This window comes from Marmota flaviventris, chromosome 10 (assembly GCF_047511675.1).
Source record: "Marmota flaviventris isolate mMarFla1 chromosome 10, mMarFla1.hap1, whole genome shotgun sequence".
Lineage (NCBI taxonomy): Eukaryota > Metazoa > Chordata > Mammalia > Rodentia > Sciuridae > Marmota > Marmota flaviventris.
In genome coordinates this window covers 43,288,068-43,349,015 of record NC_092507.1, presented here as the reverse complement: position 1 = coordinate 43,349,015, position 60,948 = coordinate 43,288,068, and the positions used below count along the sequence as shown (strand labels likewise).

Below are 60,948 nucleotides of genomic sequence, written 5' to 3'. Positions count from 1 at the left end.
CCATTACGAATCACCACAGGGACAGAATGAGGCCAGGAGCAGGGCAGATGTTTGCCCCAGACCACCAGGAAACAAGGTTGAGCTGGACTAGATCTCTGGCCTTCCAACCCCCAGGCAGGAGCCACAGGCAGGGGTGGGGGCCCAGGCCATGTCCTTCATTACCTATTATTGTGCTCAAAGGTCATTTGGGGGGTGGCAGGATTTTCTGCTTGACCTGTTAAGATGCAGGGAGGGTGAGGGGAAGAGGAGGAGGGCGGGGAGGGAGGAGGGACTTAAGGAGCTGTCTCCAGGCTGGGACATCCAGGACTGCAGGAGCCGGCCAAGTCTGGAGGAGCATTAGGTGCTGTTGGATCTCCTGCCCCCCACCCAATCCCAGCTGTGGGGAGTCTCAGGGACTCTGGGCTGTGAGGAGTAGGGAAGGGAACACTCTCTAGAAAGGGTCAGCATGGCCTGCAGGAAGAGCTGCTCGGAGCATCAGACCAAGTGGGTCCTTGCCGGCAGTGCCAGTGTGGCTCTGCTGTTCACCATTGGGATGGTGCTGGGCTTCACCCTACAGCGGGGCACTCGATCAGGTAAGAGTCATCCTGCAGCCACACAGTTGGTCTCCCCATTGCTGTCCTTCCTTGTTCCCACCAAGGCTCTCCTACCAACAGCTGATCAGATCTTTTCCTGTCCCTTATTCCAACTAGACTCACCCCCACCCACAGCTCTAGCTGCCTCTTCCATACCCCAACCCTACCAAGACTTCAACCCCAGTGGAGGGTCCCACTGATTTTCTTTCCCCTGGTCAGTTGCCTGAAGACCACCAAACCTCAGCCTTCGGCCCAGACCTCCCTCCTTTGCCCTCAGATGGGTACTCCCTCTTGGGAATTTTGTGGGCTCCTCAAACTCAACAGTCTGGGCTGAACTCAGCCTCTCCCTGTCTCCCTCCCTCTCCTTATCCCTTTCTTGGTGAACCTGGGGGAGCCTCCACATTCCCTGAGCCTGGTGCCTATGCCCGGCTCCTGAACCTTGAGGGCTCTGCCTTCCACCCTCTACCCTCCCCGCAGCCCCGCCTCTGAGACCTCTGATCTCCTGGACCCTGCAGTGGCCTCCCCTTCCTACGAAGTCCCTCTGCCACTAGCTTTCTCTTGCCAGTACCTGTCCCTCTCTGCAGCCAGCGAGCTTTTTCTTTTTTCTTTTAATTTATATATGACAGCAGAATGCATTACAACTCTTATTACACATATAGAGCTCAATTTTTCATATCTCTGGTTGTATACATAGTATATTCACACCAATTCATGTCTTCATACATGCACTTTGGATAAATAATGATCATCACATTCCACCATCATTAATTACCCCATGACCCCTCCCTTCCCCTCCCACCCCTCTGCCCTATCTAGAGTTTGTCTATTCCTCCCATGCTCCTGCTGTCTATCCCACTATGAATCAGCCTCCTTATATCAAAGAAAACATTCGACATTTGGTTTTTTGGGATTGGCTAACTTCACTTAGCATTATCTTCTCTAACTGCATCCATTTACCTGCAAATGCATGATTTTATTCTCTTTTATTGCTGAGTAGTATCCCATTGTGTATATAGGCCACATTTTTTTATCCGTTCATCCATTGAAGGGCATCTAGGTTGGCTCCACAGTTTAGCCATTGTGAATTGTGCTGCTATAAACATGGATGTGGCTGTGTCCCTGTAATATGCTGTTTTTAAGTCCTTTGGGTATAGACCCAGGAGAGGGATTGAGCCAGCCACCTTGTTCTAAACAACCCACTCACTCCCTGCCCCCAGGACCCACCCCACTCCTTTGCTGGCATCTAAGACCTTTCACCACCTGCCTGTAGCCCTCTTCTCCAGCCTTGCCTGGCCTGTCTCCATCTGTAGCAGGCCAGGGGCCATTCGTTTAAACAACCATGCTTTCCCGTGGCCGAGCCTTCATGTCTGTTGTTCTTTCTGTCTGTTCTTTCCCCATTTTCTGTCAAACATACATCCATCCTTCAAGATCCCTTGAATGTCCCCTTCTCTGTGACCTCCCTCTCTCTGCCCCAGGCAGCACCAGAGCCTCCATGGCCCCAGAATCCTGTGCCTTTCCCTCTCTGGCAGCACCAGGGACCGTGTGCCTCACAGTCCCCTGCAGCACATGGTGGGAGTCCAGGGAGGGTTGGGGTGACAGGTAAGTACCTTGGGCTGAGGCTAGGATGGACAGTAACAGCTCCTGGCATTCACTCCAGGCTGTGAGCAGGACATCTGCCGCCCCAACGCGGACATGCTGGAGTACCTGCTGAGCCTGGGGCAGATCAGTCACCGGGATGGCCTGTCAGTCACCTGGTACCACGCAGCCAACAGCCAGGAAGAGATGAAGGCTGCCCTGAGCAGTAAGTCCAGTTGCCAGAACTGGGGCAGCCCCGGGGGGGGGGGGGGTGCGGTGGAGGAGAGGAGGAGGGCAGAAGGGCGGCCGAGAAGCCGTGGTCACTGCGGCCTTAGAATGGCCATCTTTGTGTTCTTGTCATACTCCACCTGGGGAAGTGGGGCCCTGGACACTGAGGAACTGGCTCCAGGTAGTGCAGCTGATGAGCTCCAAGCCTGGGATTCGGAGCAGACGTCTGATTCCAAAGTCACCACTGCCCTCTGTCCCTTGGCCTGTCAGACGCCCACTGTCCTCCTAAGGAGGCCTTTGCCCTCAAGGTCTAAGGAAGCCAGAGATCTGAATTGGAATTCTGGAGCTACTAAAATGAATGGTGAACACTTGAGCAGCTTATGTGACTCCTCTGAGTCTCAGATGCAAAATGATTATGGGTGACCAGTCAGCTGCCACTCAGGTGGGACCCACATATCCACATCACACAGGGGTTCTCCAGGGAACACTGTGCAGCCCTCTTCATGGGCACCATTTTATAGAAGAAAAATGGAGGCTCAGAGAAGTCATGGACTCACTCTAGGCTGTGCTGTCAGAAAGTGGTTAGGGAGTGGAGGAGCCCGGGGCGGCAGCCCCACAGGGCATACCCAAGCCACTGTACTGTGCTTGATCCCTGGGTCAACGAGGAAACACTCTCTGTCCTTCAGGACATTTGGGAAGCTCAATAGAAAATGTTCGTCGAAGTGCTGGTGCTCTAAGCTGTAAGAGATGAAGTCGATGGTCCTCAGACTTGAGCCCGCTTCAGAAGACACAGGGTGCCAACCCGACCCCCGGGGTTTCTGACTAGTGGTTCTAGGGTGGGGCCCGAGAAGTTGCCTCTCCCACAAGTTCCCAGGTGAGGTTTATGCTGCTGGACGCAGGACTGCACTTTGAGAACTGTGGCCCAAGAAAAACCTTCCAATTTCAGATGAGGAAACTGGGGTGCAGAGTGGGAGAAGGTCTTATCCAAGGTCACACAGTGGGTCTGAAGCAGAGTGAGGCCTGGAGCCAGCCTCTAATGCCTGCAGGCTCCCCACACCTGTGGGCTTAAGATTAAAGCCTGGGAAATGCTTGATGAATGAATGAATGAGGAGAGGTGGGTAGGGAGGACTTTCCAGATGAGGCAGGCTGGGTGGGGAAGTTTGTGGCTGCTCCCAGATCTTCTCTGTCCCGGAGGCTAATTGCTAGACCTTGGTGACTAGGAGGACAAAGAGCCCTCTGCCCTGACAGAGATCCAAGCCAGAGAAGTACTCATCCAAGGAGAAAAATACTGAGGGAATGAAAGAAGGACCTGCCACCCCCAGGTTCTTCCCAGCTCAGCCCTGACACTGGTAGGAACCATCAAGGCCCCACCAAGGCAGGACCTTAGTTGAGAAGATAGCCAAGCGCCCCAAGCAGGCCCTGCCACCAGCAGGGAACTGCACAGGCTCCCCTTAGCCTAGCTCTGGGGGTCCAGAGAAGACCCCAGGTCTCCTCTCCTCCTGAGGATTCTGCCAGGTCCCTGCGGTAGACCTCTGGAGGAGGGTATTGCCTTCCTAAAGGGGCGCTGCTATAGAGGTGGGCTGGTGAAACCATCTTGAATGTAACTGGTCATCTGTGTGGAGAGGAGACCCGGAAGGCAGGCAGAAGTGGGCTCTAATTTTCCCTTGGCCATTTATCAGCAGAGTGATTTGAGACAAGTGACTTAGCTAGTTTACAGCTAAGCTCCCCACTCTGTACAGTGTAAACCCGTAAGGTGATCATTTATCATCCAAGCCAGGGCACGTTTGGCTTCGAACGAGGTCAGGATTGGGAATTATGCTGAGCAACAGAAATAAACCAGGGGGTCCCAGGTTACCTTAGGTAAGTGAGCTACTCTGTGCAAATAATAATTAACACTTGGTGAACACTAACCAGGGGCGTTTTACTACTTAATTCTTATAGATGAGGTAACCAGCTCAGGGGTCAGAGAAACTGCCCAGGGTTCCACAGCTGGCCAGTGTGAGGGCTGGGGCTGGAAGGCAGTGGTATGGATTGGGGGTCTGCACCCCCAGCCACCATGCTGTCCCTCCTCAATGCCTAACCCTCCTGGCCCAGGGAGGGTAGGTGAAGGACTTGGGAACTGCAGGTCCCTTTCCCTTTGGAGAGCAGCATCCTTCACTCTGATGGCAACCCCCTGAGGACCCGGGCTCCTACTGTGGCCACAGGAACCCCATCCTGCCCTCGTCTCTCTTGTCCCTTTTTGTTCCCACTCCCCAAGCAAGACAGCCCTTGGAAAGCATGACCCAACTTTTTTTTTTTTTTTTTTTTTGGTGGGGGGAGGATACCAGGGATTGAACTCAGGGGCACATCCCCAGCCCTATTTTGTATTTCATTTAGAGACAGGGTCTCATTGAGTTGCTTAGTGCCTCACTTTTGCTAAGGCTGACTTTGAAGTAGTCATCCTCCTGCCTCAGCCTCCTGGGCCGCTGGGATTACAAGAGGTATGTCACCGCTCCCAGCCATGAAACAATTTTTAAGGGAGAAGATTTCTCAGGAAGAAGCTGGTCCAGGTAGTGATTACGAGGAGGCCAATTAGGTTCAGAGTGGAATTTCCACCAGTACTTTGTCCCATCTGCTGAGTATTTGTGTGGACCCGACCCAGGAAGAAGAACGAGAAATGAGTCAGCCATGGGCTGTCTTTAAGATGCTCCTGGGGTCTCAAGGGAAGGTCACTGGGATGCAGAAACATGGCTCCCCCACCTCTACTTTCACCAGGCCAGAACTAGCCCCAGTGAAATAGGGGAGGGACCTCGGTGCTCACCTCTGAAGCTACCCTCTTATCTACCAGGTGCACCTTGGGCCTGGCTTCCCTAGGCCTCATGGAGCCCCAAAACCTTTGACCCGTCTCACTGCATTCCCAAGTGGCCAAAAGTTAAGATACAAAAGGACTTTGTGTTTCAGTCACAAAGTCCATCTTCACAACACTCACAAAGCCCTTCACGGATCCTAATCAGCTCTGTGGCCATATCTTGTGTTCTGGAGCAGGGAAGCTCGTCCCCTCTCACTAATGAGAGCAGCAGGGTCCCAGCCACCTCGAAGCACGAGGTATAACTCAAGGATGGAATGGGCTGATGTAAGAAGTGCTGGCAGCAGCCCATGGTCAGTGACCTCCATCCTAGAAACCTAGACACCTGGTTTAGACAAATCTGCTGAAATTCTCCAGGGCGTTGGGTGACCTCTAGCATCAGCCTGGGCCTGGCAAGGCTGTTCTTGACTTTGCCATTAATGACTCAGCCCATCATTCAACACCCATCTTTGAAGCACTTTCTTAGTCCTGGTTCCCTCTAGGCACCAGGAATTCGAGGGATGGTCAGTTCCCACCCAGACCCTGTTGTCACAGAAGTGATACTCAGGATGGCTGGCACCAGGTGAGCAAGAGCACCGCCCTGGCTGAGCACGCAAAGGAGAAGGTGGCTTTCCTGACAGCATGAAGCAGACTGGGGCTCCCTGAGGAAGTGATGTTTTCTCCCCACCCTGGGTGAGAGGTGTGGAGGGAAGAGGGTTGCAAGGTAGCAGCCACACCTAAGAACCCAGAGATGGGAAAGACAAGACAAGCTAGAGTCTTGCCACTCAAAGTGTGGTCCAGGGACCAGCAGCATGGACCTCTTTGGGGAGCACATTAGAGATGCAGAATCTTGGTGCTGCCCCACATCCACTGATCAGAACCTACATTTTAACAGTTCCTGGATGATTTCTGTGCACGTTAAAGTTGGAAAAAGTGGAGTGGCTGGAACCCAAGGCAAGAGGGAGGGAAAGAGAACTGAGATGAAACTGGAAAATGTTGTCAGGGTCTGGTCATGAAGGCTGTAAAGATGACCTTACAGAATTTGGATCTGAATCTCAGGAATATGGGTGGATTTTTAGTGAGTTTTTTAATTTGTTTTTTATCAGGATGATGATGTGGTCAGGTAGGTGTTTAGAACACTCTGTAGAGAAGAGGCTTGGAGGGCTGGGGTTGTGGCTCAGTGGTAGAGTGCTTGCAGAGCATGTGCAAGGCCCTGGTTTTAATCCTCAGCACCACATACAATAAATTAAATAAAAGTATTGTGTCCAACTACAACTAAGGAAAAAAATAAATATTAAAAAAGAGAGAGAGAAGAGGCTTGGAGCCATGCTAGAGGGATCAAAAGCAGTCAGGCTCAGTACACTGGAGAAAGGCCCCTGCCAACATTAGTTGCCTGTGATATTGTGGAAGCTGGACTTGAATCCCCCCTCAGTCCACTACACTTCCCAAACTCAAGCACCCCTTGCATGGTCTTCAGAGACTTTTAGAAAGGCCTGAGCCCCTACTAGATGAACTCTCAAAGACAGGGACATTCTCCTGATGGAGTTTATCTTGTGAAATTAAAAGATAAAAATAACAATGCTCAGTGCTGATAGGTATGTAGGTGAGGGAGGCCATCCCTGTTCACTAGGTGGAAATATGAAGCAGAACAGCCTCTCTGGAACGTAACTTGATAATATGGTCTTGTAAATGATCCTTTATTGGGCTGTAGCTCACTGGTGCTTGCCTAGCATTTTTGAGGACCCAGGTTCAATCATATATATTTAAGTATCTGGTATTTATATATATGTGTGTGTTTGTACATAGGTGTGTGTGTGTGTGTTTATACCAGATATATATATATCCTGTTTTATCCTGTTTTGGCCTGCACTCAGATCCTATTAGGAGGGATCAGAAAATCTTGGCAAAAAATTAGAAACAATCAAAATGATTCAAGGGTGGGGGGATGGTAAATCATATCATAGTGAATACCCTCAACAAGGTATTTTGACTAGTTTTGTTGTTACTTTTTTTTTTTTTTTTTTGGAACTAGGGATTAACCCAGTGGTGTTTTCCTACTGAGCTACATCCACAGCCCTTTCTATTTGTTCATTTTTATTTTGAAACAGTCTCACCAAGTTGCTTAGGGCCTCTCTAAGTTTCTGAGCTTTCTAAGTTGCTCAGGCTGACCTCCAACTTGTAATGCTCTTGCCTCAACCTCACGAGGCTCTGGAATTACAGGTGTGCACCACTGTATCCAGTTTTGTTTTAATGAGATGTAAAGAAGATTGTGAAAATGTCTCATAATGTTGCAAGAAAAAAAATTATAAATGCAAGGTAGTTTTCAACTTTGCAAAAATTACCCATAGGCAAAAATGAAAGAAAATCCATTAAAACATGAACTATGATGGAAATGTGGCTATTTCCCTCTGCTGTTTTTCTGTATTTTCAAATGTTCTATAACAAATGTATAATGCCCTTATGATGAGAAAAAATGTTTTTAAAAACTGAATTGTGTTCTGACCCTGAAACAGGCAACGCCATGGTCTTGGAGGCAGATGTTACTGTCCATGGGCTCAATACCGCGAATGAGACAGGGGTCCCCATCATGGCCCATCCCCCTGCCATCTACAGTGACAACACCCTGCAGCAGTGGCTGGAGACGGTGCTAGCCTCTTCCCTGAAGGGTATGTGCACCCTGGACCCCGCTTCAGCACCCCAGCTCTCTGGTCCTGGGGAGAGGTCCTCACCAGTTGCTCACCACCCTGACTTCCTTCCCAGTGTGCCAGACACGCAGGCTCAGTGAAGACCGGGTGAGGTGGGGAAGTAAAGGTGCATGTCCAGGTGTCCTCTCCTGGACACACGGGTGAGATGAGGTGCCAGAGCAGTGCAGAGCAAACTACAAAGTGCCCCTTGTGTTCAGGGCGTCCCCTCCTGTATCCACAATACTGGATGCAAGATGTTCAGAGCTAAACTTCACACCTGCCCCCATGTCACAGTATCAGGTACCCTCAGAACCCAGGCACCCTCCTAGTGTCTCCCTCTCCCCCACCCTCCACTCAGCTGCTGCATCTGCGAATTCGATCTCCAGCCCCAGCCCCGTCATCCCTCTCCTGGACCTCCTTCCTCACTGGCTCCTGTCCCAAACTCAGCCCCTCTGGCCTTCCCTTGCCTACTGAGTGCTCATGTGCACGTGCTCTCTCTCTCTCTCTCTCTCTCTCTCTCTCTCTCTCTCTCTCACACACACACACACACACACACACACATACACTGTGACCATTCCAAAAGGCCAGTATTTTCATAACATTTCCTGCTTTGACCCTCAATGGCTCCCCATTGTCTTGGCCTGGCTTTCAATATCTTTTCTAATTTTCCAGCCCCACCTCCGCACCACCCTGAATGAGATGGGCTTCCATTTGCATTGCCTGACTGTGCCTAGATGCTCCCTCAAACACCCCCTCCTGGCGGCCACACCACTTCCCTGCAGGCCCTGGTAGTTCAGGAGCCTCTGAGCCTGTCCAGGAATCCCCATGCCCAGGCCCTTAGCTGGCCTCTGCTTCCGCCCCACAGCGGGTGGGACTCACTGCTCTCGAGGCGAGCGCTTCTCTGGGTTGGCTCTGTTCAGTCCTCACACCCAGCCACCATCTGCCCTGTCTTCCCACCTTCCCGAACCTCCATCACACACACCCTACCTGCTGGCTCAGCCACTAGAGTCACATCTTCCAGTTCCCCAAGCCCTTGCCTCCTCCCCACAGGTATCAAACTGGACTTCAAGAGCCTCAAGGCCGTGGGCCCCTCCCTGGACCTCCTGCAACAGCTGACAGAAGCCGGAAAAGTCCAGAGGCCCGTGTGGCTCAATGCTGACATTCTAAGGGGCCCCAATGTGCCCCTCCCAATTGAGGTCAATGCCACCCAGTAAGTGTTCACTTCTCTGCCCCAGCTGCACCCAGCCCTCTTCCATCAACACCTAGCATGGAAGGAGAACTTAGCGAACCTTCCTTGAGTCTGCCTTCAGTCCACCATGTAATCTCACCTGAGTCTTTGCATATGCTGTTCCTTTTGTCTTGAGTGCCTTTCCCCCTTTTTGGAAGAACTTCTGCCCAGTTACTAACATCTCCAGAAACATACCTGACTTCCCAGGCTGCTAAGAGGCTTCCTCTGGGGCCCACAGTTCCCAAATTTCTTCCTAACACAGCCCCAATCTCATTGGGTGATCACTGTTCACAGGTTTTCACCCCCACTGTGGACTCCCGGGGGGCAGACAGGGCCAAGCTCAGGACTTGGCTGCAAGAAAAGTCTAAAACATTGGCTCCATCCCAGTCCCCCTGCACATCCTTCCACTAACAGCCCTGGGACACCAGCTGCAGAGTGTGCAGTGGGTTGCAAAGGAGGTTTGTATGGAAGGAAGGGATGTCCTTAACTTGGTCCTTAAGCAGGCAGCACTGCTAGGTGAGGAGTGGGTTTTCCTCCCCATTCTACAGATGTGAAAAAAAATCACAGAAATTGAGGCTCAGCTTGTTGAATGTTTATTGTGCTTCCCAGGCACTGTTTTAAGCACTTTACTTGAAGAATACCACTTAACGCTTGTAATGAGAATGAGGTAGGTGCTATTGCCTTGGGTTTACAAATATAGGAACTATCTTATGGAAGTTAAATGATCTGCCTACATCTATTAGTAGCAGAGCAGAGATTCAAACCTAGGCCTTTGTCGTTCTAAGCTCCATGCTCTTTACCTTCCATTTCTTTCTCACCCCATCTGTTCATCAGACCATCCATCCAACGTTCATGTGTGTCTCCAACTGGGACACTTGGAAAGTAGCAGTTTGAAAATGTAGTCAATGGACCAAGAGAAATATGGTTAGTCTTCTTGGAGTGTTGATTTTACTCATGATGTGGGGGGGAAGGATTGTTTGCATGTTAAAATTTGCATAAGAGCATTTTTTTTTTTTTTTTTTGTACCAGGGATTGAACCCAGGGACACTTCACCACTGAGCCACATCCCAGTCCTTTTTATATTTTATTTGGAGACAGGGTATAATTAAATTCCTGAGGCCTCACTAAGTTTCTGAGGCTGGGATTTTTTTTAATATATTTTTTTTTTTTTAGTTGTAGTTCAACACAGTACTTTCATTTTATTTTTATGTGGCGCTGAGGATCGAACCCAGCGTTCTACACATACTAGGCCAGCACTCTACCGCTGAGCCACAACCCCAGCCCCCTGAGGCTGGCTTTGAACTCACGATCTTCCTGCCTCAACCTCCCAGTCTCTGAGATTACAGGCGTGTGTCACCACACCTGGCTTAAAAGCAAAATTTGAAAAAAAAATTAAGTCTGAAATTTGCCAGGTGTGGTGACATATGCCTATAATCCCAGAAGCTCAGGAAGCTAAGCCAGGAGTATCACAAACTCGAGGCCAGCCTTGGCAACTTAGTGAGACCCTAGCTGAAAATACAAAATTAAATTAAAAAGGAAAGGAGATGTAGATGATTGATGGAGAGCCCCTGGGTTCAATCCCGAGTACAGAGAAGAAGAAGCCCTTCCTTTTCGGAAGTGATGCTGTTATTTGAGAATCAGAGGTTGACCAGCCCCAGGTCAGAGTCAGGGCCTGAACCCAGACTTCCCTGGCCCCAGAGTGCGTGCCCCACTTGTGGGTCTGTGAACAAGTCACTCTGTTCTTCAGGCTCTGCAGCCGCCCTCCTGTCACAGACTCAACAGGCCCCGCCACTTCCTCTCGCTGCGATGAGGACACAAGAGAAGAGGACAGGACCAGCGTGGCTCTGAAAGACCAGTGTCTCCCTTCTCTGCAGGTTCCTGGCACTGGTCCAGGAGAAGTATCCTCAAGCCACCTTGTCTCCAGGCTGGACCACCCTCTATATGCCCCTGTTCCCAAACAGCACCTACACTCAAGCCATGGTGGAGAAGATGCAGGAGCTGGTGGGAGCGCTGCCACAGAGGGTCACCTTCCCTGTGCGGGCTGTCATGGTGCGGGCTGCCTGGCCCCACTTCAGCTGGCTGCTGGGCCAGTCAGAAAGGTGAAACCCCACAGCTGCTCTCACGCCCCTGCTGGTTTCAAACCCACCTCTGGGATTAGGTGCCGGGGGAAGATCCCTGATCCCGACCTTTAGGCTAGAAAGTCCTAAAGATCATCTTGTCCAACCCTACTGGTGCTCACACCTACAATGTCCCTGTCTTTTATTTGTATACCTCTGGTGACGGGCTGCTCACTACTTCCTGGGGGTGGGGAGGGCAGGTTTCCATTGGTGGGTAACTGTCTGCCTGTTAACAAATGTTTATTCTGAGATGAGACAGAATCCATCTCCCGGCAGCTTCCTCCCATAGGCCACCTATGCCCCTGCGGCTGCAGAGATTATACCTACAACCTCTGCCCAGAATAGCCCTATAGGGCTTAAGGGACCCCCCCCACCCTACCCTGCAACCAGCTCTCAGCCGCCCAACCCTCCCTTTCTCAGCCCTTCCCCACAAAAATCCCAAGGTGGCCCACTTCCCTCTTCACACTTGACCTCCCCACACCTTGCCCTCTGTCCTTGTCCCTTTCCTAAGGCAGAGCTTGAAAATAGGTACTCTGAGTGGACAGCTCCTCTGTCCTTCCAGACTTTGGCTTGCAGTTACCCCCAGGAATGGGCAGTGCTCAGGGAGGAGGGGCTGTGTGACACTGGAGGACTGATGCCCCACCCTTGGGCCCAGCCAGCCTCTGGTTCTGAGCACAGGAGGGGGGCCGAGGGTCTTGCTGGGCCCAGACTGGCACTGAGCCAGCTGTCTGGGCCCAGGTACAGCCTGACACTGTGGCAGGGCGCCTCCGACCCCGTGTCAGTGGATGATCTCCTCTACATCCGGGACAACACCGCCACCCACCAAGTCTACTATGACCTCTTTGAGCCTGTCCTGTCACAGTTCAAGCAGCAGGCCTGTAAGGAAGGAGCCTGGGGAGGGTGGTGTGGGTTGGATTCTGCATAGGGCAGCCCCTGGGTGGGCCCTGGAGCAGAGCTGGGGGGAAGGAACATCAGAAGGGGAAGATCCTGGGTGGAATAGGAGGAGAGATTCTGCTATTGCAACTTAGCCCCGCCCGGGATGGCATTCTATTTAAGTGTCATATTCATGAAGCTGGAGTTCCAATTTATAGGTAGGGAAACAGGTGTAAACAGTTACAGAGTTTATATGTCATCAGATCTTAACAAGGCAGAGCTCTTATCAGAACTCAGCAAATTCCAACCCTGTAGACTTTCCATGTAGCACAGTCTCTCTGTGGGTGAGACTTAATAATCCAGATGCTACTGTGCATATTTGCTCCCTTGACCCTGCAGCTGAGTGGTCACAGGGGGTCCCATCAGAGTCCACATCCCCACTGTGGGAGCTACCTAAGTGAGGGGGAGGATACTAGCTGTGGGTACAGCTAGCTCTGGTTCCATCCAGTTCCAATCCAGTAACTGCTGAAGGACCTTGGGCAAATCACTTCTCCTAGTCTATCAAAGCGGGGAGATGACAGCAAGAGTCTTGGAATAAGGTAGAATCGGAGCATATAGAAGGCACTCTGAATGGTCGCCACTTCATCTCAACAATTTTGGACCCCACAGTGAATGCCACAAGGAAGCGAATGTACTACACCGGCAGTAGCCTGATCCCTGTTCTCCAGCCACCCGCGGGTGATGGTCTGGGCGTGGAGTGGCTGCTTCCAGAAGTGCAAGGCAATGGCAGAACAGCAGTGATCACGCTCCCTGGTAAGTCTGTCTACAGCCCTGGTACCCCTAGCTGACCTGCAAGGGTGTCCTTTGCCAGTGGACCTTGGACCTCGGTTACCATGGCAACATGGGCCCATGTAAGCCACACACTGTATACAAAGTAGGGTGGGGCCGGGGGAGTGGGGTAGTCTCAAGAGCACTGGCTTCCTGGCCTTCAGACCAGCACTCTTGAGTCCTCAGTCACATGATGCTATAGGAGGAGCCGGCATCTGCCCCAGGTCTATGTCACAAGTAAAGGCCAAGAGCTGAGCTGGCAGCTTATCACTTTAGTCTTGACAAGTACCAGGCACCACAACTGAAACCCAGAACAAGGTTAGAGGATTCCAGAGAGGCAAGGCCGTCCCCATAGCCACACCCCCACCCCACCCCGTGCCCTTTTAACAAGAGATTCTGGCTCCCTTGGGAACCTGAGACCAGCCATGGTTGCCTCTTCCAGACAGAGAAGGCGTGATCCTGCTGGACGTTGGTCTCCAGGGAACTGCAGCCGGGGACCCTGTGCCCATCGTCCGTGCCCCAGGCAGCGCTGCCCTGACACTGGAGTCATGCCTGCTGCAGCTGGCCACGCGCCCTGGGCGCTGGGGCCTCCACGTGCACATAGTAGAGCCCGCAGCCCTCCGTCCGTCCCTGGCCATCCTGGCACACCTCTCAGCCCTTGGCCACCTGCCTCGGCCTGTGTGGGTCGGGGCCACAATCTCATATGGGAGTTTTGTGGTCCCTGGCCACACGGCTGGCAAAGAGTTCCTTAAGGCTGTGGCTGAGGTATTCCCCCATGTGACCGTGGCACCCAGCTGGCCCGAGGAGGTGCTAGGCAGTGGCTATGGGGAGCGGCTGCTCATGGATATGCTGGAGCTCTGCCAGGGACTCTGGCAACCTGTGTCCTTCCAGCTGCAAGCCGGGCCACTGGACCAGAGCATGGTGGGAGCTGTGGCCAGGCTGCTGGCAGCCTCCCCCGGGGCCACCGTCACAGTGCAGCACAGCCCCACTGGGAGCAGCTGTACAGCTGTGTGGGCAGGGCTGCTGGCAGCCAGCGGGGTGGACAGGACCAGAGTCTACTGCAGGCCCCCCCAGGGGTACCACAAGGACTCGTGGGCAGATGTTGGCAGAAACTGACCGCCCAGTGGTGCCGGGCCAGCCAACTCCTAGGTCCAAGCTTCCCTGCAGGAGGCAGGAGGAATAAATGCCTCTGCCTTCCTCCTCGCACGGCACGAGAGTCCTTGGGGGCAGCTGGAGGGGAGCCTAGAGGGTCTGGAGGCTGGGGGCCAGGTCATTGCGATTGTCCAGGAGGAAACGTTCGCAAGCCTTGAAGGTGGTGTAGAACTCCGAGGAGAGGCCGGACACGTTGGTGGTCACGTAGTTGAGGAAGTCCGGGCTGACCTGGTTGTAGTAGGACACCTGCAGAGCAGGAAGCCATGCTCAGGGAAGCAGAGAAGGGTGAGGGGCATGGCCCACCCCTGGGCATGAGGCAGGGGTGGGGAGAGTCGCCTTCTGGGAGAGCAGCAGATACAGCCCAGCTCCGTGGAGTCTTGAAGGTCAGTTGATAGGCGTGACCTTCTCCAGCCGGTTTCCCCTAACCCTCCTCAGGGTGCTGACAACCCTGGCTGCCAGTCACCACACACTGTACTGTCATTGGGCATCTTTTCCCTCAGTTATGTGGCGTTCAGGGAAGGGGCTAGGTCTCCAGAACCTCCTACAGAATCCCCCTTAAATAAAGGTGCTCTGGGGCTGCAGAGAAACGTTGGACTTTGGCCTGGAACATGGCCCCCACCCCCAGCCTGTTGGCTCAAGTGTGCTGATGTAGCCAACACTGGCTGAGGCTCACCAGACTGGAGCTGCAGGGCCCCACAGGAGCTGGAAGCTGGTGTGGGAGCTCAAGTCCCCCCTTTCTCAGCCTCCTCCCCACCTTTTCAATTAACGCGGACTGCCTTGCTGAGTTTTATGGGCCTCAGAGCCATATAAAGCCTTCCCAGACAAGAAGTATACAAGTAAATAAATAATGAGATGAATTTTTAGATCAGAACCCAGCCTTCTGCTGTCGGCATCCTGAGCTTTCTCCAGGCTCTCATTTAGTCGCACCCATCAGATCTTAATGCAGCCTCCTTTTCAGCCTCCGATACTCTGAGGCTCCCCCAGGTTGGGAGAGGGAGGATGCTGGAAGGGGACCCAGGTCTGGACTTGTCCTAGCCCAGCAGCACTGAGCTCAGTAGAGTTCAAAAAAATGCTGTTGGACGCCAGGCCTCACCTTGGTCAACTGGTCCCCCTCGCGCCAGAGGCAGAAGCCTGAGCAGAGGGTCTCGGCACGACGGTACTCTGGTGTCTCGCAGTGCGTGGGCAGCGTGACTGACCTCATCGCAATGACGTAGGGGTCCCTGGAGTGGAGGGAAGCGGAGGGGGCAGAGATCAGCCACAGAAGGGAGGGTCCACCCCATCCCCCAAGCCTGAGCTTTGGCTCCAGGCCAGGCTGGGGAGAAGAGGCAGCTACACCACCCGCTGGGGGGTCGCCTGGAAAAGTCCCTCCACTGTGGACAGGCAGGGGGAGAGCCGCATGTGATTTTATTCATCCTCCTGTCCCTGTCTAGACAGAAGGGACACCACTATCTTGGCCTCCCCACCAGTGGCAGAGCTGACAGGCTCATGGCCCTCCAGTCACAAAGAGGAGGGTCCAAGGAGTACGTGTGAGAAGTGCCTTGTCCAGGGCCTTGAGTGTGGCAGCCTTGGCCACCCAGGCCACAGAGGGCCCTGCTTTAGGGCACAGGTGACTCAAGATGAAGTGTGAGCTTCCATTTCCCACCGTCCCCACAGTAAAACCATGGCAGCCCAGAAAAATCTAGTGGGGCCTGGGATCCCACAACCAATGGGAAGCAGAGTCTAACTCCAGGATGAGGCTCCCTCCCCAGGGAGGGGGATGAGGCCTCCCCAGCTGGCCACCTTATTGCATCCCCAGAAGGTAGGCACCTACCCATTGTCACAAGGCTTGCGCCGTGAGGCCAGGATCACAAAGTCCTGGGGCTTGGCATCACGACCAAGGGCAGGGCTGATGATGTGGTAGATGGCATCATCCTCGTCCACCTGTTGCACTAGTTCCACGCTCCTGGGGGGAGGCCAGAGCTCAGGGCCCAGGGAGCCACACCCGCTCCCATGGGACAGTGGGTCTGCTGGGCCCCACATGCCACAGCCACCCTCAGCACCGTCTGTGATGGAGACTTCTTTCCCTGCACTAGTCAGCAGGACCCAGACAGAGGGCCTGAAGGCCCAGCCAAGGACACATGCAGGCACAGGCACATTCACACAGACACACAAGCAAATACACAGGGACAAAGCCACGTATAAACCCATTCACACGTGACAGACACGGGTAGATAACTGAACACGCATCTGTGTACATCTGTATGTCCCACAGAGGTGTGAAGGCTTGGTAGTTGTGGTTTATTTTTAGTGTGTACCCACTGTGTGCCAGGTACTATTTTCAGGGCTACATGCATATTATGTCTCTGGCACAGCCCTGTGCAGTGGGCACCCTCAGAATCCCCACGTTATAGACGAGGGGCTGAGACAGGGCAATCACCTGTCCCTAACTGTAGAGCTAAGAGGGACACAGGGCTGGGATTTCAGCCTCCAGACAGAGAACCGTAATCCCAGACACACACGGCACACACATACCCAGGTACATGCACGCAGGCTCACATCAGCACACGAGGAGAACCACACAGATATGTACAGCCATGTCCAGACCAGCCACCTCCCTGGCTCTCCCCCTACACTGGGAGGCTGTCTTGGGAGTGGGGTAGCTGTGGTCAGGGGAAAGGGAAACAGGCTGGAGATTCTCTTTACCTTCAAGGGATGCCAGAGGCCATCAAGTATCAAGATTCCATATGATCACTAGCCCACCTCCTCCAACACCCCACCTCCCCACATCCACCACCCACCAACTCTCAGTCTCCCAGAGTGCACCCCACAGGCCTGGGCTCTTTAGAGCAGCACTACCCTTCCTGTGAAGAGATCTTCAGTAGGTTCGATGCTGCCAAGCAGGCCAGACCGGGGCAGGCAGACCAGGTAGGAAGGGGAAAGCAAACTTGTCTTAAGTCAACTGTGATATGTATGGCTCAGTGGTAAAGCATTTGCCTAGCATGCATGAGGCCCTGGGTTTGGCCCCCAGCATCAAGAAAACAAAAAATCAACTTGCCAAATGACAGTACCCTGTATTGCCAGACACACAGACCCTCCTTATGGAGGCTCCTCACATAAGCCATTGGAGAGGTGACCAAAGACCCCAGACCTAGGGTGTTCGCATAACAGAAAATGCTTTGAGGGTCTTGAAGAAAACACAAGTTTAAACATTAACTTTCCTATATTGAGCACTGACATTTTGGCTATTTTCCTAAAAAATATTTATCTTCCCTGACTAAATTCAAGAAGATATATAAAAAATCAGGCACTCTTGCCTCTCCCAGGAGCCCTGCACTAGGAGTTCTAAGTCTTTTTCTCACCTTCCTTTTTCAAAAAGATTCCTGCTTGCTTCAGGGGAAAAAAAAAAGATATATGAAGAATCAGTAAATTTGGAGAACAAATGTATTCAAAGGAATAACATTCATAGTCAATCACTATATTTAAAAGTAACATTGGCCAGGCGTGGTGGTGCACACCTGTAATCCCAATGGCTTGCGGGGCTGAGGCAGGAGGATCGTGAGTTCAAAGCCAGCCTCAGCAACTTAGTGAAGCCTTAAGCAACTCAGTGAGACCCTGTCTCCAAATAAAATACAAAAAAAAAGGGCTGGGAGTGAGTGCCCCTGAGTTCAATCCCTGGTGTCAATAAATAAAAGTAACATTCACATACATACTTTAAAAAATTGACAAACTAAATTCTGCAAGTTGGCTACTTTACTTAGATGGTCTAAACATGGGAGGGAGCCCCATGGGAGCCCCACCCACCCCTCAGCCTCCCAACCTCATTCCAAGCAATCCCTGGGCCCCCTTGGAGCAAAACTCCACAGAATGTGGTTTGAATATCCTCTGAGTATAAATCCATGATTCCCATTCCAAGTACCCATATTAAGAGGGAGGAAACTGAGGCCCAGAAAGGAAGTGGGGCCCCAAGTCACACAGCTAGTTAAGGCAGAAACAGGACTTAAATCCGGGCCTCCAAGTCCAATCCCAGGCTCAGTCTCTTCCCTGAGAGCTAAAAATGCCTATGACCCTGACTACAATCTCCCACCACACTCCTAGTTCCCACTGAAGGCCAGCAGGGGTGAGCATGAGGTGGGACAGCTCCACAGGAGATACCATATGCCACCCCAGTCCTGAGAAGGGACCCAGCCTGGCTAGCCCCCAGGCCCTCACCGGTAGTGCTTGTCCCACTCCGGCCTGCGCTGCAGGTCTGAGAGCAGCAGGAAGGCCTGGGCTGCATCCACGTGCACCACCATCTCCAGATGGAAGGAGAAAAACTTGTCTTCCTCCAGGCTGTACAGGCGGACCTGCATGGACCAAGGGCAGCCGCAGCCCTGCACCTCCTCCCCAGACTGTGCTGGGTGGTGGGGTGCTGCCTGGGATGCTAGGGGCAGGGGCTGAAAGCTCAGGGTGGCCACTGACTCGCTGTGTGACTGTGAACTGGCGCTTAAACCTCTCTCAGCCTCAGCTGCATCCCACAGAATGGATCCCTGATCAAAGTCAGCACAAAGGGACCGACCGGAAGGAATCTTAAGCAGTGCCTGAGGCAGCAACGCAGGGGCTCCTCAGAGCCAGGTGTCCCTGTGACTCCTTGCATCATTGGTGGGCAATTGATTTGTCCAAGGTGCAGGTAAGCGTGGCAGAGCTCAGATGCTACTCCACTTCCCTCATCCCCGCGGTGACTCACTATAGAAGGGGCAGAGGGAGGGAGGGGTGTTGGGTAGGGAGCAGCAGATATGCAGGCAGGAGGGAAGGGCTGGGCTCCAGGTCCTGGGGACAGGCCTGTTTCTAGAACTGGGTTGGTTTCATGGTCTCACTAAATTGCTTTGAAGAGATCCCCTTCTGCCATAAGTGGCCTGAGAGGTCCTGTCACCGGCCACCAGCCTCCTTTGGCCACTCAGAAGGGAGAGAAAACATGGGTGGGCAGGGTCAGCTACCTGACTGATCTCCGAGGACAGCACCCAGTCGTCCTTGGCCATGAGCATCTTCAGGGAGGACACGTTGTTGTAGCTCAGGTACACCTAGGAAGAGCACACAGAGGCTGCCCTCCCCTCCTGAGGGTTCCTGGGTCAAGGCCACACTGGCATGGGAGAGCCTGAGGAGAGCCTGAGGCCTTGGGGAAGGAAGTGCAGGCTGGTTCTGATCCAGACAAGCTGCTCTCAGGCCTCAGCACCCTTCCGCCAAGCAGGGCACGTAGGCAAGCCCCTCGAAGACTAACCCTCTGAGCAAGGCGTAGGCCTCCCTAGTCCCTGTTCCCTTCAGGTTCCTTCCAATAGGGAGGATGAGGGGACCCTGATGGGCCTGAGGGCTGTCCCCTTGGAGCAGAGAGCCTTACCTGGTTGCTAGGGTCCCAGGGAACAGAGAGGGGCATCTCCGCCTGCTTGCAGGACACAATGTACTTCCTGGGAGGAGGGAAGAAGAGGCCATTACCCTCCACAGACTTCATAGCTGTTTGCCAGGCCCTGTGCAGAGCCCAGTGGGGTCAGGCACTCCTGTCCTGTCTGGCTAGGGAGACTGGACTGTGCGACACCTGAGAGCTCAGGACCTCAGCCAGGCCCCAAAGAGCCAGAGGGGACCAGGCTGTGAGGGAGAGCAGGGTTTAAGGCTCTGTCCCCATGTCTCTGCTGAGCAACTCCACCCTAGGCCTCCGTGTACTCCTCTGTGAAATGGGATCAATAGTCACACCTGCCTTGTGGGACTTTACAGAAGAACATTGGCATATGGCGAGCATGCCACCAAGGGCCACTTTCTTACTAGCCATGGCCTGTGACCCCTTGTGACCCCCTGGCCTTACAGCACTCAGTGTATAAAGTGCTGCTGTGCAGGCAGTCACACCAGGGTCTGGTCACTAGCAATGATGCCCCCTCTCAGAAACTTTTTTTCTTTCTTTCTTTCTTTTTTCAGTACTGGTGATTGAATCCCGGAGCTCTCTACCACTGAGCCACATCCATACCCCTTTTTATTTTGTTTGTTTATTTATTTATTTATTTATTTAGGGGAGATGCTGGGGATTGAACTCAGGGGCACTCAGCCACTGAGCCACATCCCCAGCCCTATTTTGTATTTTACTTAGAGACAGGGTCTCACCCACTTGCTTAGCACCTTGCTGTTGCTGAGGCTGGTTTTGAACTTGTGATCCTCCTGCCTCAGCCTCCCAAGCCATTGGGTTTATAGGTGAGTGCCACTGTGCCCAGCAGGTTGTTGGGTTTTTTTTGGTAATTGAACCCTGGGGCTCTCTACCACTGAGCCACATCCCTAGCCCCTTTATGTTTTTTGTGTTTTGTTTTTTTTTTTTTTTTTTTTGAGACAGGGTCTTGCTAAGCTGCCCATGTTAGGCTCAAATTTGAGATCCCCAGCCTCCTAGTCACTGGGATTACAGGCGTGTGCCACCGTGCTCAGCTAAGTCTTTCTTTCTTCATCTGACACACAGGCCTCAGGGTTGATGGGATAAATACAGGATTTAAAATCACCCAGGCCTGGGGCTGGAGTTGTAGCTCAGCATGTGTGAGGCACCTGGTTAGATTCTCAGCACCACATAAAAATAGGTAAATAAAATAAAGGTCTATCAACAACTAAAAATCTAATTTTTTTTTTAAATTTTTATTTTAATATTTTTTAAAAATTACCTCAGGCCTGGCTAGGTTCAAATGCAGACTATAGTGGCACCTATCTCTGTCCCTGGGATCAAGCCACCTAACCCCTATGTCCTCAATGTCCTTACCCCTACAAAAATGAGTCATAAGACCACTATATAAATGAGGCCAAAATAAAAGCCTTAGCCCATGAGCAGCCTTGAGGGAAGTCAAGTGTCCTGGGGTCAGTGGAGCAGCACAGAACCCTGAAACTTGCCGGGAGCCCCCACTCACCTGTCCAGGCGGATCTTCTTCCTGGCACTGGCCTCTCTGTACCGTCGCTCGCCCTCCTGGGAAGGAAGCAGGGACAGGTGTGGGGTGGGTGACACAACCAGCTAACCCCAACTCTGCCCCTAACTGTCCCCAGGGCCAGGAGAGGCCTTGGAGCCTCAAGTGGAGCTCATGTCTCATGGGGGCAGCCAGAATTAAAAGATCCCAGCCAGGAAAGTGCAAGGGCACTGGGCTGCAGCACCAGGCCTCCGTGAATGGCCTTGGGGACGCCATCCCCCCATCACTGGGCCTGTTTCCTCCTCTGGGAGATATGGATCCTTAGAGGGCACCTGCAGTGGTCACGTTTACTGGGTACTTGCTGTGAACCAGCCGCTGGCCCACGGACTCCCCCTGCAATGCCATCCACTCTTAGAGCAGCCCCAAGTCCACCCATTTTACATAGGAGGAAACTGATGCTCAGAGCTGTGTGGCTGCCCACAGTCTCAGGGTCCAGGGAGATCAGAGCTCAGATGGCCTGGCCTGGAGCCCACCTAAGTCCCTACTCGTGAGCACCAAAGGCTGCAGCCCCCACCTCAGGCTGGACCCCCACCCCCAGCTACTCCTGCCTGCCTGCTCCCTGCGGCAGGGGACTTTCCTGGAAAGACCGGGTGGCCACTACAAGGTCACTACCTGGTCCATGAGAAGCACAAGCAGCATTTTTGGACAGCCTTTGAGCCCAGGCCCCTGGCCCTCACCCTGTGCCTCTCACTCCCGTCCCCTCATCCTGACAGCCACCACTCTCTGAGTGCCTCCAGGCTTAGCCAGGCACCCCGTGAGCCCCACAGCCTTGGGAGGCAGGGAACACAGACACACCCATTTTATAGATGGGGCTGAAAGCTCAGAAGGCCACCCATGAGAATGTGACGAGGTGAGGTTCTGACCCAAATGCCAGGCCTCTTCCCAATTCTACAGGTGCTTGCAGGACCATGAACACCCGACACCAGCCAGACCCATACACCCAATCCAAGTCCTGCCCAGTGTGCCTTCACCCCAGGGGCACCCCGGGGTCATGGCCAGGACGCTCAGAGCTGGCTGGGCCCCAGCAGAGAACCAGGGCCAGACCCCTCAGTCCCCAGGCCTATCAGAGGCAGAGAAGAGGGGTAGGGAGCTCATGGGGGGCATGGTGCTGCCCAGCTTACCCCAGGCTGAGGCCGAATCCAGGGCAGCTTCTGGGGCTGGTCATCTGCGTCCAGGACCACAAAGGTCATGAAGGCACTGTTGATGTGCCGCCGGTGGGTCTCAGCCTCCTGGCGATAGGCCTCCACGCACACGCCCACCTCCATGCTGAGGGGGAAGGGATGGCTGCCATGCTGGACAGAACTTCCCAGCCATGCCCCTCCCCAGCTAGTGAGCATACACACACACACACACACACACACACACACACACACACACACGGTGCACAGAGTCCCACTGGCAGGAACCTAGAAGTGTCCCCTTCCATCACTGATTACAGAGTGTTTACAGGACACAGAGCACAGGGCCCAGCCTGTGAGACACAGAAATGGATAGTCCTGTCCAGTCAATGCCTCGTGGGCTCACAGCAGGGGATGAGCCTACAAACACAGAAGAAGTCCTAAAAGGTCACGTCGGACCTCAAGGGTCATTGTGAGAGGTGGAGATGGACCACCTCGCTGGAGGAAATGCCCATTCTACAGATTTCCCAGGCGCCCTCACAGCCAGGCGCTACCAGCTCAGTCGCTGCTACACTCGTGCTGTCCAGGACCCTTGACCCTGCAGGGTGGGTAGCAGGGGAGTCAGGGGAGCTTCCAGAGGAGGGAACACTGGCGCTGCACTTGGGTGAGGTGGAGGGACCAGCAGCCAGGCAGGGTCTAGATCCAGTTGACAGGGTGAAGGTCTTGGCAGGTTTGCATGAAGCTCCTCTGTGGGGTCAGGGAGCACCCTAAGCCCCACCCAGCCCAGCTCCTCACCTATGCTTGAAGGCGTTGTTCACGATGGCCTTGAGCACCAGACGGTCTCCAACCTGGGACGGACCTCGGAAGTGGAACATCTCTATAGCCTTCAGTGTGGGGTGCCCACGGCAGAGCCGGCTGAGGGGCAGGGAGTGAGGAGACAGGAGATGTGTCCCCCAGGGCTTCAGCCACTGACCTGCACCAGCCTGAGCATGCCCCCACACCCAGACTCATCCTGGGACCAGAGTACCACCCTCTAACCCAACCCAGAGACAGTTCTGCACTGAGTCCCATTTCCCAGCTTAGAATACTGAGGTCCATGTGAGTGGCTAGAAGGAGCTGAGTTTAGGAGACAGAAGAAAGCCTCTTCCCCATCTTCCTCCCAATACCTTAGTAAATACCTTAGTACCTGCTAAGCCCCTCTCTCCCAGAGTTGTCATTCAAGGGCTACTGAAGCACTCCTCCTCCAAGAAGCCCTCCCTGACCATCCAGACTCTCCCTCTCGTCTGAGACCTCATTGCACTCATAGTCAAGGACTGTCCCAAATAGCACTGCTTAAGTACCTCTCCCCCAGGTTAACACGGAGAAGGGCCGCCTGAGCCAGGTTCTAAGGATGAGGAAGAATCGGCCTGGGGGAGGGCATGGGCTGGGAGGACATTCCTGGAAGAAGGGACAGCAAGTATGTTCAGGGAGATATGAGAGTGTCCACTAGTGAATGTCAGTAACCAAAACTATTAAAAAAAAAAAACCCTGATATTTAGAGTAGAACAAGCCCCGGAAGGTACAGGGGTTACAGGAGAACAGCAATTGTTATCACCACCAGGAAGAAGGAAACGGGCAGGGGTGGCTTTGAGGGCGAGGTGGCAGGTTAACAAAGCACCATGGGGGCTGTGTGGCAGGAGGCCACACCAGGATTGGAGCCAGGGGCCAGGAACGCAGAGCATGGGAACAGTGACAGCGATGGCTTGATTTAAAGAGAGTGGAAATTGTTGGGGAAAGCGGGCAGGGCCAGACCAAGGGGAGGCTGCAGGGCCTGGCCAGGGCTTGGTGTTTCCCAGGAGTTCAGGGGGAACAAGGTGGACTCTATGAGTGGAGGAAAGAATGGTCAGCTCACAGGAAACCCTTTTTCTCTGGTTCTCCAAAAACCCTGGGTTACCCTAATGAAGAGCCAAGCTTCTGAGGCCTTGCTTGGCAGGGCCAGCAAGTGTCCCCAGCCAAGGGAGCACCAAGGGGAGGAGGAGCAGGGAGGCAAGCAGAGCCCAGGCCCCCACCTGGCTGCAATGGTAGCCACGTTCTCCATCCAGGCCATGATCTGACCCCCAAAGGTGTTGCCCTGGTGGTTGGCATGGGGGGGCAGAACCAGCTCCACGCTCTCCACGCGGGTCTTCTCAGCCGGCACCATGCAGCTGCAGTCCCTGCTGTCCAGATCTGGCCAGGGAGGGGACAGGGGGAAAGAGGCAGGGAGGTGAGGAGGCCACCAGGGAAGACGCACCCCTGCAGCCCCGGGATCCCACCCTACCCTGCTGCAGCCACCCAGGATCTTTAATCTGTTAAGCAACAGGGAAATGGGTGCAGGCGTTCCTGGGTGAGAGGTGGAAGGTCACTGAGGTCACTGATATGAGCCTGTCTCAGGGAAGAGACCGGAACACCTGGTCTGAACCCCACACCTCACACAGGCTGTATGACCTTGGGCAAATCAAGGACCCGCATGGACCTCAGCTGCTCCATCTGTGAAGGGCAGGTGTCAACCCACCCCACCGTCTGAAGGTGAACTGTGATGGTGGTTATAAAGGGCTCGGCTCCAGACTCAGTGGATATACCTGAGAAAGAGAAGCTCTTCCCACCTCTGTCCTGATCATTCCCTGTCCCTTGCAGCCACAGCCTTAGGATGCCCTGAGTAGCAGGGGCCAGAGTGTGAGGGGGGGGGGGCCTTGGGCTTCTGAGCTTGACACGCCCCTCCCAGCCCAAGGTGGTGCCATTTGTCTCCTGTGTCCTATGGAGACAGCCCTCTGCAGGGAGGGCCCATAAGAGGAGTGGCATTTCACTGTGCTGACAGGTTCTCCAAAATGCCACCGGCGGGCTGGGGGGCAGGGGGAGCAGGAGCTGAGGATGACCCTGGCCCAGATCTGGAGGTGGGATAGGCAAGGCACTGGCAGGATGCAAAGAGGACTTGCTTAGCTGGAGCTGGAGTGAGTAAAGCGACTGCACCAGATGGGGCTGCAATCAGCCCAAAGGCCCGGATGTCAGACAAAGGCACCTGGACTGGCCCGTGGGGAGAAGGCTGTCAGGACAGGAGGGGTCCAGGAGGCTGAAGTGGGATGGATGGATGTAAGGAGGCCAATGGGAAGAGCTGGGAATCCCAAGCTCAGTGTCCTGCTTTCGCTGGGGTTAGCGACTTCTACCTGCTTTCCCTCTACATGGGCAGCTGAATCACCTTTTATTTGTCCTCAAATCCCTTAAAGACCTTGCACTTGAACATTCTAGAGATTGGGTAAGAAATTCAATGTTGCCTCCAGGCCTTTGCCAGACTATGTGCTCTGTCAGGAACACCTTCCTTCATCTCTCCGAAGAAGGTCTTCTTGTGCCGATGTAGACTGACCTCCAGAGATTTTAGAGACATGGAGTGGGGGGAATCAACACACAGCACAATGTGTCCTACATGTTCCCTTTTTGGTGAAAGCATGGTGCTAAATAATGCACACTATGCTTAAATATGCAGGGAATACTTCTGGAAAGGGATTGAAAACCAGGTAACAGGCTGGGCTCAGGAGGCTGAGACAGGAGGATCGAGAGTTCAAAGCCAGCCTCAGCAACAGCAAGGCGCTCAGCAACTCAGTGAGACCCTGTCTCTAAATAAAATACAAAATAAGGCTGGGGATGTAGCTCAGTGGTTGAGTGACCCTGAGTTCAATCCCTAGTACCAAAAAAAAAAAAAAGATAACATCTAGGCAGAGTGGTGCACACCTATTATTATCCCAGCAACTTGGGGAGACTGAGGCAGGAGGACCACAAGTTCAAGGCCAGCCTCAGCAACTTAGTGAGAGCCTATTTCAAAATAAAAGGGCTGGGGAATATAGCTAAATGGTAGAGCACCCCTGGGTTCAATTTCCAGTGCCTCAAGAAAAAAAAATACCTCTGGGAAAGTAGCCTAGGTTTTGGGTTAGGAGGGAGTCTTGGTTTTTTATCTATATCCTTTGGGAGATTAAAAAAAATACACACACACACAGGTGCTTCTTTAAAATCCTACAGTCTTTGAGTCCTAGCTCAACACTACCTTCCTAAACACCTTGGTTCCTAGAGATTCAAAATGCATTTTGTGGCCAACAAAGGGATCTCTATGTATCCTATCACCATATCCATGGCTCTTGGGGACTGGGCTCCCAGGCTCTGGGCTTCTGTGTACTGGGGTCCTGGGCACTGGGTAAGAGGCTCAAGAATTTCCTTTCTCTGGGGGAGCCCAGGAGGCCAAGAAGGCTAGACAGGCCTGAGGCCACAGGGGCAGAAGTCCCTAGGAGGATCCCTTCCTCTCTGCCCAGTGGGGCCCAGCACAGGGCCCACATTTATTGATATGCAGGACATGGGCCGCCATCCCTCTACGTGGGCTGCTCACCTTCCTGGATGGCATAGTTGGCCAGGAGGCCCTTGATGGTGTCTGCATAGACCAGGCGCATGCGCCGGCGCTCAGCTGCCACACTGTGCTCGGTTTTCTCCTCCTCCGTCCGTGGCGTGATCTGCTTCAGCTTCACCTGTTGGCCAGGGCACAGCGGGCAGGTGCTCAGGACAAGGTCTGTCTCCCAGACCACGGCATGCCTGAGGCTGGCACCGACTAGGCTGGGATGCTGGTGGGTCCCGAGCCAGTCTCCTCTCCTGGGGCTCACCTTCCTGCCTCCACCTTGATGTCCCCCCAGCTCCCCTCTTGGGCAAAGTCCCAGGTTATAGAGGGGTCATTGTGAACATGAGGAACGCTGATGAAACTTCTTTGCATGAGACGTGCAGAGAGGGGTGAGGGGAGGAGGAGGAGGTAAGGGTTGGATGGCAATGAGCCTTCCTCCCGGGGCTGTGGCCCGGACCCGCCATGACAGGCAGCACGAAGGCAGGCAGCAGGCACCTACCTTGGTAAGTTCCCTATGGGCCACAAAGGTGGCCAAGGCCTTGCACACATTCCACTGCTTCTCAGAGCACAGATCCTCAGAGGCCACCTGGATGCCCACCTGGAGAGGAAGAGTAGGAGGGAAGAAATAGCCCATCAACTGGAGGCCCTCATCTGGACAAGACAGGAAGAGCCACTCCAAGCTGGGCTTCTGGGATTCCCATAGCCCCCACCAGGCCTAAGCCAGAGGCCTGTGGCTGGTTCTGACTCTGCTCCTGGCTCCCTGGAGAATCTTGGGCAAGTCACTGCTCTTCTCTGAGTCTCAGTTTCCTCATCTGTAGAATGCGAGTGATCAGAGCTACGCTCTCAGGACTACTGAGAAGACTAAAATGAGACTGTGTCCACAAAAGGTAAAATGTTGGCCAAATTCAAAGGATGGACACCTGGGGGTTCCTGGGCAGGACCTGGGCATTTGAAGTGCCCAGGGGCATAGTCAGGGATCTGCTGTCCTAGCTTTGGTGGCTCAGCTGGACGAGGTTGCCTGGGCCTGCAGTCCACAGGGAGGAAGCGGAGTCCCCCACAGAGCACAGGGCCCTGTGCATCACCACACAACACCCCTGACCACCACCCCTGCAACACAGGAACCATGTTCCCATTTTACAGATGAGGAGACAGAGGCCAGGGGAGGTAAGCTAATGGGTGGAAGCCCAGCACTCTTCCACTGTGGCCCCTGTGCCTCTGGGATCAGACACAACAGCTGTCTTCCCTTGATCCCCACAACCACCCAGCTGCCAAAGAGGGCCTGGGCCACACTGTAAACCATGTGGCTCAGTGATCTAAGGCAAGGCCCTTCCCTCTGCCGGGCCTCAGTTTTACTGTCTGTGCTATGGGATGTTGGACAGGAAGCTCTTAGGACCCTCCTATCCCTGCCAAACAGTTCAGAACTCTGCTGCCCCAACCAGGTCTCTGCAGCTAAGTGTGCCTGGGCTGGAGCTAAGAAGAACGGGAAGGAGGAAGGCCCACCCTAACCCCAGGCAGTGCCCACCCACACACCTCCATGCTGGAGTTGAAGGCCCGGTTCACCTTGGCCTTGATATTCACCACTTGTCCAACACTGGGGAGAGGAAAGCAGGAGGTGAGCCTTCCAGAGGGGACAGGGGAGGGAACCACAGTAGCTCTGCTGGGGGAACTGGCAAAAGGGACTTCAGGGATCGCAGGAGGTATTCCCATCTGTGACATCACAGAGTCCTCAAAGCAGGCCAGGGAGGCAGTGTGGGCACCCACTTTGCAGGTAGGCAAGCTGAGGCCAGGAGAAGTGGCCTGGGGTCACTGTCTCCCTTCTTCCCCCAATCCCTTGTTCAGTTAGAGCTGAGCTTCTTTCTACTCTTAGCTCCACGGTTTGCTCTATGGGGCAGCCCTCCCTGTCTTCCAGTCCCCATGAGGGTCATCCTCCAACCCCTCCCAGTGGACTGACTAGCCTCCCACAGCCCTGAAGCTCCACTGCGGAAAGAACCAGTACTTCTGTTTCGTTTGGGCTTGGTTGAAGGAGCAAGCCCTCTACCACCAAGCCACACCCCCAGCCCCAGGGGCCTGTGTTTTGCTCGCCATTGGCTCTCCAAGGCCCGGCACAATGCATAGGGTGGGTCCTCAGTAAATAGAGGCCACCTGAATTGATGAATTCCACATTTATTGAATGCCTACTAAGTGCAAGGGGATATCCAGAGAGGGTGGATAGGGAAATGGAAACATTTAAAGAATGAGTGCCATGTGCCAGGCACTGTGCATTACCTGGTTTGAACCTCAAAAATAAGCCTTGCAGGTAGGTTTGGGAGCAACTGAGCATCAGAGAGGTTAAGCCATTTGTTCAAGATCACGCAGCTAAAAAGTGACAGGGCCAGTATTCTAGGTGATTGTGTTGGCTGCCCAACCCCACTTTTTCCAAATGGAGCCTATCCTTCTGGAATGTTTCCCATGTCCAGGTAAATCCTCAGGGGAGCCACCCAGCCTGCCCTCTGCCTAACTGGAGACAGCAGTGAGAGACCAGCTGGTGGGCTATGGGGGTGAGAGGACAGGAGGCTGGAGAGCTGGCCCTATTCAATCACAGTGTGACTTTGAGAAGTTCTTTTTATCTTTCTGCACCTCGGCTCATGAACATGGAAACACAGTGCTAACTTCAGATTACACTGCCTCCTGCCCAAGCCTGGGACGAGCTCACTCCAAGACACCTGCTGGCCAAGGGCCCACAGTGAGCACAATGAGAGGCTGACTGTCACACTGCCAAGCTATGTGACCTTGGGAAAATCACTTCACCTCTCTGATTCCACTTCCTCGTGTTTGAAGTAGGGGAGTGTGTGCCTACTGCCTGTGCTTCTAAGGGTCAGGAGAGATGAAGAGTGGGCCTGACCGGCCACTGAGCACTGCATGTGCTCAGGTGCTGCATGTTTGACTTCTGTTCATGTTGTCACGTGGGGGAGGGCCATGTTAAGTGACACATGCTAACAAGGTGGGAAATAAAGTGAATAAAGTGGCATGATGTCTGCAACTCATTTCAAATGGCTCAGAACCAAAAAAAAAATAAAATTAAGAGAGAGAAAGAGAGAAAATGTTTTATGTTTTATTTATCCATGTCTAGTTAAAGCAAATGTAGCAAATGTTAAGTAATGGATCTCGTAATGGTGACCATTTCACTACTCAGATTTCTACATGTTTGGAAGTTTTCATGATCAAAAATTAGAAAAGAGGTGGGGATACAGCTCAGTTGGTAGAGTGCTTGCCTAGCATGTACAAGGCCCTGGGTTCAATCCCACATGCCCTCACCCCCCAAAAAAAAAGAAAGAAAAAGAAAAAAATTCAATTTCCTCTGGTCCCCAAAGTACAGCAGTTCCCCTCATGTCCACAGCTTGATATCTACAGTCAACTGCACTCTAAAAATGGTAAATGGAAAATTCCAGATGTTATTATTATTAATAACTTTTATTAAAGTATATTTTTATAATAGTTCTATTTTATTATTAGCTATTGTGGTTAATATCTTACTGTGGCTAACTTATGAACTAAACTTTATCATATGTGTGTATAGAAAAAAACACAGTTTACAAAGGGTTTGGTACTGGCCACTGTTCCAGGCATCCACAGGGGCTCTTGGAACATATTCCCACAGATAAGGCAGGGCTGCTGTAAGAAAAAAAAGTCTGGGGCTGGGGCTGGGGCTCAGCAGTAGAGCGCTCACCTAGCAGGTGCGAGGCCCTTGGTTCGATCCTCAGCAGCACATAAGAAGAAGTAAATAAAATAAAGGTATTGTGTCCAACTACAACTAAAAAAAAATATTTTTTTTTTAAAAAAGTCTGTTTTCTGTGTAAGAGGACTGGGGATGTAGCTCAGTGTAGAGGACTTGCCTAACATTCATGAGATGAATCTCATGAATCTCACAGGCACCAGGATAATTGTACTCAAAGAAAGAGATTTGTGATTCTCTCCACTCCGCCCTGTCCTCCTCCCCAGCTCACCCAAAGCCAAGCAGATGCCACTTAGACTTTGGAGCTTGTTTTCCTCCCAACTGTCCTGTATCCCAGCACTCAGACCACGCTGGCTCCTTCAGGGGCCCCCACAAGCCTCCAGCTCCCTGACACCCTCCAGGTAGTCTTCACAATGCTGAAGGGTGGCTCCCCATAAACTAACCTGAACCCTGTAAGCCCTTCTGCAAGACCAATTACTCTCAGCAGACAGAGGAAAATGTTAAAGTATATATTCCATGGTGATGCTAACAGCAAAACCCAGAAAACGGAGAACTCTAGGGGGAAAATACCAGGTTCCTCAACAAACAAATGTCAAGGGAAAAAAACAGAGAGAGAGAGAGGGATGGAGAGAGGAGAATCACAATTCAAGGCCAGACTCAACAACTTAAGGAGGCCCGGTGTTAGGGATGAGCAAGTATTATCTAAAGATGTTTTTAAAAAGTGATCAGGTGTGCTACTCAGGAGGCAGGAAGATTGCAGGTTCAAAGCCAACCTCAGCAACTTATTAAGACTGTTTCAAAATAAAATTTGAAAAAAAGATGGAGATGTAGCTCAGCGGCAGAACATTCAAGGCCCTAGGTTCAATCCTTAATACTGAAAAAGAAAAGAAACGGGGGGGGGGGGGGTGGTGAAATAACTTGGACTGGGGCTTAGCTTAGCAGTAGAGCACTTGCCTAGCATGTGTGAGGCACTGTGTTCGATTCTCAGCACCACATAAAAATAAATTAATTAAAGTATTTTTAAAAACTTATACATAGCAACTGGTTGACTTTCAAACTTATTTGCATTCTGACTTGAATGACAAAAATAAAGATAAAGCAAAAAAAATTAAAACAAGGTGGGGCTGGGGATACAGCTCAGTTGCTAGAGTGCTTGCCTCGCATGCACAAACAAGGCCCTAGGTTCAATCCCCAGCACCACCAAATAAATAAATAAATAAACAAACTCCTGAGACAGTGCGGGCATCTGAATACTGACAACATTGATTTTAGTGGGATATTACTGTTAATTTTTTTAGGTGTTGAAGTTATGTTTTAAAAGAATACTTAGTCCTTAGAGCTACATTTGGAAATATTTTTAAATGGCAAAAGCAGAAACAAACCAAAACCTTCTCCAGCTTTCCTCAGGTGTATCCACGCCTTTCCAGGCCACCAGCAATGCTCCAGACCCCTCCCCTAGTCCTTCCCCACTTTCCCTGCCACCCACAACCCCCTCCACCAGACTCACCTTCACTGGTTGGGCCCATAGCAAATCCATCCTTTGTGCTCTCTACCCCCAGCCCCTCCAGAGAAGACAACCTATATCAGCAGCAGGGACCCAGAGTAGGCCAGACATGGTCACAGGCCTCCAAAGCATTGCTCTATACAGAGCTGACAGTACTGCAGCCAGCTCAGACCTCCTCCAGGAAGACCCCTTGACTACCCTCCATGGCACCACCCTCACCCACAGACATGGGAAATGTAGCCCATTGGTTGGAACAGGGACTTGGGTCAGACCAGCAGCCTGGTAGTATTTCCTGGGTCTTCCACCAGCTGTATAACCTTAAACAAGTTACCTTACTTCCCTGTGCCTTAGTTTCCTCCTTTGAAAAATGAGGGTACTAATAGCCATGACCTCATAGTGTTGTTCTGAGGATTAAATAAATTATCATATTAAAAAGGCATGCCAAGCTGGACACAGTGCCTATAATCCCACTAACTCAGGAGGCTAAGGCAGGAGAATCACAATTCAAGGCCAGACTCAACAACTTAAGGAGGCCCTAAGCAACTTATTGAGACCCTTCCTCAAAATAAAAAATAAAAAGGGATGGGGATGTGGCTCTGTAGTTAAGTGCCCCGGGTTCAATTCCTGGTACCAAAAAAAAAAAAAGGCATTCCAAATAAGGTATTGATGATATGGGTTCATTAATTATGACAAAGGTGCCCTATAAATATGTTAATAATCAGGGAACTGGGTGTGGGATATATAGGAGTTCTGTACTATATTCAGAGATATAACCTTATGGTAAATGTAAAACTATTTTGAAATTTAAAGTATTTTGAAATGTATGACAAGCATCTAAATATCAAAATTCACATTATTAGTGTGGAACTTTCTATTTTTCACAATGTCTTTGTGGAGCTGGGGCTCAAACCCAGGGCCCTGTGCACAATGGGCACATGATCTGCCACTGAGCTCCACACCCACTTGGAATGGAAATTGTTCCTGCATCTGCCTCCCCTGCAGTCTGGGAGCTCCTGGGAACAGAGATCATGCTCTAATGGACTCTGTGTCCCCAAACCCAGCATGGCCCCAGTCCAACTAACATTAAGTATGTAGTGAATGACTAATGAGCACTGGAATGGCCAAACGTCTCCTTAACTGGGACACACAGGGCACCAGGCAGTCCCAAATAAGCCCTTGGCACTTGGCACTTGACTCCCTAGGTACTGATGGCAAGCTAGGAACGGGCTGGAGACAGAGCTGTGCGGGCAGCCCCTGCAGCCTGTCCCAGTGGAGGACTCAGGATGCTTCTGGAGTCCCAGAAGCAGGCAGGGACCAACAGGCAATGTCAAGCTCAGCTCGATGTAACCAGGACAGTCATTAGAAAGAGAAAAAGGTCTCCCTCGGGTAATGAGCACCTTATCAACCTGGGCGTGTGTGAACACAGGGAGATGGGCGAAGTTTCAAGCTCAGGCTTTGCCAAGGAAGTTTGCCTAGGGGCCTCCCTACAGTGCAGTAACCAGTGACCACAGACAATTTCCAAGCTCAGAAAGGCATTCACTGGTCAAGCCTAATGCCTTCGATGTTCTGATAAGAAAACCAAGGCCCAGAGGGAAAGACTGACCTCCCCAGAATGACATAGTCCTTGAAGGACCACAATGACATCTCAGCAACGCCCAACTCCAAACCACTTCCTGAGCCCCACCCTGGCAGAGGGACCCAGCCCACTGCTGCCCAGAGACCCAGCAGACAGGTCCTTGCCCCCAGAAGCTGCCCTTCTTCCATATTCAAAAGCCTGATAGACTCCAGGCAGGGTCATGGGGGAGTGGCCATGGGTTTGTGGCAGGGAGACTGGAAGGACCTTGAAGCAGGAGCTGCTTACCTGATGGTGTGCTCAAAATAGATATCGTCCATGGAGGCTGTGACACAGGGGCAGCCAGCGTGCCTCTCCGCTGGCATCAGAAGAAGAAAGCCAGATGTTAACAGGCTTCCCACGTCACTGGCCTCTGATCAAATGTCACCTCTCCCCAAGAGGCTTCTCCATCTGCCCAAGCCGAGGCCACCCCAGCCTTCTCCCAGTCCCTTCCCACCATTACCACATTTTAACCCTATTTTATAAATCTGGTTCCCTGTGTCTAGTGACCTGCTAGACTGGGAAGTACCTGAGGGCAAGGATTTCTACCTGTCCTGCTCATCGCTGCACGAGGCTCCCAGAGCAGAACCCAGCATAGATTCTCAGGCCAGCAGCTGCTGGATGAATGGGTGATCATGCCACACTGTCTAGCCTGACTTCCTGAGCACCCACACCTCACCCACCTGTTCCCTTCCCTGAGCCTTCTCACCCTCAAGACTTGCTCACCTGCCTGGCATGTGTAAGGCACTAGGTTCAATCCTTGGAACCACATCAAAATAAACAAAGACCTGTTCAGGTGCCCTAACCCCTCAGAAACCCCTCCCTGTCCCCAGAGCTGGGTCAGGGTCTCTCAAACAGGCAGTGGGGTCCTCCTGCATGCCCCCCCCCCCGAACTGCTCCACCAGGCTGGGAGCTCCCAGTGGGCTGGAGACACCATCACAGCAAAGAGAATGAAGCAAGCTCTGCAGCTCCACTCAACATAGGGACCACCATCAGCAGCCTGTCGCCATCGGTGCTCAGGGCATTTTCAAACCCGTGGTGAAGCAGCCCTGTATATGGCTGCACTGGGTGGAAGCAGGGACCTCAGGGCACGACACCAGTACCCAGGGCTGTGGGCCCTGGGGGAGTGGGAGGGCTGCCCTGAGCACTGGGAAACTAGGAGAGCACTTCAGGCACATGGACCAGCATGGGCAAAGGAGACACTCAGGGGACAGTAACCATCTCTGAATAGAGGCCCCTGCTCTGGGTCTGTGGGGCCTGTGGCTGGAGATGGCCAGGCCAAACGCAGCCTCACCGGACAGACAGGCCATGGTGTCGATCCACTTGAGCAGCTGCCCGACGCTCAGTTCCCCACGATGGTTGGTGTGGCAGGGCAGCACCAGCTGGCTCATCTGCACCTCCGTGGGGTTCCGGTATCCCTCACCCTCTGCCATGTCGTCGTCGTCTCCAGCACGTGAGACTGACTTGCGGGACGTGCGGCTGGAGAACACAGAGGCGAGGCCCTGGAGAACACGGAGGCAGAGAGATCAGCTCTCCCCAGGGTTCTTGGGTCTGCCAAGCCCTGAGACCTTATGGCCCCAGGGAGAGGAGAAGCAGCCCAGGGCCACCTCCCACCAGCCCCACCAGGAGAGAGGGGAGAACCCTCCAGCCCATGGTCTCAGACCCCAAAGGCTCCTTGGAAGCCACCTGTGCTGTTTCCTTTTGGCCAACAAATCTGACCTAACACAACTTTGGACCTGAGAAAGGGGGAGAGAAGAAGAATATAGATACTTCACTTCCTCACTTCTGCCTGTGGGATAACTTTTGAAAAGTTTTGCTTTTTTTGGTGCGAGAAATTGACCCAGGAGCACTCAACCACTGAGCCACATCCCCAGCTGTTTTTATTTTTTATTTTGAGACAGGGCCTCCCTAAGTTGCTTAGGACCTTGCTAAATTGCTAAGGCTAGCTTTGAACTTGTGATCTTCCTGTCTCAGCCTCCCGAGCTGCGGGGATTATAGGCATGGGCCTTGGCACCAGCCTAAGAAAGAAAATTCTTATACATGCTTCACAATGGATGAACCTGGAAGACACGCTAGTCACAAAGGGACAAATACTGTGATTTCATTCACAGGAGGTCCGTAGAGTAGTCAAATTCAGAGAGACAAAAGAATGACAGCAGTCAGGTGTGTTGTCACACACCTATAGTTCTAGCAACTTGGGACGCTGATGCAGGATGATTGCAAGTTCAAGGCAAGCCTGGGCAACTTAGTGAGACTGTTTCAAAATAAAAAGGGCTGGGAATGTAGCTCAGTGGTAGAGCACCCCAAGTTTCATCCCTAGTACTGTAAAAAGAAAGAAGAAAGAGGGAAGGAAGGAACAAAAGAATGAAGGACGGACAGTGGTTACCAGGGGCTAGGGAGGAAGAAATAGGGAGTTACTGTTTATTAAGTATAGAGTTTCAGTTTGGGAAGTTGAAAAAGATCTAGAGACGGTTAGTAAGAATAGTTGCCTGATTGAAAATGTGCTTAATGCCTCTAAACTGTACACTTAAAAATATTTAAAACGGCCGGGTACGGTGGCACATGCCTGTAATCTCAGTGGCTCAGGAGGCTGAGACAGGAGGACTGTGAGTTCAAAACCAGCCTCAGCAACAACAAGACGCTAAACAACTCAGTGAGACCCTGTCTCTAAATAAAATACAAAATAGAGCTAGGGATGTGGTTCAGTGATTGAGTGCCCCTGAGTTCAATCCCTGGTACCAAAAAAAATTAGGGGCTGGGGTTGTGGCATGTGTGAGGCCCTGGGTTCGGTCCTCGACACCACATAAAGATAAAAAATAAAGGTATTATGTCCATCTACAACTAAAAAATATATTTTAATGGTACATTTTAAAAATGTAAATAATGCAAACACTCCAATTAAAAGGAGGTCAATAAAGCAAGAACCAATAATGAAGAAAAAGAAAAGGGAGAGAGGGAGGGAGGGGACTGACCACTCTATGCAGGGAGGCCTAGGGAGCTAGTGAACCTGCAGTAGTCCAACTGAAAATTGTTCCCATAAAAGTGCTTCAGGAAGCAGCTCTGATTTCGTCCCCACAGGCCCTTTCTTGAGCTCCTGGGCTCTTCAGTTGGCATCAGGAGCCTCCAGTGGGTGCTAATGCCTTCCGGCACTCGGATCTACTGACTGGGAGGGCTCTGGGCAGTCACTGAGCAGCTGTCTGATCCAGGGCAGGACCGCAGCAGCTGCCAACTGGAGAATAAGGAGGGAAGGTCTTCAAATGCACTCAGGAGAGATGGAGTCTCAAGCTTGAAGCCCATCCTGTCTTACTCTCCAGGCAGGACAGGGGGCCATGCCCATCAGCCCCTCTGATGGGGGCTAGGGAGGCAACCTGCTGTCCCTTCTCTCTGGGATACCCTCCTGGTCAGTCTGTGAACTCAGGATCTGGGCAACCCTGTGTGTGAGAAAAATGAGAGGCAGGCACGTGGTGCCAATTGTCACAGCCAATGCCAACTCTAGGGGAGTGACAACAGTCACAGCTAACATTTATATGGTATTTAAGTGTCCACATAGTCTGCCTTAGCAGATTATTTTACGTGTATTAATTCAATTTTACGTGTATTAATTCAATTCCATTTGTACAACAAACCTGTGGGACAGGTACGTTATTATCCTCATCTTGGAGATAAGGAAACTGAGGGTCAAGGAAATAGCAGAGCCCGGCTCCCATCCCTGAGATCTGGAGCGGTCTGAGCTCCTTCCCACCACACCAAGACCCTTGCAAGGTTTCCTAGGCCAAGATGAGGAGTCAGGGTCCTGGGCCTCGGATGTAGCAGCAAAAAGTGTCCTGATCAGATGGCGGGCCCCTAAGCTGCAGGAGGGAGCAGTGCTGGCTCCTGTGTTGGGGGTCTGTGTGTCCCGGATAAGTCCCCCCACAGGCAACCCTAAGCTAATTCCATAAATTCAAAACCTACCAACATGACTTGTTCAAGCCACGTTGAACATGACTTTGACCCCTCAAGTGATAGAACCAGGATTTGAACCAGGCCTGTCTGACCCAGAACTGCTCGTGGTTCCCAGAGATGCAGCTCATTCCCAAGAGCCACTGGGTAGTAAGCACAGGGCTGGGAAAAAAGAGAGCCACAGCCCTGAGACCTCTCAGCCTGGGCGGAGGCCCATGGAGTGCCAGGCTGACCAGCTTTCTAGTCCTCACAGTTGGCTTGAAGGCACTGTGGTCCACGCAGCAGGACCCGTTGCCATGGTAACCATTGCCAAGGCATCTCCAGTCTGGCCATGCACTGGAAGCCTACATGGATGCGAGTAGCTGGCTTTCTGGGAGCAGGGGCAGGGAGAGAGGGAGGAGGCAGGCAGGGTCCATTTACCCACACTCTTTCCAAACCCCTCTCACTGCCAGGTGTTCTGGGAAGAACAGTCCAGAAAGAAGCCCGGAGAGAACTGAGGAAATGTGGAAGGCAAGAGGCAGAGGACTGGTGGGCAGAATAAAGGGAGTCAACCATCTGAGGTTCCTAGGCAGTCTGGACAGGCACAGAGGGAAGCCCCACACAGGGCCCTGCTCTATCCCACCCACCGCCTCGCCCGGCCCTCACAAGGCAGGCAGAAAGCCAGGACTGTCAACCCATCTTACAGATGAGGAAACTGAAGCTGGACAAAGCCCTGGGCCAGGAGTCAGACTGCTGAACTCCAGTTTTCTCCCTACTTCTCAGCGGAGTGGTCCCTATCCCTGACTGTCCTGCTTCCTGTTCTGTGAAACAGGAACCCTGCCTTCCACTAGACTCTGCTGCATAGAGACAGGATCTTTGCCTCATTCATTCATTCACCAAGCACCTTCTCTGTCCTGGACCCTGGGCCAAGCACCACGAATACAATGACAACTTGAGCCTAGAGGGGCCTAGCACACAGTAGGACCTCATTAGAGGTTTTCAGAAGGACAACCAGAGACAGACTTAAGTGCAAACTCTAGCCTGTCCCTCAGGCACTATGAGATCATGAGCAAGGCCCCTTTCTTCCTGAGTCACGCCTGCCCTCCCCAGCAAAGAAGAGAACTGTCACTCCCTAAGGTACATAGCACTGGCTCCAGGATTCTAGGGTCTAAGCCCGCCTGGGGCCTGGCACACTCAGTGGGATTCCCAATCAGGAAGCTGCAGAGCACCGTCACCCCTTCAAACAGAAACACTACGCTCCTCCAATCAGAGCTGAGCCCTCCACCCTGAAGCAAGCTGAGGACCTCATTGCTGCTGACATGAGACTCCTCTCACAGGAGGGGTGCAGAGATGGGGTGAGAGCAAAGGAGGTGGGGACAGAGCAGCCCAGGCGGCCCCAGGCACAGTCTCTCAGACCCCCACCTCCTCCCTTGGGCTCTGAGGCAGTCTGCCCACATGGGGCAGGCCAGGCCTCCCTCTCAGGTGGGCAGCCAGCCAGCCCGGGAAGCAGGGGTGTGTGCAGCCAGGCACGGTTTAGCCAATGGGACCCCAGACTGGAGCCACTCCTCTCCAGAGAGCAGAGGCCCTGGCTGGAGTCAGGACCTGGAATAGCCAGGCAGGCCAGGCCAACGCAGCAGACAGGGCCCAGCTGCTGTGAAGGGGAGGGCACTCAGAGGTCAGAGATGTGCCCTCTCCGATAGTAGCCATGCCAAGCGCTGGCCCCAGGCCATAGCCGACCTGGCCAGATTTGATGATCCTAGAGTAGGCCCTGGCTAGTCACACCGTGGGCTCTGTGTCTCTCCTCCTGATCAGTCACATCACAGACCTGTTGAGTCAGAGCAGGAGAGACCACCTTGCTCAGCTGGGGGGACTAAGGCATGGAGGGAAAGACTAGTCCAGTGTCACCCAGCTGAAAGGGCAGAGACTGGCCCTCCTGGGCCTGCTGGGCAATTCGACAACAGGCTTAACCGTGATTTCCTCTCTCCCCGGAGTGTCTAAGTCCCAATAATTTCACCTTCTTAAACACTCAGCCTCCCTGTGTCCTGACTAGTCCCACAGCCTGTCCACAGGCTCCAGCCACCCCATCTCCCTCCAGCCTCTACACAGCACCAGGGGGATCTGTCCCCAAAGAAGACCCAGAGACTCGACCAAGGCTACTTACTATGACCTGCCTTGCAGGAAGATCTGGTCAAATCCTCAGAACTCCTACAACGGACTTCACGCTTCCCTCTGACCTTAGGACCACAATGACCTTTCTCTTTTTTTTTTTTTTTTTTTTTTTTGGTACCAGGGATTGAACCCGGGCCACTGAGCCACATCCCCAGCCCTTTTTATTTATTTATTTATTTATTTACTTATTTATTGAGACAGCGTCTCTCGAAGTTGCTTAGGGCTGCCTAAGGCTGGCCTTGAATTTGCAATCCTCCTGCCTCAGCCTCCTGAGCTGCTGGGATTGCAGGAGTGCAACCCTGTGCTCAGCTTACAATGACCTTTTTAAAGAACAGTTCTCACCAGGCACTACCTGCTCAAGACTCTTTGATGGCTCCCATGGTTGTCAGGAGCAAGGCCCAGCCACTGCAGCTCTACACTAGCCCCAGTCCCACAGCTCCCAACCATGTGCCTTCCTCAGAGCACTGCTCCCACTCCTGCTCTTCTCCCCCACCACAGGAATACTGCTTCTGCCAGAGCCCCTTCATTTGCCCCTGTCCACCCTGTCCACCTTCTCCTCTGCCACTTTCATCCTCTATCCACACCCCTCATCCACAGGGAGAGCCAGGGCCTCCCAGACTCCTGCAGCCTCCTGTCTCCCTCACAGCACTGACCAAGCCCTGCCACTCCCATCACCCCCACAGGACAAGACCCAGGCCCAGCACAGAGCAGACGCCAAATGACTGCCAGTGGAAGAGAAGAAGGAAAAGACGAATGACAAGGCAGCCTTAGGGCTGAGACTCAGGACAAGAGGCGTCTGTGTGAGCTGCGGAGAGGCTGTGGGGAACAGAGGGGCAGGGAACAGCAGCAGCTCTGGTAGTGTGGACATCAGGGCACAGCACGCTGGTGGGGAAATGCCAGGCACACCTGCTGGGGTGGAAATAGGAGTGGGCAGTCAGGGACCTGGTGAGCAGACCCAGAGTGCCCAGAAACCATGGAAGACTCCTGGAGAAGGGGATGGCCCACAGTGATCAGTCAGGGCAGAGATCACAGTGCCTGCGGGACCCGTTCAGAATAGCAGGTCTAGTGCAAAGGACAGCACTTGCCCTGGCAGGAGTCAGAGGCTTGAACAGCCTCTGAAGATGCCCACCGCGACACCAGCTGGGCACAGGCATTGGGGTTGGCCCGGCTTGGGTTCAAGTCCAGTTCTACTACCTCCCCATGAAACCTCAGGCACACTGTTCAACACCTATGGGCCTCAATTCCCTTACCGGTAAATATGGGATTATAATACCTACCTCCACGTGTCACTGTGGGATGAAATGAAAGGAGAGTGAGTGTATAAAACTCCTACCCTATGGCTAGCTCTTACTGATCACTTACTGTTAACTTTAGAAAGCTGAATTTGAGTTTCCTATAGAAATAAAGACCCAAACATAGTTGACGCTGGTCTGTTTAATAGTACTTTCTACCCATAAACTCACCAGAACCCAGCCACAGCCCTGTGAGGGCCAGATTATGAGCTCCTTTAAGTGGTTCTGGGACAATTTATAAAGCCAGTGATCCCGGGGCAGGACTTAATCCCAGCCAAATACCACGAAGCCAGTGTTCCCCCACCCCCACCCCATCTCTCCCAAGGGCATGGGGTGGGGCCCTGAGGCAGTCCCTTGAGGGGGCAGGGAGAGAAGGCCTCTGGCCCACCCTTGGAGCCATGGGCAAGGCCCCATGAAAGTCCTCATTGTCCTAGCCAGGTCAGGCTGAACAGTGTGAGCCAGATTCCTAAACTGGATGCCTGTCCCCACCAGGGAGGCTCAGCCCTTTTCCAGCCTCTTTGAGAGACCAGTGCAATCAAGGGCAGCCTCCGAGCCATTTACTCACAGGCCAGAAGGAGTACTGTCCACATTCCAAAGCTCCCCCTCAGGCCTACTCCCTACCTTCTTCCCAAAAAAGGCTCTGAGGTGGACTCTACACACACACAGGGGACACACACAGGATACACATTCACTGGGCCAGAAATGCAAACAATTCCAGTTAAAGAACCAAATAAGGGAGGAAAAGATTATGGTAGGAATCCAGATCCTACCACAGAGAACCGCATTTGGACTTGAGGTTCCGAGCAGACAAGGCAACAAAGGGTAGCAGAGGGTATCAAACTCTTAGGTAAAACAGGGAGCACTCATCCATGAAGCCATCCTGAGCCTGGAAGGGAAATACCACAGGCTTCTGATTACCCAAAACATCAGATTGTGCCAGGCACAGTGGCATAGACCTGTAATCCAGATGGCTCAGGAGGCTGAGGCAGGGGAATTACAGGCTCCAAGCCTGTCTCAGCAATTTAGTGAGGCCCTAAGCAACTTAATGAGACCCTGTCTCAAAAATAAGTAAATAAAAAGGGCTGGGGATGTGGCTGAGTGGTTGTGTGCTCCTGAGTTCAATCTCCAGTACAAAAATAAATGGACAAAACATCAGATGGTATCTCCACTCCTATACTCCTGCTCTCCCTGGCTGCATTATCTCCTCCCCACTTCAGCACTCTGGCACCCACCATGTGCCTCACCTCTGTCGTGCTCTCCATTGTGACAATGCCCACTTAATCGTGGGGTATTTGATTGACACCAGAACAGAAGATCCACCAAGCAGGAACCCTCTCTCCACTCCTGGTGCCTATAGGGCCCAGGAGCACAGAGTGTGGCTTGTTGTGGTCCAACTATATGCATTTATTCAGTGGGTTCACTAGTGTCACCTCACATAGGCAGGGAGCACACACATCATGAGGCCCCATTCCTATCCTGTCCCCTCAACCCATTCTAGAACAGAGAGCCAGAACATCACCTGCCTTCCTCCACCCCCAAGGGTAAAAATATCCTTGTCTGAAATCTGATGCCTACCCTCAGCCAGGTCAAGGTCATCAGAACTGCCAGGGTCCACTGAGAAACTGGCCAGGAGCCAGAGCAAATGGAGAAGGTGTTTCCTGAATGCCACTCCATGCACATCTCATCTGACCCAGGAGCAAATATTTGAGGCCCTACCACTGACAAAGTATTCAGGGACCCTCGCTCAGTGAAGTCCCAGATCCCACCTAAGCTGCCCAGCTCTGGCTTGAGCACAGGTCTCTGGCCTCTGTCTACCCTGCAGACCTTTCCTTGGCATCATGAGTGAGAAGGGCTTGGAGACTGATTACACCTGGATGGTTGCATGGATGGGGAAACTGAGGCCCAAGGCTCTGTCCAAGGTCTTAAGCAAATGGGCTGAGAGTCAGGCAGTCCTTGGGCATGTCATTGAGTTGTTTCCTCTTTGGGAAAAACGGGACAAGCAGCCCACCTCCATTCAAGGGTAGGACAAGGATCAAAGCAGATTCCTACAGGCACAGCGGGACACAGCCATAATCCCAGGGACTCCAGAGGCCGAGATAGGATGGTTGCAAATCAGCGACTTAGCAAGGCCCTCAGCAACTTAGTGAGACCCTGTCTCCAAATGTAAAATGAAAAGGGCTGGGGATGCAGCTCAGTGATAAAGTAGTAGGGACTACTACTACTAAAAGCAGATCCCCAAAACTCAAGTCAGTAGCTAACGGTGAGGTGCTGTACACATGTGCGGGAGCATCACTCAAGGAGACTGCAGAGCACGGGGCAGTCGGCTAGATGGGGCTCACGTTTCTCAACCATCAAAGAGACAGCAGCCTTTGTTTCTCACTTGGGGAAATGGAAACATGGAGAAGGGATGCAGCATGGAACAGGGGGTCCTGGAGTTCTGGAATCCCAACCCTACCCTCAGCAGCAGGGGGGCCCCAGGCAACGGCTTCCCCTCTGTCCACTCAGCTATTCATTCATTCATTCAACAACCAATGGGCAACCCCCCCCCCCCGCCGGGGTCAGTTTCCTCACCTGTAAAATGAGAATCTTAAATACTCAGAGTGGTCCTGAGGCACAAAGGTGAGAACACAGGCAAAGGCAGAGGCTGTCCTCCATGTCTTCATGCTCTTATCCAAAGGCTAGGTCAGGCCTACCCTGGTGAGCAAACCTGAATTGGGGGCCACCTTCACAGGGTCCAGATGGGAAGCTAGGCATGGAACCAGAGGCATCCTGGGAGATACTGGTAACCCAGGGGCAGGGGCTGCAGGAGTGTGTGCGGCCTGAGCCTGCGTGGGGGCTGGCGGCCGAGACCTGCAGGACGGGGCATAGTCTGTGGGGGCTGGGGTTCTGCTTAACCTCAGCTAGCCTGACCTAGCCTTTGGATAAGAGCATGAAGACATGGAGGACAGCCTCTGCCTTTGCCTGTGTTCTCACCTTTGTGCCTCAGGACCACTCTGAATATTTAGGATTCTCACTGTACTGGTCTCTTCTCTGTACTGTTGGGCACTATGCCTGCAAGGTGCCCAGAACTAACGGCCTGTGGGACGTGAGCAAGTGTTTTAACCTGTCTGGGCTTTTTTCACAAGCTTCTTTTGTTCATAAAATTGAAGAGGGTATGCACGCAGAGTAAGATGGAGAACAACGGCTCTCCCTTGAGGATTTACTGAGTACTGAGGATTTCACATGCAGTTTTAATCTTCGCACTTTTATCTTTTAATCTTCACACAACCCTGCTGTTATTAGTCCCATTTTACAGATGGGGGAACAAAGGCCCAGGGAGGGTGGGTGCCTTGGATATGCACACACAAAATCATTCAGCCAGCAAAGGGCAGAGGTGGGACTTGGACCCAAGTCTGTTTAACTCCAAGGCTGAGGCTGCTTGGCCACTCTGTTGTAACTGCCTGGCAGGCAGAGTAGTCACCGCTGCCTCCCAGGCACTTGTGACAGCCTTGGAGACAAGACTCCCTAGAAGCTCCCCATCTACTCTCATGTCCCCTGCAGAAAGACCTGTAGTGTCAGTACCCTACAGTCCAGAGTCAAGGCACTTTCTGGAACACTGTCTGAGCCACCACCATTGAGGAGACTGTGCGCTCTTTGTGAGCTGAAGGTTGTACCTTGAAAACCCTCTGCTCTGAGGAGAAGACACCACATGCCAGATGGGCCTCTCTCCAGAACAGCAATGCCACCTGCCATACCCCATCCACTGACTGTCCAGTATGAGCTCGCTTGCTCCCTTGGACCACGGGCTCACTCTCTCCGACACAAACCCTTCTAATGAGAAGCACATCTGCCCGTCCAGGTCTCCCAGCACCCACCTCACCTCCACCCCTGCTACCTCCCTGTGGCTTTCTCCCTTTGGACCCTCTGCCACCTCCCACTCCCTACTCCAGCATGCCCCAGAAAGAGGCCAGGAGGGTGCTGACCCCAAACGCGACTGATCTCTGCCGTGTGCACCTCAGGGGACTCACCAGGACAGCACCCAACCTAGCACCCACATTCACAGGCAGTCACCTCATGAGCCCTGGCAGCTAGGTGGCCATTCAGAGGCTGTGAAGGACAGACCTGGCCTCACCTCATCAGAGCCTTACATGTCTTCCCTGCCAGACAGCCAAGGCTGCTGCCTGCCACCGCCTCTAGGTCACCATGGCAACAGGCAACCAGGCAATAGGCTCAGGCCCTGCCATCCTGAAAGCTGCCTCATTTACCCTGGAACTGGGCACTGCAGCTCCTGGCATCACAACTCCCCTCCAGGAGAGAGAGGGAGGGAAGGAGAGAGAGAGAGAGAGAGAGCACAAGCAGGAAGGGAGAAGAAAAGAGAGCAGCTATAGACAGAGGGGAAAAACAGTTGTAGAGAGAGAATGGAACAAAGGGAGAGGAGGGAAAGGAAGAATAGAAAAGGGATGAGGTCAGGGAGAGAGAAAAAACAAAAGAGGCTGACAGGGAGCCCGGCCAGCAGAATGGACATGCGCACACACACGCTCACACGTACACACACACAGCAGAGGGAGAAGCCAGGGAGACATGAAGGGCCCCTCCCGCCTCCCCCCACACACCACACACCACACATTCCTCTGGCTTGAGCTGCTCTCAGCCTGGGGATTCTGGCAGCCGCTGGGACTTCCTGCCCCAGGAAGCGGGCAGCCTGGTGGGCCCCTCTTGCTGAGGGCTGTGTCTTGCCTTCCCCAGCAAGTGGGGCTCCTCTCCCAGCCCCTCAGGCCATACCTCCCCACTGGGCACCCCGCAGGCCCTCAAGGTGCTGGCCTCAGAACTCTCCTACCACTCAGCCTCCTCCTTCCCACCTTACCCACCTTACCCCCTTCCCCAGCACCACACAACAACTCATTCCTCTCTAAAATGTTCAGGAAGCAGGGCAGAGCAGGGTGGGCAGGGGGTGTGACTCATCACTGAAGACATTCCCTTATTAAGCAGTGCAGGTGGAGCAGGCCTCAGAAGGAGACTTAGCAGAGGGACACCAACCCCGTGGGGCTGCTTCAAAGGCCTCACGTTGGTAAACCTGAGGGTTGAGAGGCGGAGGCTGCGGAGCAGACAGGGCGCCACGGTTCTTTCCAGGCGCAGGCTGCACATGGCCCTCTTCCCTCAGCCTCCCACTCTTGGCCTGCAACACAGCTTTAACCTGTCCTAGCCCCACGACATCCCACTGTTTTCCACACTCTCAGAGGAATAAGAGCCCACCAGAAAGGCTTACTGAAAAAAAAAAAAAAAAAAAAAGTGGAGGGAGAGAAGAAAGAAAAGCACAGAAAGGCACCGGGTGAGCAGAGGTGGAGGCCTGGCTCAGCAGGCTCAGACTGTGCTGGCTCCTGCCCTGCCTGGCTGGCTGATAACCCTAAGCCATTTACCTAAACCACTCAGTTTCCACATCTCTAAAATGGGAACAGGACTGTCATAAAGAGGACTCAATGAGATTACATGTGGAAAGAATAGGAGCTGACCCACAGGAAGGGCTCCCAACACTGCAGATCTTTATGTTGTTAAAAAGCTGGGCATGGGCCTGGCACAGCGGCACCTGTCTGTAATCCCAGCCGCTCAGGAGGCTGAGGCAGGAGGATTGCAAGTTCAAAACCTCAGCAAAAGCAAGATGATAAGCAAGTCAGTGGACCCTGTCTCTAAACAGAATACAAGATAGGGCTGGGGATGTGGTCACTGGTCAAGTGCCCCTGAGTTCAATTCTGGGTTTCCCCACACACATACACATAAAAAAGCCAGGTATGGTTGAAAGACACAGGAAACTGTCTAGAGAGGAAAGGCCTGAGCAGGGCCCTGGATAAGGGACATCTGATGAGACTGGTAAAGTGACCTTTGCAGAGCATGGGTCAGCTGGGGCCTCCTAGCCCCATCCTGTGACAACGATATTCACTTTTCCTCCCAGTACTGCCTGTTGAACACAAAATCTTTCTTCCACCAAGGCTTCATTTCAATGAAGAATCAGGTTTGAACAAGATGGAGTCCATGGCCCTTCATGAGGCCTCCCACAGATGTCCACACAGTCCAACACTCGGTTGCTTGACCCTTCCTACTTCCCAGGCCCCTAGAAGGCTCAAGACCCTCAGGGGGGAAATAAATGCTTAGAATCAAATGTGACAATCACTAGAATCCAGCTTGGGGTAACAAAGAATAAGATATGCCAGGCACAGAGAGGGGCCCATTGGGGCAAGAATAGACATATCTGCAAATCTTGCATTTGCATAGACCCCAAACATTTTAAATGCTCAGTAAAAACATATTAAATTGAGGGGCTGGGGATGTGGCTCAAGCGGTAGCATGCTTGCCTGGCATGCGTGCCGCCCGGGTTCGATCCTCAGCACCACATACAAAACAAAGATGTTGTGTCCGCCGATAACTAAAAAATAAATATAAAAAAAAAAAAACATATTAAATTGAAACTGAAAGGCATCTCCAAAGGAGTACCCTATTTGCCTGCTCCATTCAATACCAGGTCAGATGGCTTGAATGAATCACCCAGTCATGGAAGGCCACCTGAAAGTCTGTAACATACAAGACCAAGCAGAAGAAGCCAAGTGGGGTGCGGGGGAATGGGGGCAGGAAAGATGGTGGAATGAGATGGACATCATTACCCTAGGTACCTGTATGACTGCACATAGGGTGTGATGCTACATCATGTCCAATCAGAGAAATGAAAAGTTGTGCTGCAATTATGTACAATGAATCAAAATGCATTCTACTGTCTTATATACCTAATTAAAATAAATAAATTAATTTTTTTTTAAAAAAAGAAGCCAAATACAGTGGCTCATGCCTGTAATCGCAGAGCCTTGGGAGGCCTAGGCAGAGGATCAAAAGTTCAAAATCAGCCTGGGCAATTTAGCAAGACCCTCCCTCAAAATAAAAAAAAAAAAAATTAAGGGGATATAGCTCAGTGGTAGAGCACCCCCAAGTCCCAACCCCAGTACTGAAAGGGAAAAAAAGACCAAACAGACCCAGGAGATGAAAATGGAAAAGGCTCACTTTGCTGGTCTCCCTTGAAGTGTTTCCGGCCACTATCCCTTTTCTTAAGGGATAGTTTGCGTGCAAGGGTGGCTCTAGCTTAATAGCTGTTTATGTGAAAACAGCCTCATGATTTAGTCTGTCCACAAACTCAACAGTGACAATCCTGCTGTAACCCAAACCCTGGCCCTGTGGCTGCTGAAGACTTACCGCTGCGGTGGGGGTAGGTGGTGAGGGGTCCCATTTAGGGAAAGAGTGACTCAGTGCGGGGAGGAGACAGCTGGGGTTTTGCAGCAGCATGAGGCCCAGCACTGTGAGGGGGGAACAGAGGGGCCAGGACCAGGAAGGACAGCCAGGCTGCAGGAGGAACTGTGGGGTGAGGGGGAGCCAGGCTGCATGGGGGACTCTGGCTGCAGAGCGGGCGGCCCGCTGGGTCAGAGAGCAGAAGACCTAATAAGGTATAAAATCAAGATGACACAAGGATAAACAAGGTTAGAAAGAGGCTCTAGCAGGTGTTTCTCTCTGTTAAACTCCTATTCCTTACTTGCAGGAGCTGGGAACACAGGATGGCACACAACAGCCTCATGGACAGATAGTAAGCAAAAAGAAACAAGGTCATCTTAGAAAATGGACCGTGCCAGAAGAGAGAAAAACAGGGATGTCATCAAGAGAGAAGGTGGTGGGTGGGAAAAGGTGACCTGGGGTGGGAAATGGAGAGCTCCTGCCTAAGGTAAATGGCAAGGAGCAATTGCACAAGGCCCTGGGGCTGCAGGGTGGCAGGCGGAAAACAGAGGGGTTTGGCTGTCCGTGGGGAAGAAGGTGGAAGGGGAGAAGTCAGGAGGGCAGACGGGGCCAGGTTGCCCAACGCCACGTAGGTCCCCACAGGGGCTGGATTTCCCTCCAGCACCACTTGCTGGTGGCTCCCAGGCAGGAGGGTGAGAGAAAGGGAAGGCTCAGGCTTGGAATGAGTGACTGGGAAATTTATTTATCTATTTGGTACCAGGGATTGAACCCAGGGGTGCTTAACCACTAAGACACATTCCTACGTTCCTAGACTTTTTTTTTTTTTTTTTTTTTTTTTGAGACAGGGTTCTCACTTGGTTGCTTAGGGCTTTGCCGAATTGCTGAGGCTGTATTTGAATTTTCAATATTCCTGTCTCAGTCTCCAGAGCCACTGGGATTATAGGTATGTGACACCACACCTGGCAAGAATTAGACATTCAGAGAGGTGTCAAGGAGTTCCAGGGCAGGCACGGTGGCACATGTCTGTAATCCCAGCAACCCAGGAGGCTGAGGCAGGAGAATTATAAATTCAAATTCAGCCTTGTCAATTCAGTGAGAACTTGTCTCAAAACAAAAAATAAAACAGAACTGGGCGCACATCTGTTAATCCCAGAAGTTTGGGAGGCTGAGGCAGGAGAATCATAAGTTCAGAACCAGCCTCAGCAATTTAGTGAGGCCTAAAGTAACTCAGCAAGGCCCTGACTCTAAATTAAACATAAAAAAGGGACGGGGATGTGGCTTAGTGGCTAAGCGCCCTGGGTTCAATACCTGGTACCAAAAAAAAAGGCATGTGAGTATCTGCAACTTTGTGGTCAAAATGCAGCTGATTTTTTGCTACTCCTACTGAGAGGTAGAATCGAATCCCCACCCCTGGATCTGAGTCACCTTTGGTGACATTTCAACCAGTACCTCTAAGACCAGATCATGCGAAGCCTTGCTGCTTCCACCCAGGCCTTTGGGACCTCCTACTCTGTAGCCCTCTGCCAGGTAGGAAATCTGACTCCCCTGAGACTGTCACACTACAGAGGTCATCTGTGGGTATTCTGAATGACAGTCCCAGCTAAGCCCAACCTTGAAGCCATCCCTACTGAGGTGCCAACAAAGTCAGTTAGCTCATCTGCCAGCTAAAATCCACCAAGTTACCTCCACCAGTGCCCCACAGGGCAGAAGAATCACCCAGTAGAACCCTGATCGAGCTCCTGGGCATCAAGATGTCATAAAGAGTTGTTTTAAGCCACTAAGTCTGAGGTGGTTTGTTTTGCAGTCTTAGGACCAGTATAAACAAGACCCAAGGAGAGAAGGTAGCCAGAGACACCCACACTTGACACAGGCCAGTAGGAAGGAGGAGCCTAGAGGGAGCCAGGTAGGAGCAGGCCCTGGGGAGGGTGGCTCTCCAGGAGCCACAAGCAGAGCTGAAGCACATGGGGAGAGAAGTTCTCCCCAATTTAACCACAGGAAGGGAGTGGGGAGGGAAAGGGAGGATTCCGTCAGAATGACTTAGGGAGAGGATGAGAGGTAACCAAGTGGAAATGGGATCACAGAAAACTCAGCAATTTTTAAGGGGAAATGGAGCAAAGAAACATGGTAGTAGTTGGAAGGGGACATGGGGACAGGAAGGTCCTAGATGTTAGATGTTAGAGCTCCTTCCATGCTAAGGAATAGAGCCTATAGGAGGGGTCCCACGGAGCCAGAGTGCTGCCCACAGGTCAGGAGCTGCCCAAGAAGTGACCTAGCAGAACCTCAAAGACTGCTTTTAAGAGCCACAGTTTGGTGGCACATGCCTGTAATTGCAGCGGCTCAGGAAGCTGAGGCTAGAGGATCACAAGTTCAAAGCCATCCTCAGCAATGGTGAGGCACTAAGCAACTTAATGAGACCCTATCTCTAAATAAGATACAAAATAGGGCTGGGGATGTGGCTCAGTGCCCCTGAGTTTAATCCCTGGCACACCGCCCCCCCCCCCACAAAAAAAAAGATCGCTTTTAGAAATCCAAGGCTACCACTTGTCATGCAGCCACTGTGTGCCAGGTCCAGTCCTTGGGGATCCTTAAATTCTCAACTCCACTGTAATCCCAGCAACCCAGGAGGCTGAGGCAGGAGGATTGCAAATTCAAAGTCAGCCTTGGCAACTTAGTGAGACCTTGTCTCAAAACAAAGAATAGAAGCAGAAATCCTCACTTCGCAGATGAGGAAAACAAAAAATTCATCAATAAAAGATCCCTCCAAGGACTCTTGACCAGTAAAAGGCAAAGGAGAGGTTGAACTGAGGTTCTCTGACTCCAGAACCCAGCAAGGGCTCTCTGCAGAAGGAACACCCCCAGAAGGAGGTCAGGTCACCAGTCCATGGCACTCCTTTCCTCTGGATTTTTACAGGTGCTAGGGATCAGTCCCAAGGCCTCCTGCAAAGCCTGGCTAATGCTCCACCACCAAGCCACATCTCCAGGCCCCTACCCCCAGCACTTCAGACTCTCCTCTCTTGCCCGCCCCCTCCCTTGCCCTCCAGGCAATAGGGGAACACCACTGACTGGGGAGGTGGTCTCTGAAGAGTGGATCTTACCTGGGCTGTGGAGGGATCTCTGAGGTAAAGACCCTGGCTGTCACCACCCCACCACCACTCCCTGTCCACAGGGCCAGCCTGGCCAGCTCAGAAGTCCCTCCCACTCACCTGTTTGCCTAGCTAAGAACCAGTTTCCCCAAGAGACACACCTTTCTTAGACTTGCTGCCTAGAAGCTCTGCTTTTATCTTCAAAATCAAGGGGAGGGTAGGACCGGAGCAGCTCAGAGTCCCAGGAGGCCCTCAGGGTGGGGTGGGAAGCAGTGCTGGGCTCTTCCCCTTCTGACTCTCTTCGTGGATAGACCATCCCTCCACCCCACCCCTACCCTAAAGTCATTTAATCCTTGGCCCCTTCCTCTCTCCGGGCCCACCATTTCCATGAACCCCATTGCTTGCAAAGCCTGTAGGCAAGCAGACCGATCTAACATTAATTTCTTGGTCAAGCTCACGGTGTGAACCTGCTCAAGTGACAGGGTCCATCATCACCCTGTAGCCCTGCCATGCGGAGATGAAGCTGAAGCTGAGAAACAGCTCATCAAGATCACACCAGGGTCTTCTGGCTCCAGACCTCCCCTCTGTCCCTGTCACAGCTCACTGGGGCTGGATCCCCGGAGAAAATAGAGGTACTAGGTCTCTCCACAACCTTCTCAAGGGATCAAAAGAAAACATGGACCTACCTGGTGCAGAGGCCTGGAGGCTCCTGGAAACCAGAGGTGCTTTAAGAGAGGCCAAAGGGCCTTTAACAACCTCTGACTGGGGACCAGGACCACACCTGGGCCAGGCCACACCCCGGGGCGGATCACAGCCTGTTCTAGGATCACAAATAGGACATAGCTTAGGAGTGGAGAGACCTTAGAATTGGCACTGCTGCCCCTCAGCGAGCCCCCAGAGCCCGGATTCAGCCCGAGCCCAGCCCAGCTGCTGACTCACTGGCTCTGAACAGCCTGATTTGATAAAGCACAGACAGCACATTCTAGATGGCAAAGTGCACACGAGGAGCCAGGAAAAGCCCCAGAGCAGGGGCTGGTGCACGTGTCTCTCTGAAGTCTGGCATCTGGCTGTGACATTCTACAGTGGCTCTGCATGATTACATTTACTCCTCACCTAGGCCTTCGAGGGACAAGGAGCCGTGCCTCTGGCACACGAGAGGGAGCCAAATGAAGCCTGGTTATCAGAGAAGCTGAGGCTCTGTGCCACTGAGTGGTAGAGCTGAGATTCTGTTTTCTCCCTGCTGGAGCTGGTTCTGCCCACTGGGCAGACTCTCCAAAAAGGCTTACCAGTTTGTGTCTACTGACATTAATGAGTTAATGTGTAATTGGCTGAGGGCAAATTATTACCACTGAGGAAGACCCAGGCAGGAGATGTATATGTATATCTCCTGCCCACCCCATACACACACATATTACATAGTCAAGGGGGGCAGAAAGAGTGTCCTCAGGGGTCCCTGCTAAATTCCTTCATTTCCTTGTGGAACTGGCTTCTTTCCCACCTCTCACATACAGGTGCCTCTCCTAGACTGCACTTCCTAACCCAGAAAAGCTCTCAGGGAAGCCAATCCATCACCTCCTCCACGGAGCCTGTCCTGACCCCTCCCTGAGCTGCTAAAGGCCACCTCAAGGTTTTCATCTGCCACAGCTTGGCCACATTGTGCTACCATCATCACGTGATCCTCTCTCTATCACGTGGGGCACCTGAGGACAGGTCCAGTCTGACTCATTCCTGCATCCCCAAAGTGCCAAACTCTGGGCCTATTGCTGTCCTGATGCCACCTCTGACCTGCAATGAGGCTGCTCCTGGGAATGACAAGGGCACAGGCTTGTAGCCAGGGAGCTGGCCAAGGACCCAGCTAGCAGTACCACTTGTGCCTGGAACCACAGGACAGAGCAGGTACAAGGCAAATATGTCAGTTTCTTGGCTCAGCCAGGTCGGACCAGGACAAGGTAAAGAGCCTTGGTACCCAGGATCCCCGCCCAGCTGGAGCCTAGGATCAGGCAAGACTTCGAATTGTCTAACTAGCTCAAAGTGACTTAATGCCAGAGCCTTGATCTGAGAAGCCAGTTGAGCCAGGCATGGTGGTGCATACCTATAATTCCAGTGACTCAGGAAGCTGGAAGGATCAAAAATACGAGGTCAGCCTCTGCAACTTAGTGAGACCCTGTTTCAAAATAAAAATAAAAAGGGCTGGGATGTAGCTTAGTAGTAAAGCACCCCTGAGTTCAATCCCCAATACCAAAAGAGGGGGAAAGAAAGCCAGTTGAATGCCAGCAGCCTTGCAGAGCTGTTAGGACATTTAAATATGCCTAACACTTAGTAGGTCCTCAACAGAAAAGTTAACTCTTACCATCTCAGTAGACCAACCAGCCCTGCCACTGGGCCATTGAGGAAACTCAAGTCCAGATGAGATGGGGGAAAAAAAGGAACGAGTACTAACCAAGGCCAATCCCATGCCAAGTTCTACAGTCCTCCAATGGCTAATTCTATCAACAACCTGGCAAGTTTGCTTCACAGATCAAAAAACTGGAGCCTACAAAGGCAAAGTAAGTAGGCAGGTCTCTCTGGACCCTTTCGCTGTCTGGCAGAGCAGTGAATAGCTCTCCAAAAGTTCCAAGATGCCAGCACAGTCCCACTACCAGCCCAGGCACAGGCCGGGGTGGTGGTACAACCTTCCCTAGACCCTGATATATGCATGGGAGGATCAGCTCAGACAGCCTGGGACTCCAAGCCCACATTTTCAGTGTGCAAGTGTGGGCAGAGGAGGCTGGATGGGGTAGGTCCAAGGGTGATGGAAACCACCCACTGGGTGCACAGAGGTTCCAGATGCTTTCCTGCCAAAGAAGACCTGGAGAAGGGTCCCAAGGTAGCAGGTGGGTCCTGAGTCTCTCTGGCCAGCTTCAGGAACCCAGGCACCTCATCTCACTTCTTTGTACCTCATCTGTGCAGGGGGCTGATCCTATCCCTGCCTCCCTGCTATGAGGAGTTGGAGTCATTGGGAAGGCAGTTGGGACCATCAGAGTGCTAGCCACACAGAGAAGTGGAGTCAGGAAGATTGTTTCCCTGGGTCCCCGAGTCCAGCTTGCAGGGGCTGTGCATCTTGTACTAAGCCTGGGGACCAGAGAGTCTCAAGGAGCTCACAGCACACCAAACCCCCTCACCTACAAGGCCCAGATGCACAGCTGCAGCATCTCAGAGCCTCATCTCTGCCTCTTCCAGCTGTTCTGCCCCTGGTTCTCCCCACTTCAAGCCACCTGGGCTCCATTCAGCTGTCAGACACACCAAGCTCCCACACTCAGAGCCTACAAATGAACACTGCTCCCTCTGCCCGGAATGCTCCTCCCCAGGTCTTCCCACAGCTGCCTTTGCTCAGCCACTAGATCTCTGCTCAACTGTCACCTGCTCAAAGAGCTCTCCCCTGACCTCCCTCTCTTTCCTCTCAGATCTCAGTGCTCCAGACAGCCTGGTAAGCCCTGCAATGCCACCTACTAGCTGTGTGATATGGGGGATATTACTTAATCTCTCTGTCTCAGTTTCACCTTTAATATGAACACAATAACATTATCCACTTCACAGAGTTGTTACAAGGAATAAATAAGTTATTGCATGCTTGATGCATAGCTCGCACAGGGCAATGACTCTTTAGTCACAGTACTTAATACAGATTTTCGTTGGTATTGATTTGACTACCATTTTACCATCTGTCCCCTATTAGCTGTCAGCACCCGTCGCAAGTTAATCCTCGGAGTTAAGTACCTGTGGAGGGAACAAGCGAAGTGGGTAGCACATCCTGAGCAGACTTCATTTACTCTGGGGCCAGGTAGGATGGGGATTCAAATGGGAAGCGATGGCTGGACTTTGAAGGATAGGAAGAGTCCTCCAGACAGATTAAGAACACTAAGGGCATCTGCCCATGACCAGACTGGATTTCACACACCGCTCCTGAAGAGATTGATAATGATTGTTCAAGTCTCACCTCTTCCTCTGGGATCACCTCAGCCCACTTCCGTGGTCATGACTTCATTTAGTCATTTCTGAACCCTTGCTATGTGACAGGCACATCATTCTATGTCTACAGGTCTCTACTTCTCCACCACTCCTCCTCCTTCTCCTCCAGGGAGACCAGCCCCTGCCTTTCTCTGTCAAGACCACCCTCAAGGTGATACACAGATCTGTCACAAATGTTCAGGTTTCCAGATGTCAGGGTTAGGGGACCTCTATGATCACCCAACATGCTGAGACCCAGACAGAGGAACACCTGGCCCAGGTCACACAGTGAATATGGAGTGAACCTAAGATTCTAATCCAAATGCCATGTCCTAAACCTCCCCACCAGACCCCTAACAAGGGCCAGACCCCTAACAAGGCTGGGTAGGATGAGTTGGGATAGAAGTTCCTCCAGCTGCCCTCAGGTTCATAGTGAGGTAGCACAATCATGCTAGAGGTATAGCCAGCATATAGGTCTATGAACACAAGCACAGATGCCCCCAGCTGTTTTGGGGAGAACTGGGTCAAATATCTCTGTCACCATTTCTGGAGTAAAAAGGTTGTACAGGGAACTGACCTGGCCCAGGCCAGACCTGAGACTGGATATAGGTTCCCAGGCCTCTCAAGAGTCTGGCCAGCCTTTTACTAGGGTGCCTGTGGTCCCTTGACCGCCAGGAGTGCAAGACTCAGTTCTCAGTACAGACTGACATCTTGGATGGGGAAAGAAGAGACATTTATGAGACAGGACAGGAAGAACTTTCCAGCATCCCCAGATCCACACACAGCACCCTGCCTGCCACCAGGCTTGGTGGCACTCACAGCTTCAGTCACTCACTCAGTCACTTATATACACCAAGTGTTTGCTTGGTACCCAGTCATGAGTAGGAGCCAGAATTACCAGACTTCAACACTCACTCTGTCTGCAGTGCCTTAGGGTACTGGAAATTGTCCCCAAACCATGCAAAGTGGGACTTGTGAAACAACCCCTTACTTCTGTTCCCAGTTTAATCTGGCTTCTTCGTACCTAGTGAAAATAGTTTGGTGGGGTTTTTGGGTTTGCTTGCTTTTCATTAAAAACAGCTTTGATACCAAACCAGAAAACATCCCTCCCAAATCTCCCGAATTCAAGAAGAGCTAAGGGAAGAGGCAAGGGAAATCCAAGAATCTCTGTCAATCAGGCACAAGTTCAAAGGTAGCAATCAAGGTCACAGTGCTTTTAGCTGATGTGAGGTCCCTTGTGTTCTCATGAGCCAAATTTCCACATCTACACCCTGCTCCATTCCAAGAATCAATGGAGGTAGTACGGGGAACCAAATGGCGGATGGGCTCAGGACATGTGGGTTGAATGTCATTTCTAGACCTTCAACTGGCTGTCTCAGGTTTCTCCTTTTTTTTTTTTTTTTTTTTTTTGTACCAGGCATTGGACTCAGAGGCACTTAACCACTGAGATACATCCTCAATCCTTTATATTTTATTTTTTATTTTAAGACAGGGTCTTGCTAAGTGGCTCAGAGCCTCAATAGATTGCTAAGGCTGGCTTTGAACTGGGATTACAAGAGTGCACCACCATGCCCAACTCTGTCTCAGGTTTCTTTCTTTCTTTCTTTCTTTTTTAGTATTTATTTTTTAGTTTTAGGTGGACACAATATCTTTATTTTATTTTTATGTGGTGCTGAGAATTGAACCCAGTGCCTCACGCATGCTAGGTGAGCACACTACCACTTGAGCCACATCCCCAGCCCTGTCTCAGGTTTCTTAAAAGCTCAAACTATGGAGCCAGGACCACTGAATTCAAATTCCAGCTCTGCCACTTCCTACCAGTGTGATCTGGGACAAATCACTTCACCTCTCAGAGCCTCAGATTCTTTATCTGCAATTTGGGGGTGGTGAGTGTACCTCCCTCAGAGAACTGATTGAAGTAACATGTGCCTGACTTTGGCTTGGTGCCTGGCGTGGGCAGCACTTATGGGGATCTGCTACTATAAAATGACACTACTCTTACCCACCCGCTTGTCCCCAGTTACAGATGAGGATTAATGGGAAAATAGTCCTGAAGGGTTAAATATGACAGGGACCAAGAAAAGACACAGGCAGCCCACCCACCTGGAAGACCCTCTCTCTGCCCCCTGGGCCCTGCTGTCCAGATCCTACCTGCCCTGGCTGAGAAGTCGCCTGTTCTCATTCATTCACTAATCATTCCCTGGACTCTGGCCAGGCCCAGCTCTGTGCTGGGTTCACCAGGAGCAGCTGCATGGAGCTCACTGGCTTGTGCGAGAGGTGGACGCGCGAGTCAAGCACACATTCCAGTATGAGAAGGAGCTCACATAGCGGTGCACAGTGATGTGAGAAATCTGGGAGGGCTTTCCAGAGGAGGCAGCATCTGAGCTAAATCTGATGGCTCAGGAGGAACTTGCCACAGAGGCAGCTTAGGGGAGGCACAGGAAGGCTGGGGTGACTGGGAGAAGGCACAGCATGGACACCAGCCTGAAAGAGAGACCACGGAGACACTAAGACCATGGAAAGCAGGACAGTGGGCTGCTGCTGAGAATGCAGAGGGGCAGGATGGGGGGATTCGAGGGAGGCATGGACAAGCCAGGTCACCAAGATCCCCAGCGTCAGGTAATCAGTGTGAAGGGGGTTGGCTGTGGGAAGACAGGTGCACTGGGAGGGGCAGGAGACCAAGTTGAAAGGTGGCTGTGCAGGTGGAGGTGGGGGACAAATAAGATATTTCTTTATTCGCTCCGGTCCCTTTTTAAAAGTTTTTTTGCTGAAAATGTCCCCAATAGACAGCCACTGTACACCCAGCAAAGCTCTGCCAGTCTGTCCTGAGCTCTTCTCCATGCACCAGGTCAAAGATCCCTGCCAGACACTGAGAGGCACTTGAGTCTGCCTGGGGCCTCAACATGAAATTTCAGCTCCAAAGTCCCTGTTAGGAGGTTCTAGGGGAAAGTGCTCTTCAAGGTCACCTCAAGGAACACTTTTCCACATGGCCTTTCCCTCACATGGTCCTGCGACTGCTCTCCCGTCCTTACCCGGTCACGCTCCGTCATTAGAGGTTGTACACACCTTCATCCTGTAACTTCCATCGCTCAAAGGGCTTTGAGCGGGGAGCTGGAACACCACAGAGCCAGCTCAGATGGCCAGCAGAAACACACACACAACTGCGCCTGCAGAAATGCACAACCCCACAAGAATTCCAGAACTCTCTTCGAGTGATTCCAGTCAAACAGCCAGCCCTTGGGGATCTAGTGGTCCCTAGGGCTTGTTTGGAAATTGCTGCTTATAATTAAACAGCCCCGGGCTTCTGCAATTTCTTTCCAAAGAGAGCTAGAAAATGGTCCGTGGAAAGTGAAAAAAAAGAAGCAGCAGAACTTCTGACTTCCAAAGCAAACGTTAATCTTTCTGGGTCCCCAGCCTCCCGCGCCCCAGCCCACTGGTCATACCCTTCTCAGGTGATTGCCGACATTCTGGATCATTGCGGCCTCTAGCAGTGTGGACCAGGCGGTGGGGATCAGCGCGCTCCCAGAGACAGCCTCAGGTCACCTGAGCCACAGCCGGCTCCGGCTGGGGCTCCAAATGCAGCCAGCGGCCTCGGGCTCCTCCTCCCGAGCTCCCGCCCTCCGCAGCCAGAGCTTCTAGCCGCCTCCCGGCCTCTCCGCAGCCGCTCCTGCCCCCCCTCCTCCTGGAACCCCTGCCCAGAAGGGTTCTCAGGGGCGGCCAACTGGGCACCGCCGCTTCGGGAGCCAGTCCCCACCTACTGGACACCCAGCCGGAAGCTCACTCGGCTTCCAACCCCAGCCAAACTCCAATCACCCCCATTTCCAGCCCCCATGCCGGCTCCGTCATCCTCCCCACGGGGACCCTAGGCTCCAGGATGGTCCCCAGGGGCCGGAGATTCAGCTCCAGGTCCAGATTTCCATCCGTCCACAAGGGGTCAGGCTGCAGCATAGCGGGAGGCCAGGGCGCTGCCAGCCACCTTGCAGAGACAGCGGACCCACCTGCTAGGACTCTTCACCCTGGAGAGAGCCGCTTGCCTGCTCCACCCATCCAGGCTGTCAAGCCCAGCAGCTGCTGGCCAGAGGCAGGGCGCACCACTCACTTCTTTAACATGGGCAGTGAGATTCTTCTAAAAGTGGCACCTGCCAAATTCCACCTGATGGCCATGCAGGATTCAGCCCCCTGTAGTCACCACCAGGATTTTCCCCTTCTCCCCCTGACTCCTGCAAGAAGCTTGACCAGGAGACCTTGACACTCAAGTTGAAGTTGGGACAGTAAAGAGCCTGGAAGGTAGAAAATAAAAGGGTGGGGGAAGGGATCCAGGCAAGAGAGCTGCGGAAGACAAGTGGATGGGGGAGATAACAATCACCCCATAACAACCAGGCCCCTGTTGTGAGCCAGGCACCCAACAGGAAGGTGCCCCAGGTGGTACAGCCAATAACTACAAAGCACCTGCAAACCGATCAGGCCAGCTCCCAGCCCTCTGCCCTCTCCTCTGGCCCTCATGCTTCTAGTTCATTCACTATAAGCTCAATACTGTCTCTTCTGGGCATGTTTATGAGACCTGGATTCAGGGTCTGGTTCTTTCACTAATGTGCTGTGTGACTCCAGGCAAGTCCCCTCCTCTCTAGGCCTCCCTGCTCTGGGAATCAAGGACTATAATGTCCTTCCCTGTGAGCTCAGGCCTTGCCCTCAAAGAGCTTGTATCTGTCAGCATTTCTGTGTCTACAAATGAGAAATTAAAATCAGCAAGACCTTAAAAACAGCAAGATGGCCCACAGATAGCACCGGCACTGAAAACTGGGAAAATCCAGGTTGCTTCCTGGCAGTGCCAGAGCTGGCCTGAAGTTTGAATGGCTCTGGATAGACTGAGAAGAGGAGTGAGGTGGACGGGCTAACAGGAACAGAAGAAGATGCAGGGCTCTGAGGAGCCTCATCTTGCAGGGCCTCTGATGCCAGGTGCCTCTGGGAATGATGAACACACCCAACATGATGAGGGCCGCATGAGTTGAAGAGGTCTCATGCAACCTGCCTGGACTGGGAAAGAAACAAGCCCCAAGAGGGACAGCTCATCTCACTCAGTCCCTGAGCTAACTTGATAGGCAGGCAGCCAGGGCAATTTTCAGGGCCCTCAACTATATAAAGGAAGGAATGGAAACCCAGAGAGCTTCTGGACCCCAGCCACCCTCTCTCCAAAGGAACACCATGTCTCGGCCTCACTGGATTTAGCCCAGCGACCCTATCTTAGAAATGGACAAATTGAGGCCCAAGGATGGACAGGGAGCCACCCAAAGTGAGGACATTGTCTAGAATCACCACTCCTGACCACTCCTGACCTCAAGTCCAAAGCCCTGTCTGCACAACCCCACAACAAGGTATAAGGTAAAAGGCTTCGGTTAGACTTATAAGAGGACTTCCAGAAACAAGCAATGGAGAGCTAGATCTTTCTGCAGAGACCCATCCAGCTCACAAAGGTCTCCTCTTTCCCATGTTATTTTATTAAAGAATTAGCTCCTGTCTCATCGCCTCAGCAGCTCTGAACCGTCCGTTCCTGTAGAGAATATTCCCATGGGTATCTGCATCCCCTTTCCAACTCACCCGGCAGCCCCCTGAGGGCTGAAACCACATCTTACTCATCTCTGTTCTCCCTGCCCACCAGCACCCAGACCAGGGCCCCAAATACAGGAGGCATGAAACATGTGCATGAATCATACATAGTCCAGAGAAGCCTGACTTCAGCCTGAGTCAGGACCACCTGGAAGGCTTGTTAAAACAGATTGCTGGGCCCATATCCAGAGTTTTTGGTTCAACAGGGCCAAAGAAGGGCCCAAGAACTGAAATAATCCCCCCAGTGATGCTCATGCTGATCACCAGGAACCTCACTTTGAGAACCAGGGACCTAAGT

The 60,948-nt window shown here is 52.5% G+C and overlaps 2 protein-coding genes across 5 annotated transcripts; one reads left to right on the top strand and one right to left on the bottom strand.

Annotated features, from left to right (window-relative positions):
* Nucleotides 1-445: 445 nt before the first annotated feature.
* On the top strand, nt 446-14,079 carry Fam151a (family with sequence similarity 151 member A). Its single transcript, XM_027944959.3, has 8 exons — nt 446-558; nt 2,225-2,373; nt 7,713-7,865; nt 8,934-9,093; nt 10,986-11,210; nt 11,967-12,106; nt 12,771-12,914; nt 13,372-14,079. The coding sequence occupies exons 1-8, from the start codon at nt 446-448 to the stop codon at nt 14,043-14,045; spliced, it is 1,758 nt and encodes a 585-aa protein (XP_027800760.2). The 3' UTR covers nt 14,046-14,079.
* Acot11 (acyl-CoA thioesterase 11) lies at nt 13,189-58,684 on the bottom strand. 4 transcript variants are annotated; one of them, XM_071617871.1, is made up of 16 exons: nt 58,490-58,684; nt 34,647-34,854; nt 33,602-33,671; nt 28,055-28,115; nt 27,024-27,122; nt 26,522-26,657; nt 24,183-24,339; nt 22,930-23,049; nt 22,138-22,282; nt 20,963-21,018; nt 19,432-19,498; nt 19,034-19,117; nt 18,270-18,403; nt 15,892-16,023; nt 15,175-15,301; nt 13,189-14,327 (listed from the first exon to the last, which is right to left on the bottom strand). In XM_071617871.1, the coding sequence occupies exons 1-16, from the start codon at nt 58,520-58,522 to the stop codon at nt 14,172-14,174; spliced, it is 1,785 nt and encodes a 594-aa protein (XP_071473972.1). In that variant the 5' UTR covers nt 58,523-58,684; the 3' UTR covers nt 13,189-14,171. The 4 variants fall into 4 exon arrangements, with proteins under 4 accessions (XP_071473972.1, XP_071473973.1, XP_071473974.1 ...); XM_071617872.1 differs by lacking the exon at nt 58,490-58,684 and adding an exon at nt 58,079-58,219; XM_071617873.1 differs by lacking the exon at nt 58,490-58,684 and adding an exon at nt 58,113-58,219.
* Between the last annotated feature and the right edge of the window lie 2,264 nt (nt 58,685-60,948).

Excerpts from the sequence above, each read along its gene's own strand:
- Fam151a (XM_027944959.3), top strand. The coding sequence starts at position 446 with ATGGCCTGCAGGAAGAGCTGCTCGGAGCATCAGACCAAGTGGGTCCTT. Across the intron at positions 9,094-10,985 it reads ATTGAGGTCAATGCCACCCA|GTTCCTGGCACTGGTCCAGG; the intron begins GTAAGTGTTCAC and ends CCTTCTCTGCAG. Across the intron at positions 11,211-11,966 it reads CTGCTGGGCCAGTCAGAAAG|GTACAGCCTGACACTGTGGC; the intron begins GTGAAACCCCAC and ends GTCTGGGCCCAG.
- Acot11 (XM_071617871.1), bottom strand. The coding sequence starts at position 58,522 with ATGATCCAGAATGTCGGCAATCACCTGAGAAGG. Across the intron at positions 23,050-24,182 it reads GTGGCTACCATTGCAGCCAG|CCGGCTCTGCCGTGGGCACC; the intron begins GTGGGGGCCTGG and ends CCTGCCCCTCAG. Across the intron at positions 21,019-22,137 it reads GGATTCGGCCTCAGCCTGGG|GAGGGCGAGCGACGGTACAG; the intron begins GTAAGCTGGGCA and ends CTTCCTTCCCAG.